Below are 72,089 nucleotides of genomic sequence, written 5' to 3' on the forward strand. Positions count from 1 at the left end.
TTTCCTTCAGGCACAGTCAGACAGATTAGCCACAGTTGGATACACTGTTTCTTCGCCCTGCCAGAATGATGTTATTTTGGTCCTTTTTGAGCATGAAGGACAACAACCCATGGAACGTTTGCTTGAAGGCCCAATGCAAATGCTACCTCTTCTGTGAAATTTTCAACAATAGCTCTCCATCTCCCACAGACGAAAGTGATCGCTTCCTCAAATTTCTCATACCATTGTTGTCCAGATATCAACTTTGCACTTCTCAGTCTTCTTTGAATCACAGTGATGTATCAAGTTCTGTTGATTCTGCTTCCACAACATCTCTCCTATCCAAGCCCTTTTCTCTATTCATATAGACATTTTCCTTCAAGCCCTAACCATTTCTCACCTGGATTATTATACTAGCCTGATAATTGGTTTCCTTGCTTTTAATCTCTCCTGTCCCAAATCATCCTCCAAAATAATCTTTCTAAGGCACAGCCCTGACCATGCTGCTTCTCTGTTAAAATAATCTTCTGTACCTCTCTCTGTCCTTTAGGACAAAATACAGACTCCTCAGGTTAGCATTTGAGACCAGTTATAATGTGGCTTCTATGGAGAATACATTAGAGGGAGAAGAATAGTCCTTGCCTTCAGGTAGCTTACAATCTAGTTGAGAAGATAAATTAAACTGAATGAATCATAACCTTTTAACACCCCTTTCTAACTTTGTTTCAGGTTATTATTCTTCACAGGTTCCAGCCAGGCTGGCCTACTAGTTGTGCCCTCAAATTCATGATTTCATCTGCTGTTTTCATGTGCTTACACAGGTTGAGCCCAATGTCTGCAACCTTTTCACCTTTGCCTTTAGAATCTTTCACTTCCCTCAAAGCTTAGCTCAGGGGCCAACTGAAGCTTTTACAGGGCCCCCCCCCAACTTTATTAGTGCCCTTTCCCTCCATAAATAGCCTCATATTTATCTACATGCATGTAGATTTCTCCCAGTTGAATATAACCTCTTTGAGAGTAGAAACTGTTTTATTTTTGTCTTTATATGTCCATCATGATACAGGTCATAAGCACTTAATGAACATATGTTGAAATGAAACTCATCTTCCAACCCTCACCCTCATTAGCTCATCAGCTCCTTGAGAACAAGGTTCAGGTCATATCTATCTGTGTGTGTTCAATGCCCAGCATATTATCCTACATATGAATGCTTAATAAATGTTTATTGAGTTGAATTGAATTGAACCAAACCCAAGATATTCAAAACACTATGGTAACATAGTTGAACCAATCACCCAAGATGCAAATTGGATGGCCATAGAGTAATATGAGCTAACTCTCCATAGTAACATTGTTTTGCCTAATGTTATGTGTTCACAGAATTAATTAATATTGTTAGAGCATGCTTGTTTTTTTTGTATCTCCCTTGACATTATACTAAACACTGTGTAGCACTATGGACGCTCAAAAATACTTTTTTCTTTTGAATGATTGATAACAGTGAATGTCATTTTAACACAAGTCAGATGAGGCTATAAGGACTGTTCACGTGGAGTCAGAAAAACTGGACTGAAGTGTCAGTCCCACCACTTCTGTGGCGGCTCTGATATACAAACTGTGTGTCCATTAGCAATTTGTGACCTCTCAGGGCCTCGGAATTCTCAGAAGTAAAAATGAGAGCTCTGCATGACTAAATAGTTGCCAAGGGAGCTTCTGACTTTAGATATTATCATCCACTTTTTAGATGTGTGCCCTGATATTCACCATAGCATCCTCGATTGGGAGCAGAAAAGGATCTGAACACTTTTCTTGTCAAATTCCCTCATTTCATAAATGAGGAATCTAAGACCTCAAGAAGTAAAATGTCTGACTCACAATTGTACAACTGGTAAATGGAAGAACTGGGATTCAACCCATATCCTCTGACTCCAGCTCAAATGGGCTCTCCTTTCTACCACACTGTCTCCCATATTGTAGCCTCACAGTTAAAAACAGCTGAGTGTTATTATAGTGCAACCTCTAGGCCACTACTCGAAATTCTCTAGGCTTAAATTCTCAAATGGATCTGAGATCTCATAATTGTGGAATTCTAGTGAAGTGGATCACTGTCTATCCCATGCCTGCTCATCCTGTGTGACTCTCTTCCAGGTCCTCCATAAATTAATTACAAGAGATCAACTATACACCCCACATTCTAGGGGCCTTCCCCAATTACTCTTGATATGGAAAGGATGCCAGTGGAGCACAAAGGTCCCACTTGCTTCCCTTGCCTAGACTATATGATCAACCCACCCCAACTTCTTTTTCAATCATACATTTCTTGGCTGATATCCTTCATTATAGTTATTCTTTGGACTTTGCAACTTGGAAAAATATAAAGCCCCTTTAATGGTTTCAACCTTCTCCTTGAAATAAATGGCTTTCTTTTTAATACTAATATTCTATGAGCATCACTATATGGATATGAGCCACGGACCACAAAAGTTGCTGAAGAATGAAAAATGAGAATCACTCCAAGGGCAATAGAGAGGCATATGGTGGGTGTGAGCAGGCTGTAACACATAAATTCTCAAAACTATTGCCTAAAAAAGGGTACCTACAGCCTTCAACTATAAACAAACACTGTAACTAATTTATGTTACTTGGAAAGCACAGTGAAGTGTTTTCTGTGTTTACTATCATCTGAACTCAAGATTCCAATGGAAAACAAATTCCATTGCTATTGTTTAGACAAGACTTGATGAGACTTGAAATATAGTAATACCAATATGTTGTGTGCATTTATAAATTGCACCAAAATAGATGAATGTATGATTGATCAGACAAGACAGGTCAGGTCTATATATAAAAATCTATCTAAGAAAAAGCTGTTCTAGGATGACCAGAGACCTAGAATCAGGCTCATCTCCTCCAGTTCCATATAAGCTTCTTCAGAAATATTGAAACTTATGCAAAACACTGCTAGGGAAGTATAAGGAAAGAAGAAAGTTCCCAGAGTCTTGGGTCATAGAAATCCCTGGTCTTTTTGTACCTAATAATTCCAAAAAATCTTTGTATCAAATATTTCTGACAGCCTCATGTCCAAGATGTATAGGGAAACAACACAAATATGGAAAGGGATTAGGCCTGTGATTTTTTTGGAATTGAGAACTCCCAGGGAGGAAACACCCTGTATTAGTGTAGGCTGGCCTCCTCCTCTGTACCGTAGTCTTAGAGAGTTGTCTCGAGCACTGAGAGGTTAAGTGGTTTGTCTAGGCTTACTTAGCCAGTACATGACAGATATAGGGACTTGAAGCCAAATCTTCCTGGCTTTGAGGCCAACTTTCTATCTCTTATGCCACAGTGCCTAAAGTCATTCCCCAGTGGATATGGTCAAAGAATGTGAACAAACAGTTCTCAAAAGAGGATTTGCAAACTATAAAATATAAGATACTGCTCCCGCCCCATACTCTCTGCTCACCTCCAATCTTGCATCTCTAATTACCTTTCAGACAGCCTGACCTGGATGTCTAGGAGACATCTTAAGCTTAATCTGTCCAAAACAGAACTTATTACCTTTCCCTTAAAATCTCCTACCTTCCCCATTACTGTAGAGGTTAATACCACGCTCCCAGTCCCTCAGGCTTACAATCTAGGAGGCAACCTAGATTCCCCCATATCCAACCTGACGCCAAGGCCTGTCAATGTCAGCTTTACAACATCTCTTGTGTATACCCCCTTCTTCCTCTGGCACTGCCACCACTCTACTTACACTTGGATTATTGCACCAGCCTGTTGGTAGGTCTGCCTGCTTCAACTCTCTCCCCTCTCCAATCCAGCCTCCATTCAGCCCCTACAGTGATTTTTCTAACGTGCAGGTCTGATCATGTCACACACATCCCCCTCCACTCAATAAACTCCAGTGGCTCTGTGTTGCTTCTAGCATCAAATACAAAATGCTCTGTTTGGCATTCAAAGCCCTTCATAATCAAGCCCCCTCCTACCTTTCTAGTCTTCTCATACCTTACTCCTTGATCCATCCTCTTTGATACAGTGACACAGACCTCCTGGCCCTCCAGTGAATAAGACACTCCAACTCTTCACTCCAGGCATTTTCTCTGGCTGTCCCCCATATCTGTAACACTCTCCCTCCTCCATTCCAGCTACTGACTTTCCTGGCTTCTATTGAGCCCCAACTAAAATTCCACCATCCACAAGAAGCCTTCTCTAAGCCCTCTTCAGTCCAGTGCCTGTTAATCATCTATTTATCCTGTGTATAGCTTGCTTTGTATTTGTTTGCAAGTTGTCTCCCTATTAGACTGTAAGCTCCTTGAGAACAAGGATTTCCAAAAAAAAGAAAGGAAGAAAGAAAGAAAGAAAGAAAGAAAGAAAGAAAGAAAGAAAGAAAGATAGAAAGAGAGAACAAGGATTTTCTTTTGCCCCTTTTTGTATTCCTAGAGCTTAGCACACTGTCTGGCACATAGTAGACACTTAATAAATGTTTACCAATTGATTGATTGCTTCAAATAACTACTACTAAAAGAAATGCAAGTCCGAATACCTCAAGTTTCTACCTCACACCTGGCAAATTGGCAAAAGGAACAAGAAATGGATATAATCAATGTTGGAAGGATTGGGGATAAGCAGGCAAACTAATACATTGTTGATTGGGGTCTGAATTGGTCCTACCTTTCCAAAAAAGCAATTTGGAATTATGCTAAGAAAATGACTATTTGATCTCAACACTAGGTATATGGTCCAAGGAGGTCAAAGATAGAAAAAGAGGTCTCATACAGACTTTCAGTAGCACTTTTGTAGTAGCAAAGAATTGGGAACAAAGTAGATTCCTATCAATTGGGAAATTGCTAAACAAATTGTGCTACATTTATGTTATAGAATATTATTGTGCTGTAAAAAGCAATGTATTAATTTACACAATAGAATATAACTGTACCTTAAGAAACAACGTAGACTACAGAGAGTATGAGAAGACTTATTTGACCTGATGAAAAATAAAGTAAGTGGAACCAGTAAAAGAGTATGAGCAATGACTACAACAATGTAAAGGGAAAGAACAATAGCAAAAACAAGCTGAATATTGAGTAATTATGACAAAGCTTGAACCCAAAGAAGACATAAGAAATATACCTCCCTTCCTTCTTTGCAGAGAAGGAGTACTATGGATGTGGAACACTTTATATACTGTTGGACTTGGGTTAATATTTTGCTTTTCTTTCTGAAAAACACCGATCCCCATCACCTTTTCTTTTTTTCTTCTTTATTTTATGGGATGATTCTGTAGGTGGAAGAGGGATATATTTGGAAATGAAGTTAATATAAAGACAAAAGATATAAATACAGTTTTTAAAAAGAACTACTCATCTTTGTTCCATAGCAACTTGCCCCTTCCTCACATGGGTTTATTCATCCTTAGTATCCCCTTCATCTTCTTCTCATGGCAAGGGCCAGGGTTGGAATTTTCTTTGATGTTATGATGGTGGGGATGACAGAAAAAGATGATGTCAGTGGGAAAGCTGGAGCAAAGACTTTATTTATTTTAATTTCAAATCCTCGTTCCATATAATAGTCTGACTGCAGGTTCTTACACAAAAGTACTTAAAGAATAGTTTTACTAAAATATATGTTGAAGAAAGAATCACCTGAAGTATTCCTAAAATAGATTCCATTTAGCAATTTATATAAGTTATTAAAATGAGTTGTTAGAAGGGAGTCCTAATTGCTATCACACAAGGCATAGCTTTTACTGCATTATTTTAAAAACTAATCCCTAGTAGACTCCCAGACAATCCCTTCTTTTCACCATATTGAACATAGGTATTGATAAAGAACTACTTTACTGGAAGATAGTTAGATGAAGCAAGCAGGGATGTATACATGCTTCACAGTAAGTAAAATATGAAATGCATCCTATAGCAAACTTGAATAAACTTTGAATCCTTAGTATGTTTCAACAAATTATACTACCATTCCCTTAAAGACATACTATCTATACAACAACAACAACACTTTGTACAGCTCTCCTATGTAGATTAACTGAATATAGGAAACAGTAATATACAATGTCATTTTATAGCGGGCTATTTCAGGGTGTTACATAAAGAGGAGAGGTCCATGGGAAAACAACATACCCAGCACCTTAATATGTACTGGTTTGTTTCTCAATTGCACACATATTACATATACTCAAGAGCTTTACTTGTGCATACTTAAAAGAGATAGTGGATAACCACACAAGTGCTAACTATACCTAGCCACAGTGTCCTAATCTATAAAAGGAAAATTATTTGTGTGAGCTGCTACCTAGTGGTTACTTACCATAGCATCTCAGAGCTGAAAGTGACTTTAGAGATTGTCTAGTTCATTATTCTTAGCCTAAGGTCCATGAACCCCATAGGTTTCAGGGGATCCATGAACTTGGATTGGAAAAAAAATTATTTTTTCACTAGCAGCTAACTAAAATTTAGCGTTCCCTTCAATTATGAATATAGCCGAAAAACCACTATTCTGCTTTAACAGACTCCCAGAGAGGTCCATGACACACACAAAAAGCTAAGAAATTCTGATTATTGGATCACAGACTTAGACCTGGAAGGGACCTTATAGGTCATCTAGTGCAACCGTCTCATTTTACAGATGAGGACACTGAGACCCAAAGAGCTTGAATGATTTGCCCCTGGTCTGGTCACACAAATTCTCTTCATGAGTTACCAGTCAAAAGATTCTATCACCTAGTAGTAAACCAGATGGAAAAACATTCAGCATTTATATCATTACTTATCAGAATAAAATAATCAACAATCCATATGGGGGTGGGACATGAGTAAATGACCTGGCAATGGAGACAGAAAAGGTGACAGGAAAATCAGGAGAGAGCAATGCCACCAACATCTAAGGAGGAGATATTTTCCAAGATAAAGAAGGGGGATCATCAGTGCCAACTCTGTCACTTTATAAGAAACTGAATCCTTGAGAGGTTAAATTCTTTACCCATCCAAGGTCAGAGCCTTAGTTAGTATGAAAGCTGCAACTAGAAGCCAGGCTTCCTTACTCTCAGGTTAATGATCTTTCCAAACATCCAAGTACCTGAAAATACCAGGACCTGACATAGTGCCCAATTTCCCAGCATTAGAGTCACTCACTCCTTTGGGTTAAGACGTTGTTGACTTAGTGCTGCGAGAACACATTTCTCAATTTGGGAAAATGTACAATCATTTGTGAAATGAGGGTGTTGGAATAGCCTCTAAAATCTCTTCCAATTCTGACAACCTGTGAATTACAGAATAATAATCATTTATGCAGCACCTATTATGTCAAATACTTTACAAATACTATCTTATTTGATCCTCACAAGAACCCTAGGAGGTAGGTGCTGTAATCATCCTCATTTTGCAGTTGAGGAAACTGAGGCAAACAGGTTAAATGACTTGCCCTAGGTCACACAGCTGGTAAGTGTCTGAGGACAGATTTGAACTCAGGCCCTTTTGATGCCAGGCCCAAGTGTTCTGTCCACTACGCCATCTAGCTACCTTATAGAAGGGCAGATTTAAGCTTCATTTAAGTTAAATGGACTGCCTCAAGAAAACTACTTGTCAGAGATGTTGAAGGAGGGATTCTTTTTCAGGTATAGTTAAGACCCCATATTCTCTGAGGTCCCTTTCGATTCTGAAGTTCTGTGGTTGATCATCCCAACCATTTTGCTTTTGGGAATGCCTAGGTAGGTCTTCTTCCAGGGACCATGTAAATATCTATGGCTGTTGATCTCATGAACTCTCACTGAGCACTTTTGTTATTGATAATTATCCAAGGAGTCTCATGGATACCTCAAGGAAGGACAGGAGTAGCATAAAGAATTAAAAAGTATAAGTAGATGGTAGGTATTAGGTTAAAAGGGGGTCAAACAAAATGGCTCCAATCATACATGCTTCATTAGATTTGAGTTTCAGTATACATAGATCCCATTTGCATTGAACCTTACAAGCTGCTGCATAAGATTTCACTGTAAGCAAGGTTCACCATAAAGGGATTTCACTATATAAATAATGAGTGGAGAAAGGCAATCTCTATCCAGAATTTTTTAAAAATGCAATTAAAATTGGTGCAGACCCACTGATCCTTGCCAAGCCTTGCTTTATATAACAGTTTGGAGAATCACAAACTTCAATTACTCTTGGCCAATTTCTTAGTTTTCCATGAGGCATTGCAGGTTATTAAATGTTGTAGCTATTTGGCTTGCTAATGAATAGTTTATCCTACATTCAATTAGACTGGTTCTCCCTACCCCTCCCCCCTTTTTCCATCCTACTCTAAGTACTGATGATAATTAAAGGGAAGCTCTCAGGGGGCCAGATTTTCATCCTAGGTAACTTTATGGTCCTAGAGTTTCCTGGGATGGAAATCTGGCTTTTAGCTGGTAAACTTAATCTCGATCTTCCAGATTAATGGTGATGATAATTATGATGATAAAAGTAGCAACAAGTATTATGCTTTATATAGCTCCTTTCTTTCAGACTATTCTAAACCATTTTTTTTATTTCCTTGTGGCCAGTTAAAGTTTGGAACTACTGACACACAGGGAAGTTAAATAAGCTTCCAAGAATCTAGAACATCCTAGTACATAGTGGGTAACACATACATTTATGAAATCTATCAACACCTCAAAAAATCTCCTTGAAATATTCAGTGCTAATTGATGAGGTAAGCATGGCATATTTTTATACAAGGTCAGTCACTGTAGTAAAGAGCTATTTTCTGGTGTCTGTACCATAGAGACATAGTTTTGAATCTTATCCTTGTTATACACCATCACTGTGACTTCAGATAAGTCATTTAACCTATCTAAGGTACAATTTCTTCATCTGTAGAATGAGAGGAGTATACCAGATGGCTCCAGGGCCCTTATAGTTCTAATTTAAGATCCTATGAACAACCTCTAAATGATATTATTCCATGACACTTGAACTGGCTTCTTCAATGGGGAAGAGAGCTAGGGAAAACATAACTTGATTTGGGGTAGCAAAGAACCTTGCCTATTAAGACCTGTTGATTTTGATTCTGTGTTATCTGCCTCTCCCTTTCTCCTTCTCTGGTCTCACCCATATTTCTCCATTCTTGTCTTCTGAGCCCTTTCCCAAACCCTAGAATCTTCTACCCATCTGATCCTATGGTATTTTGTGGGTGGGCTTCCAGGCTTATCGGTAACAGTCTACCTGCATGGACTAATCCTTCTGCTATTGATTCTTAATCCTCCTATGAATCCTGATAGCTCTCAGTTCATCTGGCAATTTCACTAGCCATCCATGTCTTGTTCCCACTTAGCATTGCTGCAACCTATTTATGACTAACCTAGGCCAAAAAAAAATCTTCTCTATGTGTTATCTCTGAATTATGATTGGCTGGTGTTCTTGGAGCCTACAGATAAGCAAGATTCCTGTGCAGGCAGTAGGTGGTGCTGTTGAGCATGTCTGGCTGAGCTACTAGAGCCCTGGGGGAGAGAGGAGAAATTCCCTTCTCTGTGGAGACTGGGCTTTCTTTCAGCGCTTTCTTCTCTCAGGTAAGTGGCCTTCCTTTAGAACGAAGACGGCCAAGAATGGAAGCCCATGTTGGGAAAATGAAAGTGAGGTTACTCTTGCTCCCTAGTCTTATTATGATTTGTTTCCTAGAGTATGCCAGGCTTATAGAGTCTAATAATACTGCTCTCCCACTCTGTTGTAACAGCTTTAAGCCTCCCTCCCCACCCCAGATCAACTCCCACTGATCAAACCTTAAACCTCCCTAGGATAAAAAATCATTCTTTCCCTTATCCTCTCCCTGTTTGTAAGGTTAAAATAAACTGCATAGCTTAGCATCTCTATAGGCCAGCAAGATTTTATAATAGGTAAATGAGGTCTAAACTGAATGTGAAAGATAAAGAAGAAACAAGCTAGAACACCTGTCTCTCGTAGCTTACCTCTCCAGATGCCAGTTTCCCTGCTAAGCTTGGAGTAACTTCTTGTTTCCTCTCTCTGCAACTCTTCCCCTGATCCCTATGTTGGCCCACCAGAGTGTGAGGCAAGCTAAAGAGTCAAGGGCACCTCTCTGTCCCCCAAAGCAGGTAACCACACTCACCCTAAGCCCTCAGAGGGTTTCTTTTTTTGGAGGGGAGTGGCAATGGAGGTTAAGTGACTTGCCCAAGGTCACACAGCTAGTAAGTGTTATGTGTCTGAGGCCTGATTTGAACTCAGGTCCTCCTGAATCCAGGGCCTGTGCTCTATCCATAGGGTTTCTTATCTCAATATTAGTTCATACTTCTATATACTTAAAAGAAAAACTTTCCCCCAAAAAAGCCCTGGAATATAGGTGGTATGAGTATTGTTACTGGGAGGGAGCCTGGCACAGCGAGTTGTAATGAGTTTGAATCCTACCTCAGGGATTCACTAGCTATGTGACTGGGTAGATCACTTAATCTTTGAGTTTAAATTTCCTTGTCTGTAAAATAGGACCAATTTGTATAACACTTTACAAATGCTGTCTGTTGTGAGGCTTACAACAATTTTGTGAGTCAGAATTTGGGTATTATCACCGCAGTTCTACAGAAGACTAAACTGACGTTCAGAGAGACTGAGTGACTTGCCCATGGTCACACAGCTATTGTGTTTGTTTTTTCCAGTTCAGAGAGAGAAGCTAAAGGATCCGTGTACTGCATTTGGTCTCTTACTGTTCTGATACTTACCACTCTTCATCTTCACTAACTATTTCCTTTCTGCGATGGGGAAGGAGAGAGGTTGATTTGAAATCCACAGCTATTCTCAGGAGCCGTGCCCTCATTCTCAACAGCTCGAGCCCTTCAGCTGTCCCCAGTGCTTCTTGTATTGCTGCACATTATTGTTAATAGACCAGCCCTCCCTAACAAGCCTTCCAAATGGAGGCCTGGGCTCCCCAATCATAAAGGTTAGGCCAGTGTATTCCAGGGGGCTATGTCAGATGCAGAATTCTATTAGAACTCTGTGCATCTGGAGTTTTTCTAATGGTGCCTTCAGGCAAAAAATTAAAACCACCAACCAACAAAAAAAGCCCCTACCCCTCCTCACTCCACCACCTTTCTTTCCCATCTTCCCCACAGCAAGATTTGGGTTTGGTAAAATGGAATTCATTAATAAGCAGGATGGGAAAAAATTTACTTTGGGCAGTTTACTATTGCAAATGTAAACTGGTAAGCATTTTGTGTTGCAGGCTTTGTGAAAATATTCATTTTATCTTACATTTAAGACAGAACATATACAGAGATCCAGTTATAGATGTAGGCAGCTTTCAGGAAAGGGCCTAATCTGAAACCATTTGGCTTTTGGGGCTTTTTTATTGTTGTTATTATTATTATTGTTATGGATATCAATCTTAGAAAATTAGAACTATTATCCCCTCAGGTTTCAGCTGCTGGCTCCTCATCTCCTCTATTCAGCCACAGGGCCCTGTTTGGGCAGTCTGGACTCCTTTTGAATGAATCAAATTTGCTGTTAGAAAGAACACAGAGTTTTTGTAATATATAGAGGGTGCAGGAGGAGGGCAGGATTGAGTCTCTCCTGATGTTATAGTCAGTGCTGGATTGAGAGAAGGCTCCTATATGGAAGAGAAACAGGGGCCTTCTCTGCATGAAGGTTCCCAACCTGTCTTTGTCTGAATCCTGGGCACTAGGCCAGCACCAAACCCAGCTGATGACTGCTGTTGGCCTTGAGCCCAGTGGCAGACCTGTGACATTCACTATCCCTCCTCCATCACTCCAGCTCCCCCATCCAAATGAAACAAATAGTCTGATGAGAAAAGAGATATTTATTTTACTACTTCCATAGTTCTTTGAACCCAAATAATGTAGGGTACAGATTATACCCCATCTACGTGTTCTCATCCTACGCAAGCCTCTTTTCTGTGTCCTCCAATAAATTTTCCAGATGGAGGTAGAGATGGGGGAAGGACCTCCATCCAAATGTTTGGAGAGCCTCCTTCTATGTCGTCTGACCATTGGAGGGCATGGTCCATCCATCTGTTATCCCTCATTCTTGCTATATAATAGGCCTGCCTCCTTTATCAGTCATCCTTTGTACCACATACCTGTTGCAGGCTACTCAGAATCCTCCCCACCTTTCCACCCTCCCATTCCATGACATTCTTCCTTGCCCTTTGGGTAAGCTGTAACTTTAATCCTCAGAGACTGTGGTATTCCGTGATTGATGGCCACATGTCATCACTGTGGAAGCATATTGGTATTTAAGAGATAGGCCTTTGTTCAGGGAGAAATTAGGCCTGATTAAAAGCACCACACAATTTTCCAAAAGCAATTTAGCTTACTCAACTCCTCCTCTTCCATTCTGGGCCCAGTTCATTTTCCATCTGCAGTGCCTATCTAAAATATATGTAGTGATGAATCAGTTCTAAGGGTTGTCCATCTGACTGCATAGCATAGTCTGGGCAAGAGGCATTCTTGTTTTTTTGCTATGTGTATAGGTTTGCTAAACACCTTTGAGTAATTATGGACATAATTTAGGAGACTCTGCAATATTCTGGGCTTTTTTGCAATTGGTGCCAACAGGAACTTACCGTCCATAGGGAATTTCTCTTCCACATAGAGTCTTTCCCAATTCAAAATATATTGCACACTTGTAAAATATCAAAAGTCTCTGCCTTGCCTTCTGTAGACTCAGCAAAGCAGCTCTCAGTCTTCATGGCACAAAGACCAAAGGAGCTGGGCCAGAGGAAGAGGGAGCAGCATGGTCAGAAACTGGAGAGAAGGTGGGATCCTTAGTTTGAGAAGGTCCACATCAAACCCAAAGAAGAGCCTTTATCCAAAGAAACAGTAAAAACTCTCAGAATTGAAGAGGAAGGACTTCAAAGGCCAACCACTCCATCTTGTTCCTGAACACATTTTATCCCTCTTCCATGGGAAGAACTTCATAGATATGAAGGCCCTACTCAATCTCTTTTCTGATCTAAAAGTCCCCAGTTCTCTAAACTATTTTTACATGGTATTATTTCCAGACATTTTGCCAGCCAGGTCAACCATTTCTAGATATGCTGCAATTCATTAATATCTCTTTCATAATATGGTGGCCAGAACTTTGAAAATACTGCAATAGGGTCTGAGCAGTGAGTGAGTCCAGACTGCTTTGAAACTATCACTTCCACTGATCTGAACATTATACTTTTATTAAAATATCCTAAAATTAGCCTTTTAAAAAAAGCAGCTACATTCACACTAATTCATATTAAAGTTGCAGTCAATAAATCCCCATCACTTGAGTTACTATCAAGAGCTGTTGTTGATCTGGTATTTATGCAGTTGGATTTTTGCCAGAGTAGGGAAGCATTGTGGGTGAGGGGGTTAGCAACAGCTCTATCTACTTTGTCTTGGTGATGGTGGGAGTAAATATAAGGTTGACAATATACATCTGAACTAAAAGAGTTTTTTTTAAAAAAAGGTAGTTATAGGATAAAGAGTCCAAGTAGGAAGATGATCATTTATCCAAATCATCTATTTAGTGCTAAGTACTGGGAATACAAATATAAAAAGTAGAAAGAAAGAAAGGAAGGAAGGAAGGAAGAAGAAAGAAAGAAAGAAAGAAAGAAAGAAAGAAAGAAAGAAAGAAAGAAAGAAAGAAAGAAAGAAAGAAGAAAGAAGAAGAAGGAAGGAAAGAAGAAAGAAAAAAGAAAGGAAAAGCAGGGGCAGGTGAGGGTTGGTTTGGGAGACAAGCTTCCTGATAAGGCAGCCTAGTGGTATAGTCAGAGAAGTCCCAAAATAGTGCAGCTAGGAGTTTTTGGAGTTCATGGCTTCACCCTCCAACCAGAGGGGCAGAGGGTAATGATGAGAAGGAGTACTAAGGCTTATGGGATCTTGCAGGATGATGAAGTTTTCCTGATAATGAGCTTCTTGGGGCAAGGTGGATAGAATTACAAAGAAATCAGCAATCCCTTCTCCTAATGAGCTTGCATTTAAATGGAGGATCAAGAAGTACATATAAAATATATACATATTATATATATGTGTGTATATATATATATATATATATACATATATATATAAATAGCATGGATATAAAGTTAATAAATATAAACTAACACAGGTTAGTTAAATACAAGGTGGTTCTGGGAGTCCCACGACAAGCAGGTAGAGGAGATCAGGAATGACTTAATGCTTTAGATGGTAGTTGAGCTGTCTCTTAAAGGAAAAGAGGGATTCTACAAAATGGAGGTAAGAGAGGAGTGAATTCCAGGCATGTGGGGGATACCAATGCGAAGGCAAGGAAGTAGAGTGTAATATATGAGGAACAAAGAGGAGGCCAGTCTTACTGCATTGGTTGTGGATGCTGGGAAGATAGGCTAGGGCCATGTTGTATAGGGATTTAAAAGCTAAACAGAGGATAGGGAGCCATTAATTGAGCAGGAGAATTACATGGTAAGATCTGTACACTAGAAAAATCACTTTGACAGCAGTGTGTAAGTTGGACTAGAGGGGGGAGAGACATGAAGCAAAGAGACCAATTGGTAACCACCAGTAAGGTTGTTGAAATAATTTGGCAAGAGGTGATGAGAGCCTGAACTAACAACAAACTAAGGCTCAAAATGGTCACCTAATTAATGAGTATTAGAGGCAGCATCTGAACTCAGGTCTTCAGTTATAAAATCCAGCTTGCCCTTTCCACAGCACTGCAACAAGTTGACAGTCTTCTGAAGGTGAAACTGCAGGAATGGAATTGAATTATAGAATAGAAATATTGGACTTGGGGTGAGGAGACAATTGGAGAAAAGGAAGCTGATAGGAGAGGTTTGGAGACCTATAAAATTGAGACAAATTGAGACAATTGAGACTGATCTCTTTCAATAGAATGTCTGTTTGAATGCATAGGGGGTGAGAGTAGAGGAGACTAGGTTAGATAAGGACAGGGAGCAGAGGAGTGACTTCTGGTGCCTTGGCCAATTGTCACATCTCTTATCTTTGGGAAGATCATCTCAACAGAAGCCCAGGAGTTGTTGGTGCCAACATATGGGGCTGATTAGACTCCTGTTATTCTGTGCCCAGTTCCAAATCTTACCAGATCCTCTCAGGGCAAATAGCAAACAAGCTGGAAAGAGAAACCAGGAGACCTCATTAAGCCTGAAGCAGTCTCAGCATATTAGGAGTGTTGTCTCTGTATTTGTGCATATTTTAATATTCTCTTTCAACTCTTGGGACATTTTATGGACTACCTTAATTCTGCTGGTGATAGAGGTTGACTCATTGAATACAGGGGCTTGCTTAATATTTCCAACTGCACTTTAGCCCCTGTGCTGGGTTTTTGGGAAGTCCTTTCCTTTCATTCTACAGTCTGGAGTACACATCTAGACAAAAAGCAGGCCTTGACTAGCTTTACATTTCAGGGGATTTTTCTCAGAATTCAGCGGTCAAGCAGAATGTAAACTCCCTGAGGGCAAGGACTATTTAGTTTTCGTTTTGTATCCCCAGTGCCTTGCAAGTGGTTAATAAATGCATTGGATTTCCTGATGGTGAAATAAACCTACCCATCCTCCACTGTCTTCCAGTCCCCTCCCCTTTCTGCTACATTCTTGCTATATTTATATTCCCTGAAAATGCCTGAGAAAGCTACACCAGTGAAGGAAGTACCAAGGGGGAGGGGGATATTTTATGCTTTTCCTTCAATCATTTGTTCATTCATTAATTTAAATGACTCTCCCAATTACCTTATACATATTTTACATATACTTTTATGTTTACTATAGGTTCCTTGAGGTCAAGCACTTTTTACTTCGGTCTCGGAAGCTTTGGGGTCAAGCACAGTGCCTGGCTCATAACCTGTTAAACAGTAGGCAAATTAAGAAATGCTGGTTGGTTGAGTAAAAGTTGATCAATAGATGTTTCAGACATTGTGCTAGATGCTGGGGACATGATAACCCCCCCAAAACAAAACTAAACCAAAACAAACAAACAAAAAACTGCTGAAGCAGGAAAATAAATAAATGAAGTAGAAAGTGTTTATGAAAAGATCAGTCTCCCTTTTGCACTATGTTCTCCTATATCATCTCCAGTGAATAACTATAATAATACCTCCCTTTTCTGAAGTGCCTGTCAAATGAGAGCTGCCTGAGCTAATCTCTCACACTTCTAGAAGACAGGTATCAGACTCTTCTTGCACGTGGGTAGATTCTTGGTAAATTATGACTTTGCCCAATTTTCTCTAATCCCCTAAGATTTTTTTTAAGTGTTCAGGGTTTAAAAAAAGGGTTTTTTTTTAGCCACTTGGAAAGCGACTTTTCCCGGAGCTAGGTGTTTAGAAGAAAGGGGTTTTCACAATGAGATTTGGGAAACATACATATATGGACAACAGATGGCACTGTTTCCACAGACTTTGATATTGCAATAGTATTGAAAGAGCCCAAATCGTCACTTCCCCTGTAGCTTGCCGTGATCGTATAGTGGTTAGTACTCTGCGTTGTGGCCGCAGCAACCTCGGTTCGAATCCGAGTCACGGCAGGAGGGAAGAGTCTTTTTGCTTCGAAGGTGCACATCTCTCAGGCGGAAGTTTTGCTGTAAGCCTAATTTTGCAGTAAAGCATCAAGTAATAACGCTTTAATCAACTGGAAGCAAATTATTGAACATTTCTAGGGATAACACGGGAGAAGTATATTTCGTTTTTGCACTGCTGCTACTACAACTGTGTGTGTGTGTATAATATACATATATATGTTTTTTATTTGCATTGATGGATAATGTGATAAACCTGGAGTGTAGTGGGCATGTAATTATTATTAATTACAACTACTTAAGCTCTGCTTTGAGCAGCCTAGTCAAGTCTGCTTGCTTTTGAGCCTTGCCAGGACTGTACCGTAATAACAACCCTGAATTACTTGGAAAGATGTCAGCGGTAGATGTGGAAATCCTGTTTAACCAGGCATGAATTGTTAGGAGGGTTTTGCAGGATGACAGAGAGAAAATGAACTGTCCCTTATCAGTAATTGCAGGAAACACTTTGTTTCTATGATATGAACTGGCTGTAATTTAACTTTCCTGCATCAGTGGATAATATAAGAAGCCGGTTGCTGCCCAAACAGAAACATCTCCAAAATGGGCATTTGGGTCTGATCAAGGGCATGTTATAAGGAGACAATGAGAATCAAGCAATAAATAATGTCCATATATGGTGAAACTTTTTAAAAAATAATGTTTTCCAAGAGACAGAGATTTGCATTATAACCAGCTCAACGGCAAATTAATATGAATTAACAGTGCTTCATGGGTCTTCCTCCAGGACTTGTAGGAATGACTATTACAACCCTAAAATATGAAATGTAGGTATGTTATAATAAGCTTTACTGCTCTAAAGTAGAGCCCCCTCTGTATTAAACAAGGCATCATTAGGAAATGCTTTTGAGTATGTTTAGCATCTGCTGCAAGGATGGGCTAGCAAAATCCCATTTTTGTTCTTTTTTCGTGACAAAAAAAGAAAAAAATGTAAGCATTCAGAGCGGTATGGGTTCTCATTTGTTATGGGGATGGTGGATTTGGTTTTGTTGTTGCTGGGTTGCTGTTATTGTTATTTGCTGCTCTGGTTTTCTGGTTTTAGCCAGAAAAAATCTAAAAAGCGAGATTGTTTTAAAATAACAAGAGCAACACACAAGTACAGCACCACCGGGAAAAGAAAGTGTGGTTATCCACTATCCTCTCCCCTTTCAGTCATTTTGTGATTGTTGATACAAGCCAGGCTGGGCCAGGCAAAATTGTGAAGGAGGTGGTTTTTCTTGGGTACTTTCCCACCTTCCCTATCAGTTTTCTTTTCCTGGTCCAGTTCCACCTCCCAGCTCCCTCCTTTCTCCCCTCTTCCCCTCCTCCCCACCCCCGCCCCTAGTCCTAGGCTGTGTACCGCTTTTGATCTCAGTATGTGTCAACCCTTGTGGTCTAGTGGACCAGGTAAGCTGGTCTTGGCTACAGATCGCCTGAGTTCAACTACAGTTAGCTTTGTGGTAATGGGTAAACCATTCTACAGACCTGATCTGCCTCACGTAGGCTCCTCTTCAGCCTTTCCTTCTTTCCTCCTCTGGGAAGAGGATAATAATACCTGTAATACTGACCTCACCAGGTGGTGGTGAAGCTCTAATGAGAAAAGGACATTGAAAACCTTAAACCACTGGTCACTTATCCAGTGAGGAGCTGGACGAAGATCCTTTAAGGTCTGTTCCTGCAATGACATTCTGTGACCCTGCTAAAGTGGTCTAAAAAAAGAAAAACAAAAAACCTTAAAGCTTACTTTTAGATGAACTAGGAACACTTTACCATTTACAAAGCACTTTTTCTTATGTAAAGACCAGTTAATGTTGAAAGGGGCCTTAAAGAGACAGTGTACCTTTTATATGTACAGCATGTCCCAAAAGTCTTAGTGCAGAAGCTTTAAAAATTATTAAAGCTTAAACCTACACTAAGACTTTGGGACACCTTGTGTTTAATCTTTATAATATTCCTATGAGGTAGGGTATTAGTATTAATGTCATTATTTTGCTCATGAGAAAACTGAGACTGAGAGATTGAGTTAATTTAAAGTCACACATACCTAGAGAGTGGTAGAGGCAAGCACTACTGTATAATCCAAGTATCTCTGACTCCATGTCCAGTTCCAGTATTGTCACTTGGCTTCTTTAAGCCTTACTTTGCTTATCTGATGAGTAGGAATAATGATACTTGCTCTTCCTATTTCACAAGGTTTTAATGAGGAAAACCCTTTGTAAACTTTAATGAGTTATAATTATTATAGCTAAGATGGCAGCAGATAACAACCTAAGGCATGACTCTTTCCAGAGTGGTTTGGATTTTAATAGGAGGTTCTCAAGGGCCAGAAGTCTTCAAGGACCAAAAAGATGAAGCTAAAATAATGGAACAATAACACTGTAAAGACAAACAACTTTGAAAGTTCAGGACTCTACCCAACTGTTATCCCAGAACCCTCGGTCAATGGACTGAGGGTACAAATTGACATATATTTTTTTGGACATAGCCAATGCCAGAATGTTTTGCTTGACTATGTGTGTGTGTGTGTATATATATATGTATATATATATATATGCATATATATATATATACATATATACATGTATGTATGTATGTATATATATATAATGTGTATATATATATATATACATATATATTTGTTACACAGTTTTTGTCTTACTTTCTTTGGAAAGAAGGTACTTTTTTTTTGTTCATTGAAAAAATGTAATTTAAAACCAAAATATAGTGATAGAATGTCAGGAGGTCGTAGTATTGCCCAGTGCCCCCCTAAATCTTTTCAAATATGCATGAGTTTGCTCCTCAAACTACAAGGGTCTTACTGCTTCCTTAAAGGACACTTTTGGGGGGCTTTTTTCATTTTCAGTTTTATTGATATGTTTTCTTTATCCATTACAAACATTCACAGATTATTTTGGCTTTATGAGAGATCTCTCACTTGTAACAAATTAAGTAAAACTAATAAACATTGACCTCATCTGAAAGTTCATGCAGTATTTCACACCTGTAGCAACCCCCCATCTATTTTTTCAAAATTAACAGAAATCTACTTTCTCCCCTTCCACTCTACTGAAAAATGAAAGGAAAAGAAAGCAAATTTCTTGTAATAAACGTATATGGCCAAGCAAAACAAATTCCTCCAGGGGTTCAAAAATTATATCTGCATACTGCTTCTTTGCAGAAGTAGGGGACTATGGGTGAGAAACATTGTACATAATGTCGGACATTTTTGATATGTTGATTGGTTTTACTGGGCTTTTTCTCCTTCTTTTTTATTCTTTATCATAAGGGATGACTTTTTGAGAGGCATTCCAAAGTCCAAAGCTGGAACCTATCCCATGGACTGGACCTTATTTTGAAGACATGGATGGGCCTACTACAGCTTTAGAAACAAGCCTCCTCCAGACGTGGATGTGTGCCTGTCTTTGCCTGTAAAGACAGTGACTTTGTGCTTCCTAGTCTCTAACAAACCCTCCCCTGTCCCTTATCCTGCCATAGTTGACAAAAACCATGAAGAATGTAGCCCAGTATGATAGGTATCATATTGCTTGCCTTCTAAATGAGTGGGGGAGTGATTGTTAGGAATGGGAGAATTTGGAACTAAAAAGAAAAAAAAGTATCCCAGCTATGCCAAAGGTCAAAGGTCACAGATTTACCCCTTGAAGGGAATGAATGAGAGGAGAAAAAAAAGCAATAAGGACTTTTGTTGTTATTTAGTCATTTTTCAGTTGTGTCTGACTCCATTTGATTTTTTTAAAAAAATTTTTTAGCAAAAATACTGGCATCATTCGCCATTTCCTTTTCCAGCTCATTTTACAGATGAGGAAACTGAGGCAAAGAGAGTTAAGTGACTTGTCCAGGATAACACTGCTAATAAGTCTCTGACTCCAGATCTGAACTCATGAAGAAGAGTCTTCCTGACTCTGGGCCTGGTACTCTTATCTACTGTGCTACCTAGTAAGGCCTTACTCTTTACCAATTGATCAACCAGCAAACATTTAAACACCTACTTGTGCCCTGTTCTGTGCTGAGCTGCAAGAATATAAATACAACAAATGAAATAATCCCTCCCCCTAGTGGTACATCTAATTGGGGAGACAAGGGCATTTGTAAATATGTACAGAATAACTATAAAGGGAATAAATGTAAAATAGCTAGAAACAGGGGAAGACACTATTAATTGAAGAGATAGGAAAGGCTTCAGGCAGAAGGTGGAAGAGAGGGATTCCTTGAGCAAAAGTGAGAAGGGAGTGCATTCTATTCATGCAAGATAGATGATAACTTTGTTAAGATCTAATCAGTGAAGAAAACACATCTAGGAGGGTCCAGTTGCAGGGCATATGGGACATCCTGGTGGTTCTAAGGGTGTTCCTGCAGGGTAGATGGCAAAGCCCAGGGGTCCATATGGTGCATTAGCAGGTCAGATGCTAATGCCTAGACATTTGGAGGACATAGTGGTCCACAGGGTATGGGGCAGAGCAGATGGTAAGGCTCAGTGTTTCTCCATTTTAACAAAAGATTTTAGTTGATGACTCACAGGCCATCCAAAGGGCGTGAGGAAAGGAGCTTAGTGGTCATCTAGTTCAAGCTCCTTTTAGAGATAAGGAAAATGAGACCCAAGGAAATTAAGGGACTTGCCCAAGGTCACACAAGCAGTAAATCATAAAGCTGATCTAGGATGCTAGATCTTCTGACTCCAAATCTAGCATTCTTTCCATTGGTCTACATTGTCTCCTGTGGAAAGAGACGTGAAACAGGCATGAGGACCATGAGCAGGACAAAGGACTAAACCATTGTCATAAGATGCGTTCTTCTGAAAAAATAAATCTGCAACTAATCTTACTAGTGTTCAGGACTGACCATGTCAGCCTTCTACTCAAAAACCTTCACAGGATCTATCTTCTCTATGGGATAAAATAGAAATTCTTTAGCCTGGCTTTTACAGCTCTCTATAATACGGTTCAATCCTACCTTCCCAGCCTTATTTTACATTGCTGCCTTTCAGATGCCTATAGTCTAGCTTCACCATTCCACTCAGTGCTCCATATGGGGTTGCCTACACCTGCATTTGAGGCAAACCACCCCACATGACCCAAAAGGACCCCTTTCTTCATCTCTTCCCTATAACTCTTTTCTACCCCCCCCCCCTTTTTAAGATGCAATTAGGGTTGGCCTTGGTCAGGCAGGGAGTTATTATCTGAGGCTGGATTTGAACTCAGGTTCAGAGCCAGTGCTCTATCCACTGCACCACCTAGCAGTCCCATAACCCTTTTCTTTCAAGGCTCCTCTGAGGTACCACCTCCTCCCTGAAGCCTACCCGGTCTCCCCACTTCACCCCGTTGAAAGAGGTTTCTTCTTCCTCGTATTTTCCTAATGCGTTTCGTGTGGATCCCTCCTTTGCTCCATCACTTTCTTTAACTTTAAAGCTTTCTTTAAATTAGCTTTGCTGTTATTACTTAAATGGCCCTGTGGTCTCCCCAATGTGAATACTCCCCCTAGTGGTACAGATCAGTACCTATCTTGTGCTGTGGGACTCATCCAAATCCTCATAAATCCTCCTTTTTTTTTTTTTTAAATAGTTACGGATCTCATTATGAGTCTCTGCAATGTTCTGGGACTTATTCCAATCAGCACAATTTTGTATCCAAACAGGAACAGCCGGAGGACCTTATAATCTACATAGGGAATCCTTCTTCTGTTTGGACTCTGTGCTGAACATCTTCTATGATGGTAGCAAACACCTTTGGCTGGCATATGTCTCCCTGTTTGGTGTCTCACTTGACATTAGTGATAAGGGGATCATTGAACAGTATCTCTGCTCCATCTTTCAAGAAATCTTGTGTGATTTTAACAAATGCATGAGAGAAACGGTTTTTGTTTTAAGAGGGCCTCCAAGGTGTCATTTTGCCTTGCTGATTTTGCTATTTTGATCAAGATAATGTATATATGTAAAGCACTTTACAAACCTTAAATACTATATATGTTAGCTATTATTACTACTATCTACCAAAAAGGTGTTTTAAAACTAATCAGCAAATAGTAAGAACTATGGGGTCCCATATTTTCTATTCCTTTCAGGGTATATTTTCCGTCTTTGAAAAGACATCAATTATAGAATGTTGTATGTGGGAACTTGTCTGTTGCCTTCTTATGCCTTCATCAAGCATGCCCTTGACGAGTATATAGATTATTCTCATGAAGATTTTATGGATATGGGAAAGTAGACATATGGGTTGGTGGTAGTTCTTGACATATTCCCAGACATCTCTTTCTGGATCCTCTATTTTTTTTAGGTGAGGGCAATTGGGATTAAGTGACCTGCCTAGGATCACACAGCTAGTGAGTATTATGGGGTCTGATTTGAACTCAGGTCCTCCTGACTCTGAGGCCAGTGCCCTATCCACTGTGCCACCTAGCTGCCCCTGGATCCTCTATTTTTTTAATGCATCATTCAAATATTTGAGAATGGATCCTTCTGTGCCCTTAAAATTGCGTCACCTCCAGCAGGGGCCTCTTCAAGTATATGTATATTTAGTTCTGATGATCTTAAATTTTCATCTGGTGGCACAGACAAAGAAAATCATGGCAATCAGAATGGTAAAAGGCCTGGAAAGTATGCCATGATGGATTGATTGAAGGAACTAAAGATATTTAACCTGGGCAAGAGAAGACTTTGGGGGGATGGGGAGAGGAATATGACTTGAGATGGAGTAAGGTTTAAACTTATTTTGGCTTGCCCCAGAGGGCCAAGAATAGGAGCAATGGCTGCAAGATTTTCATAGATTTAAGCTTTATATATGTGGGATTTAAGAGGCAGTGTGGTATAGCGGAAAGGTAACAGGTCTCATGGTAGATCAACAGACCCATAAATAAGCATTTATTTATTGAATAGGGTGAGGCATGCTCAAACCTGCACTTTAGGAAAATGACTTTGGCAGCTGGGTGAAGGACAGATTAGATAAGGTAGAGACCTTAGGTGGGGGGGCCAAGTAGGAGACTACTCTAATAGTTTAGGCAAGAGATAATAAAAGTCTGAATTATGGTGGTGACTCAGCCATGTTATTGGAAATAAGGGGACAGATTGGATAGATGTTGTAGAGATGGAAAGTATATGATTTGGCCACTGATTTGGATATGTAGAGTGAGTGAGATTGAGTAACTGGAGGTGATGCTGAGCTTTCAAGCCTGAATGGGTAGAAGGGTGTTAGCTTTCTCAAATGGAATATGGAAATTTGGGGGAAAGGTGGGCTTGAGTTCAGGATGTCCAATTATATATTGGACATGTCGAATTTGAGATCCTGTTGGAAAAATGAGGAAGATTTGGGTTTAAGTCCCTGCCTCTGATCCATACAGGTTATTACTCCAACAATTCACTTAACCTCTCAGTGCCCCCAAGGAAATCTCTAAGGCTATAGATTGCAGAGAAGGTGCCAATCTCCACTGGAAGAATGATCTAATGCATTTCCAAACTTCCCTACTTTTTTTGAGGGTACCATCATCCTTCCAAGCATTCTTCCAGGCTCCACAGGTCTGGTATTATCTTCATTTCATCACTCACTCGTTCCACATCTCCAAATCAGTTGGTAAATCATGTCCTTTCTTTTTCCATAGCACCTCTCCAATCTCCCTTATTTCTAATCACGTAGCTACTGCCCATCTGAGATGACAAAACATTGGAAAAGACCCTGATGTTGGGAAAGATTGAAGGCAGGAGGAAAAGGGAATAGCAGAAGATGAAATGGATAGTGTCATGGAAGCAATGAACATGAACTTGGACAGACTTTGAGAGATAGTGGAGGATAAAAGGGTCTGGAGTGCTATGGCCCATGGAGTCACGAAGAGTCAGACGTGATTGAATGGCTGAACCACGACAAAACTGCCCTAATTCTCCCTTCACTGATGAAATCACACATTTCAAAATAATAATAACAATAATCAAAACACTTCCTGACCATTAGAGCTATCTTAAAATGGAATGGCCCAACCACTCCAGACCTTCAAGCAGAAGCTGATTAGCATTTGCAGAGGTATCGTAGAAGGGATAACTCTTTCAGGTATACACTGGGCTAGGTGACCTCTGAGGTCTACTTCATCTAGGATATTGTGGACTCTGTGAAGACTATTTCTTGGTCTTCTGAGAAACTTGAACTCATATCCGTAAGAAAGAACTGACATGCATATGCTACATTAAATAGATTTGGCTACCCAGAGGGCTCTGCTGAGCACTGCCTTGCCCAAGCTTATCTCTAATGCTTTTTTGGGCCCCGGGGAGCCCGATTCTAATAAGCACACCCCACATGCAGCCACTCAGATCAGCAGCAGCCCGGGCACATTTCAGCCCTTACGCATGCACTGCCACTTGGTTTCAGTTCACTTTCTGACCTGCAAAGAGAAAGATGAAAGGTGTATTTTCCACTTCTCATTTTGGGAACCCACAGAGCACTACGGAAGGAGGTCATGTATCCTCTGGAGATAAAAATTAATTACCACTAGATGGCACTGGTTATTGGTTTTTCCTTGTGTTCTAGCGGTGTCTCTGACCAGTGAGACTTCAGTGACTCCAGTCAATACTCTAGCATAGAGATAGAATAGCAGAAGAATTCATCGATTCTTATCAAAGGGTCTTTCTTTTCCCTATCTATAGATTATTGTCATTAGTGTTTTGGAGGAGGGCAACAGAAGTTTCCAAGCAGTTTTGTGGGACCCTCACTAATGCTGTTTTCATTGCCCAGGGCTGATTTTTTTTTCTTCTTTTTATGTTTAATGCTTAGACACCTGAGCTCAAATGCTCTTAGGCTGCACAACTCAATTTCAAAAGAAAGTGTGAATCATAATATCATGTAATTACTATAGATGCCAGAGCAAAACTTAAAAATCACACCATATAAATTAGAGAAGTATTTTCTTTTACATTCTTCATTCTCTTCCCTTTTCCATCATTCATTCATTCAATGAACAATTTATTAGGTACTTATTGTGTATATATAGACCACTACAGGGGACACAAAGGATGATGTGAAAAAAAATGGTGGGTGTGAGTAGGTTGCATGTAGCATATTACCAATGATAACTTCACCTTGTACATGTTTAATCTGACTTAAGCCTCACTGAGGAGTGTTACCTACACAGTACTGGTATTTGACATCTCAGTACTAGATCTTCTCCTAAGGTATCATCAAGGTCATGTAAGTTGACCAGTCACATAATTAGAGCTTGTGGTGGCCCGTAGACAAGTGCCACATGGGTACCCACAAATTATGAAAAGAACCAGGTCCCCAGTGTATCAGGTAGATGACCTTTAGGAATTAAGGGAATATATGGACATTCTTGGACAAAATGATAATATATTGGTGAGCTGCAGTCTATAGTGGTGCAAGGAACTTCCCACACTGATGAGATTGTACATACATTGAAAAATTGACATCTTTGTGTGACACAAGGGTTTCCCTCTCTCCTTCCCATACACATGTATTAAAATTCAGGAATGGGGAAAAAATCCTAAATCAAAAAACATTTACCCCAAATTCTTACATCTCAATCCTTCCTTTCATGGAGCCCAATGGCTAAATTGAGTAAGGGGCAGCAATCAACTAAAGAGAGGAGCTGAGTAAAAAGTATTTGCTATGAATAAAGATTAGTCTTTATCAGAGAAGCTATTGAAACCTAACCCCCCACCCCCAACAAAAATAATTTTGAAAGAAACTTTAACTAAAGCCATTCCTGAAATCATTCTTTAATTCCTTCTATTCCACAGGATGAAGATCAGGACCTTTTTATAATCCCAAATGCTAACAGCACACCATGGGCAGGATAGCTAGTGCCAGGCTCCAAAACAATTCCTTTCTCCCACCCCCAACATTTTTTAGAGGTTGAATCAACTTAAACACCAAAATATGTTTAACAGAAGAACAGAAACTGAAAAATCACAGATTCAGAACTGGAAAGAATCTTAAAGATCACCTAGTCTTTCCCTTTCAATTTATAAATGGGGAAACAGAGGCAAAGTAGATGATTTGCCCAAAGACAGGTATCAGAACTGGGACTCTGATAGTAGGTATCAGAACTGGGACTCAGACCCAGATTCTCTGACTTGAATGCCGGTATGCTTTTCCAAAAAGGCAAGCCTGAAGGTTGCGTAAGGAACAGGAAAGAGGCTATCTCTCTGTTTGTCCTTGGCAATTATGGGGGAATTTGTGGGCTGATTAGATGTATAAAAGCTTTAGGTATTTTCCCCCTATCAGTTGCCCCTCTGAGTCACAGTCTAGCCACCAATAGCTTGAGATATCATAAAGAACCCAGAGTCAGCAACCTGATTCATGTTACTCTCAGAATGGTTTGAGAAATACTAGTAAACCTAAGGCATAGTTAAGGTGGAGAGAAGGAAGAAGAAAATAGAAAATCACTGAAAAGGAAAGGAGATCTATGAAGGCAGAAACCATGTTTTCTATAAACGTTAGAATGTCCTCTATAAACAGCTACATAACAAGCGTTTGTTAAACATGTCGTTCAGTAGACAAAATACCTGATCCCCTTTATTCTCCTTTCTTTTCCCTTTGGTCTGTATTTGGCCCTCTCACCCAACCTGTACTCAGGCTGGCAGATCTGGGTTTCCCAAATAGAGTGGCCACACTACTGTAATCCATTCTTAGCATCCTAGGTTGACCCTAGTAAAGGAAGGGAGGAAAATACACTCCCATGACTCACAACTGTAACTAATTAGCCCCATTGACATATTAGCCATTTAACAAGTCAGCCAAGATGATACCATTAAGTCAATCAAACATAACATTCCACCCGTAAATCCGGGACACATTTTCCCACCCATTCACATAGTGTCCTTTGGGGAAAGTGGGCACAGACTTACAAAACCCTAACATAAAAGAACATGAGTAGGAGACACATGTTCCTGGAATACCTCACAACTATGAACTGCTGGCCTTGATGTCTTTGGTTTCCCTTAGAGACAGTCAGAATAATAGTTTATTAACAAGTGGGCATCCTTCTCATCCCAGCCTTTCTGATTTCATATTATGTTTGGGTCATACCTCTTCCAGCATTCAAGAGAGTTGTTAAATTCTTTAAGACAAAACAGATACCATAAGCCTCGGAACTACAGAACTTTTCCAGGTCTACGCCTTGGACTAGACTCTGAAGAAGTCCTTTTACAGACCTTCTGTCTTGGTTGGTCTCTGAGATGTTTCCATTTCTCAGGAAGTATATGGCAGAGCAGAGAAGAACCTTTCCTTCCCTTGTCAACTTTTCTAAGAAACAAAGCTTTTTCTTCAATCAGTTCTTCAAAGTAGAATTTTTTTTTCTCCAATATTCCTCCTAGTGGCAGGTAGCAGTGCAGACTCTGAGGTCTTCCTGTCACCTGATTCTTACCACTCTTCTCAGACCCATTTAAAGGTCTATTCTTGAAGTTTAGAGGTCTGGTCTTGACCTTGACGCATATTAAATGACTCAGCTCTAAAATCTACATTTCTATTAGCCAAGTCATAGACAAGTACTACATAATTGTCACATAGTTACCGAATAGTGGTAGGTATGGGTTTCCCAACTTTTGTTCTTAAAATGCTCACGTTAGTCATGTGTAAATTAAATTCTGTGAACTGGAATGCTGGCCATCTTTACTCTGGATGACTGGCATTGCTTTATAAGGTGGCCTTTTCACTGTTTCTCACAAAACTCTTAGCTTTCCTTCCCCTTTCAATAAATGAAATTGTCCTAAATAGAAAGAGGCATCATCTTACAAATGAAAGAGTTGAATGAATGAGAGAAAAGAAGAAAATACATATGGTATAGAGTGGTAGAATGACATGTCACATACTGTCAGCCAATTCACTGAAAAATGATCATCAGGCTCTCCGGAGGGGCATATATAATTTTAAAAAATTAAAAATAGCTTCCATGTAGGAAGCAGTACAATATAATGGATAGAGAGTCAACCTAGAATCCAAGAAGACCTGGGTTCTGGTACATACTGGTTCTGTGTAGACCAGACAAATTACTTAACCTCTCAATGTTCTAGACAACTATCAGAGACTATATAAAATATGGAAAAGATGCTGACCTGCATTGGTTGAGGGAATTTCATCATCTGGAAGCTCCCTATGCTAATAAAATCACTAGTCCAGGCTATATCCCCTACCTGTGAGTTCCAACTTTGCCTTTCTTTTGCTTCTCCCTGACTTTAGCTTCCTGGCTTCCTTCAAGACTCAACTCAAATTCCACTTTCTGTAGGAGAGCTTTCCCAGTCTTTCCCCTTCTCCCTCACTGCTAATTCTGTCTAAGAATGCTTTCCATTTACACTGTTTCTATCTTGTATGTATACTTTTTTTTTCTTGTTTCCTTCATTAGAATATGAGCTTCTTGAGGGCAGGGATCTTTTTTTAAATCCTTGCCTTTCTTTAAATCCCCAGCACTTAGAAGAGTACCCGGCATATAGTAAGTTCTTAATAAAAGGGTTTTTGACTAAGTAAGAGGTAGTGGCTAAGCAAAATCCCTCAATTAATTACAGTTCAAATATGTCCCTCATGGTTAGGTTTACCTACTTTTATCCCCAATGGAATACCATCAATGTATGATCTCTTCAAAGTGAGTATTCCCTCCAGTGATTCAGATGACAACCCACCCATGCAAGCCCCTTCTGTGCATGTGCTCCCAAAGGGGTTCCACCAAATGTTCTGGGATCCTCCCTCAAATTCTGCCAACTTTCGGAGAATGCCAGTGAAGCCTGAGGGCTGATCCTCTGTGGTAGGCCCTTCTAAATACAAATGATAATGAAACTGAGTTAAACCTTAACTGCTGATGTGGTGAATGAATGTAGAAGTTGTCTGTGGATACTAAATCCACCCTTGTGAAAAGAAAGGAAACAGAGAAGCTTGACCCAAAACTTCTTTCCACTTCCTTTTGGGGGAACTTTGTTCTCGGGGCACTAAATAAGCAGACCAGACTGTTCAAGGCAAAACTGTTTCTGCTCTCTGATCTTGTCCCCTCTCCTTGGTCCACTTCCTTTTCTCTACCCTTGCTAACAATTCTCACCAGATCCTGAACTAACTGTGACCTATGTGACTGAAATTGCTTTTCAATCAGCACAGTTAGGATAAATAATGTGGGAGCTGGGAAGTAGTAGAGGATATCAATTAAAGGTGTTCAGCCAAAGACCCAAACCCAAACAAAACCAAAGCAAAAACCCGACCCCCACAGGACATCAGCGACAACAGTTTGGAGATAAAAGGGCCAGATTCTCAGACTTCCCTGGGAATTCGCCTGTGGAGATGCATTCGGAAGCAATGCTAGTCCACACTGCCCTTTGTGAGGGATGGAAAGGGGATGATGGCTCATGCTGAAGGAATGCAAAATAAATTATCTCACAACTTTCAGAATAAAAATATGTGCAGTCTAAGGTTACTGCTAGGTTTTCCACTACCAGCAAGAATGCAAATATTCCCAGTATGTCCTACAACAAAGAAACAGCCTAAACGGGCAGAAAATCGAGAGCAAAGGCAAAATTTCAGCAAAAAGATCTAGCCCAGAACATAATGAGCTTAAAATAGTTCCCTAAAAGGGGCCTTACTAGAGGAAAAATAGCCAAGTCTCAAGAGATTTCGATGAGTTTCCAGGAGGACAATGATGTATGAGGGGAAATAGCAGGAGAAAAACATAAAGGGACAGCATAATGGGCCCAGTGACCCTTTTACCTTCCTCAGACTTTTCTTCTGTCCTTGTGTAAACAGACAGGAGGTCCTGTCCCTACACACAAAGTAAAAAAAAAAAATTTTTCAGCAGATATTTCATGTGCCGCCCCATGTGGGCTGAATGTGTAACTCATAAAGAAAAACCATCCCCATTGTAGGCATCCCAGCACAAAAGGGGATTGATTTACATGGGCAACTTGAGCATGAGGAAACATTCTGAGGACACAGGAGGGACACAGCAGGGAGCTGGGGGGGGGTCCTAGAGGAATAAGATATTACTAGCCACTTTGTGCCTTCAGCTACAGGAGCAATAAAGCATCTATGGAAGAGAGAAGAGTTTCAACACTACCCCCCATCCCCCCCACCCCTCCACCCCTACTGCTTTTTTCCATTAAGGCTGAGGTAGATCCTATAAGCAATGGCTACATTATTTTCCAAAAAAGCCAAAAAGAACTACCAAGCGTAGGGAACTGGGACCTTCTGCAACTTCCCCTCTCCAAACCTCCTTCCTTCCCACCCTTCTCACCCAGCTGCCCCCCCCTCCCCAAGAAACCCTCTTCTGCCTAGTTAGAGCTACTGTCTTGTTCAAGGGTCAAACTACCTTCACAACCTTATCTCACATTACTGTCCTCCAAACTTTAGCCAGACTGAGATTCTTTGGCCCTGCCCTCTTGCCCTGATGTTCTCTCTCCATTTCCTGTTCACGAATTCTCTCCCTTTCCTATGTTTTGAATTCCTGCTGTTCCTTTAAAGACCAACTCAAATGCCACCTCCATGAGGCCTTTCCTAATATGTCGCTCCCCCTGTGAGGAACCCCCTTCCAAACTCTTAAAGCACTTTTTTTGAATGTTTCTGATAATCATTTAATAATAATAATATTTAAGGTAATCAAGACACTTTGCATATATAATTTCATCTTATCCTCACAAACCACTTGGGGAAGCAGATTCCATCATTATCCCAGTTTTACAGATGAATAAAAAAATAGGCAGAAAGAAATTAGTTAATTTGCCTGGGGTCCCACAGCTTTTACATGTCTAAGAAGGCAGGATTTGAACTCAAATCTTCCTGATTTGGAAGTCCAGCACTGTGAATCTGCTATGCGTATGTATTATAGTTTTGTCTTTGTGTCCTAATTGCCTAATAAACTATAAACTTCTTGAAGGCAGGAAACTTTATATCATCCCAAAGCATTCTGTCTGCATGTTGTGGGCACTCAGTAAGGATTTGTAGAATGAACATTGTTGAATAGAGTCAAGGGGATCTCAACAGAAATTCCAGAGAGGTCCTGACAGGGCTAAGAGCTGCATACCACCACCCTTTCAAGAGAAACAATGAGTCAAATGTCTCCGTTGTTCATTGACCTGGTTTATATGAGTTTTCTTTTTCTTTTTTTTTTTTTGTTCCAATACCAGAGCTGATGCTAGCAATGATACTTGCCAGCACTTTTCCACATCTAATGGAGAAAGATAAGTTTTCTGTCATTTTCATCTGTCTCCTGACACTGTCAAACAGTGAGTGACTGAGAGGGAAGAAGGATTCTTGTGATGAGTAAAAATGAAATCTTATTTGAGTATAGAAATGTGAGATTAATGGTCTTGGAGAAAAACAGTAATTTAAATTTTTCCATAGTGTGCCTTCATTCTTAAGTGATTTGGGGAGGCAAAACTCTACCCTTTTCAAAGCAAGAGAAGTTGTGGAGTATCTGTGGAGGTCTACCAGTTCAAAGAGCTCAAAGCTAAAAACACCAAAACCCAGAAATAAAATTTGGCGTTAAGGATCTGTATGTGTCTTTAGTGCAAAGTGAACTTAGATCCCATGCAAAACCAAGCAACGTACCACCCAACTTGTAGTTAGTCCTTCTTCCCTATTTTGTAGGAATGTCTTTAGTTATTATATGTCCTAATTTACTGTTTTCACAACAGGCTTGTGTTTGCCAATTACCACCTGTTGAGCTACTATGGATTTAAAACACATATTCTTAACTTTACTCAGTCTAAGAACCAACTTCTGTAATTTTGTTCATGCACACTCTTTATTCTTATTAAACATTTTAAGTTATAAATTATTTAAGGTTGACAGATTGATCTGTTTCACATGCATAGGTTTGGCCATAACATTCCTCAACTCAAAAATCTTCAGTGGCTCCCTATTACCTCCCAGATAAAATGCAAATGCTTCAGCTTAGCATTTAAAGATGCACCAATCTGGTCTCAACCTACATTTCCAATCTTATTTCATATTACTCCCTTTCAAATGATCCACCCTTCTGCCAGACTTGGACCACTAGCTGGTCTTCAGACTCTGATCTCCCATTTCCATGCCTCCACACATTCCTGAAATTCACTTCCTCCTCATCTTTGTCTTTCAGATTCCTTATCTTTGTAGCACTTGAGGGTCACTTCCCAATTCATATATACATTATCCCACTCTGCTTCCAGATAAGCTACCCCAAGTTCATACTCTGTGGGTCCACATCCACCCAAAAGCATAGCTCACAAATGTTTCCTTCTACTAGTCAGAGAATAAAATTAATTCAAATCAAAGGCATTTTGCGAAACAACGTGATAACCAAAAGTAGCAGTAGAGCATTTGCCCTATGAAGCTGTGGGAGAGCACAGTCTCTCATAAAAATACATATTATCAGCAGGAAAATTGGACCCTACTAGACATCTTATGTGGAGGAGACATCTAGAGGGAACACATGAAACCATGGCATACAGTTGAATGTGTAACTCATACCTCCGCCACTATGGGGTCATCACATTGCTCCCTTTGCACTTGCTTCCTATAGGTTTTTTATTTAAACTTTATTTTCAAGTGCTTCAATGGGTTTAAGAAACATTTAGTGGCTGCCAGCATGGATGCAGCCTCTTCTAGGTTTTGGTCCTTTGGTCACTGCTAGGCATTACTTTACTGAACACATGGTTCTGAAGCTTCTCTTTGATTCCAGTTTATGACTTTAGTTGGCATCTCCAGCTGAGGTTCTACCTCTCCATCTCAAAAAGAAAAAAAAAAAGTAGATTCTGCAATCTTTATTTTGCTCAGATCAAAGAGGCTTAAGCTTCAGCTCTTTTAAGGACCTTTACATATCTCCTAGGGTCAGACTAGGGGAAATTTCTCAAAGAACTTTCCCCCATAGTGAGAGTCTATCAGTTTTCAGAACCCTGACTATGGTCAGTTTTTTTTTTTCCTCCCTCCAGAGGAAGAGTATTTTCAAGGGCCACAGTGATGCTGGGGTTTTTTGTTTTTGTTTTTGTTTTTTTTTTGTTAAGAGTGTCTGCAGGCATTTACTCTGTCTTTGAGATTCCCTTCCCACTGAACCAGGGACAAGTTTGTTCCTGATTTAGGATTAGAAATTCCTAGTAGTCCCTGCTTAACCCCTTCATGAACAACCTGTGTCCCCAAACTCAATTTTGGAAAGCCTGTTCAAGAATTCCCACAATAGTTTTATGAATCTCTTGTACCTTGTTTTTTTCTCAGCCCATTTGTGTGGATTTCCCATACAAATAAAAAGGAGAGGGGAGGCAAGAAACAAAACTCCTTGCGTAGGGCCTATTTGAGTCTGCCTTCTAACTTAGCTCTTGGTTCCATATACATGCCTTTATTAAATATGTGGCCTCACCAAGCTTTCAGGCTTAAAGATTCCCTCTATCTCCCTTCAAAACGTGGTAGCTGCCCTGTCTTACACGAAGCCTTCCTTTCCTGATTTTCATGGTTTAGAGTTATTGGATTTGGAGCTGGAAGGTACTTTTGAAATGGTCTTATCTGACCTCCTCATTTTATATGTGATGACTCTGAGACTCCAAAAGATTAAGTGATTTACCTATGGTCCACCCAGGTAGCAGAGGCAGATTTCAAACCAAGATGTTCTAGCTCCAGATCCAGGACTCTTTCCCACAGGATAACCCTCTCTCTCACCTCAAAGTGGCTTATATTTATTTATCTGTGTGTTTCAATCCCTTTCTCCCTCCATCTCCCCCCCCCAACTAGAATGTAAATTCCTTCAAGTCAGTGCACTTTTGTTTCCATCTTTACATTCCCAACACCTGCCTTGAATATTTTGTTTTTTGGATAGGACTTCAAGATTTCATTGGTATAGGGAACACTTGATAAGAAAACTCTACTGATCATATTGTAGTCTTAAGTACAAATTATAGTCTTAAAGATGAGCCAGAGGCACTAAAAGGTTATGTGACTTGACCAGGGTCACAAAGCCAATCTGTATCTGAGACTTGAAACCAATTCTGAGGCAGGCTGTGTCTCCACTACACAATGCTGCCTTACGCTTACTAAGATTATAGGAATATAGAGTTAAAGATAGAAGGAATATCAAAAGTCATCTAGTCCAATCCCCTTACTTTATAGATAAGGATCTGGAAGGCCAGGTTGGTTAAGTGACTTAAGTAAGGCCAAGCAGGTAGGCACCAAATAAATATATTATATGTATGATTGAGTTTAATCTTTATTTAGGGTTCTAATTCTTTGACAGCAGGGAACTGTGTCTTTCACTTTTTTTGTATCCCCCACAGTGCCTTGCTCTGTGCTAAGGGGTTGTAATGAGGAAAGTAACCTTAAAGTGATATATAGATAATAGTAGGGGCTTAAAAAGTACTATCTGAATGGAATTAAATAGATATTGCTGTTCATCATGCTGAAATAATTTTCATTCTGACCATAACTTCTATTCACTAAAGTTCTTTACAGCAGAAGTGTCAAACTTGAGGCCCAAAGGCCACAAAACACTAATGGAACTACAGTAAAATGTAATTGGGAAATGTTTGACAAGATAAATAAGAATATAATACGTCATAGATAATGTTAACTTGCGGTTTTCTAAGTCAATATGCTGCCCACAAGAATCCATTTCCATTTGAGTTTCATACCACTGGTCTGCAGGCCCTGGACATGCAGGAATTACATTGTATCATATGTAATGGAGTTTTTGAATGGGGCAAGGAATCTGGCAATTTTGGGACAGTATTATTCAACTGAATGGCTGGGCATAGAAAGTGGGGGGAAAATCAACATATTTTAGACAGCATTCATTTAACTTGAGGTTAACTTAAAGTGGAAATTTTGGCCTACTGTCAAGGGTACTTTAATTGAACTATGTAGTTGTGAAGCCTATATAATTAGTGGGTTTTGTTAATTGAATTATAGCTATTTAAATTGCCTTGAGACTAAAAGTTTCCAACATATTTGTGGGAATACTGCAACACATGTCACCTGGTCTAAATTTTTTTTTGTGTTGCTGGATTGCTTTGTCCCTTGTAAGCTTTAGGGGCCATAATATATCCTCATCTCAGTTACTACAGACTTAATTACCTAGTTTGTGGATTGGGTAACTGGCCAAAGAATTCATCACCTGGTGCCCAACTTTCTGGTGATGAGCATTTGTCTCTATATTTAGCTGGGCTGGTCCTCAGACAGCAGACGCAATCTGTCACTGGAACTCAACTCAAAACCTCCAACTTGGTAGAAACTCCCAAATCTTTTTTTTTCAGTTTTTTAACATTTTTATTTAAAGTTTTGAGTTCCAAATTCTATCCTTCCCTCCCTGAGACAATAAGCAATCAGATATAGGTTATACATGTGCAATTATGTAAAACATTTCCATATTAGTCATTTTGTACAAGAAGACTACAATAAAGGAATAAAAAGAAAGAAAGTGAAAGATGGCATGCTTCAGTCTCTATTCAATCAAAATCAATTCTTTCTCTGCTTCATCATTAGGACAATCATTGGGATTGTCTTGGATCATTGTATTGCTGAGAATAGCTAAGTCTTTCATGGTTCTTCATCGAACAATATTGCTGTTACTGTGTACGATGTTCTCCTGATTCTGTTCACTGCATTATGCATCAATTCATGTAAGTCTTTCTAGGTTTTTCTGAAATCATCCTGCTTATATTTCTTATAGCACAATAGTATTCCATTATAATCATATACCACAGCTTGTTTAGCCATTCCCCAATTGGTGAACATTCTTTTGATTTCCAATTCTTTGCCACCACAAAAAGAGCTGCTATAAATATTTTTGTACCCAATAGATCCTTTCCCCTTTTTTTGGATGTCTTTGGGATTTAAACCTAGCAGTAGTATCACTGTATCAAAGTATATGCAGTTTTATAGCCCTTTGGGCATAGTTCCAAATTACTCTCCAGAATGGTTGGATCAGTTCACAACTCCACAAACAGTACATTAGAAACTCCCAAATCTTGTGCTTTGCTCAAATAGCCTCCAAGAACCCAGGGTCACCTTCATGCCAAGATGAGACAGTAGCAGTACTTTATACCTGTAGATCAAAGATGTCACAATCTCAGAAAAAATAATTGATGTTGACCCAAAGGAAAATGGAATAATCCATGGCATGCATAAATAGACTTTGGTATATTACCAATGAAGATTTGCACTGTAGAAGTGGCACCAAAGACATGTCAAAATAGCAAGAGTAAGAAATAACAGATGGATAACCTGAATATTTAAAGAGGCCACAGAAGGTCTTGAGATTCTCTATGGAGGATTTATGGAAAGAAATAGACAGGGCTTGTACATGATGAAAAAAAATGTGCATTGGTTTTTATCTACCCTAGTGGAAAGGGAATTTAAACTAATGAGATCTTGGATCCATGAAAATATTGCAGTATCCAAATAAATGGATAATTCAGGCTCTTTTCTCCTCTTCATTGCTAGGGGACATGTGGTATATTTTGCTGCTTATAAGCAGCTCTAACAGAAGGTAGTCAAGGGCCTTGCTGGGGAGGTAAAGCTGAAATCTCCACAATTTGCTGCTTGTTAACAATTCCATTAAAAGCTTAGTGTAGAAGAAGGATGAAGTGATGGGCTGAAATGCAGTTGGGGCATGACTTGGGAATTTTAATTATCCCTGCTAACCCAGTCCCCTGGGTTACAGATAATGGACACTAGACTAGTATAAATCAGCCCCATGCTTTCTTGGGGCTTGAAGCTAGATTGCTTTTCCTCATACAGCAAGCCCTGCAGCAGTGAAGACCAGTATAACATGTGTTCCAGCAAATGTTCTCCCTGAGCCTTCCAGCTCCTAAGAATAGAATGGAATGTAGAAGGCAAGAAATGGATGATTGTGATTTCACCAAAACTGGAGGAGTAAAAGAAAGTTAGATGAAAGTATAGAAATGGTAAACAGAACCATAATGATGTGAAAGGTGAAAAAGCCATTGTTCTGAGGCAGAGCTGGAGAGAAAGAAGAAAGGGTTAGCTCTATTTTTTAGGGCTGAGAAAACAGTGACCTTCCCTCCCCCAAATCTGAACTCCTCCTCCTCCTCCTCTTCTCTTTTATTCTGTTCTGTTCTGTTCTCCTCTCCTCTCTTTTCCTCTCCCCTCCTCTCTTTCCTTTTCTCTGTCTCTCTCTTCTTCCTCCCTCCCTCCCATCTTTCTCTCTCTCTGTGCTGTGAGTTGCATAAATATTTTACAATTCCCCTATGAAAGGTTTCCAAGGGGCCCATGTTGAGGAAAAATCTTTGAAAGGATTTTTCCCCATAGCAATTAAAACCTTCCAACTCCAAGTTGCAGTGTTCCCACTGAGTGCAGTAGGACTTAGTTTTACATGATTTCGATGGTTTCAAATCTGAACATGAACTAGGTCACTTTTTTTGTGACCTGCCTCCTGTATATTTGGAACTTAAGTTCACAAGAGGTGACAATACTCTAGACCAGGGGTTCTTAACTGAGGATCAATAGACTTCAAGAACTCTGTAAACTTGGATAGGAAAAATACATACACGCACATATACATATATGTATTAAAATACATACATACGTATATATTCATTGATCTTGAATTGAAATGTAGTTTTTCCTTCAATTGTGAAAATAGGCAACAATATATTATTGTGAGGAGTCCATAGGTTTCACCAGATACCCAAAGGAGTCTATGACAAAAAGAGGTTAAGAAACCATTGCTCTAGGCAGATCCCCACTTGGATTTAAAAAGCAATGATCAGGACTCATAGTCTATATTCCCTGTAACTCATTTACAGGGTTAAAATGACTATAAATCACCCGAAAGTTGGTTTTGAGCTCATAAGATGAAGTAAGGGGTACGTTAATTTATGCATATACCATTTTTAGTTAACACACCAATAAAAATAATTGTGCAAGTCTAAATTTGGAAGTCATCCCAGAGTTTATGACAAAGCTTAATAAAGCCAAGCATATTGAATGTAAGATGGGAATTATATTGAAATGAAATTAGTCCATCTTGCAAGCTTTACATTTTCCTGAGATTTGTTGAACTTAAAATGAAAGCTCTCCTGGGTGCTCCCGACTCAGTCCTGTTCAAGAACAAACACAGCTGGGTTTTATACTTAACCGTGCTACCTAACCAGAAGGACCACATTAGATGTCACTGAGCATAGCAAGCCTGTCCCTTGAGAAGCACCTTCGGAGTCCATGTGAGGAGCTACAAGAGATACTTACAGTTAGAGTCACCCCAGGAGATCATGCGTTCCCTCATTTCTGGAGGCCTTTGACCAGGCAGGATGACCACTTGTCAGGATGGGTAATAGAGGGGGCTTCTATGCAGGTCTGAGTTAGATGAGATGATGTGTAAGGTTCCTTCCAACTCGGAGATACTGTGACACTCTGGTTTATGATGCTCTGAATTTAAGACTAAGGTGATTCTAGTCGGTGAGACATGCAGCCAGGCCCCAGTTAGAGAGAATAGTGGATCCTGTGAAACAGTCACGTTATTTGAATTTTCATTGCATATTTCCATTGGGCTGGAACCAGTTGATACATTTTACATATAATTTATAACTATGAATAGTGTGAATTTGAATCATATGACCGGTGGGATTCATTATTGACACTATGTTAAGCATTGGATATACAAACACAAAACATAAAATGGGGCCTGCCCTTAAGGTTGTTGTTATTGTTTGCTGATCCCTTCATTTTAGAAGATGGCCAATGGCATCACAAGGGTCACGTCTTGACTTGCAGTGAGTTGGATTTAAGTGAGGCAGAGGTTCACAAAGTCATCAGCCTCACTCTTCTAGAGTCATTTAAGTCCAAGGGCAAGACAAAAGTCAAGACTGGCCCTTTAGGTACTTACATTCTAAAAGAGGAAGGCAACTTAAAAGTTGGGATTCAAATCCAAATTTTCAAACTCAAAGGCCAATATTCTTTCCACTATATGAGGTTGCCTGTCTGAGTAGTCCAATTCTACTAGAAGGCTAGATTTCACACCCGTGCATTAGGTATTTTGAATCATAAACCTTAAAAGGACTTCAAGATGTCATTTGGGCCAGCCACCTTTCTATCTGATAGTCCATATCTGTCAGAGAGAGCATCGTATAGCCTATTTCTAAAGATCTCCAGGAACAGATATTTCAATTTCTTTTAGAATCTTGCTTCATTGCTTGGTTATTATTACTGGTCCAACCTCAAAAGAACCACTGCTGAGCCCATGGGAGCTGGGATACTCTTTCCATTCCCTGGTCTGGACCCAGGCATGTAGTTAGGACTAGGTTCTATACTAAGAGAGCCTGGCTTTTAATAAGAGGATTTAGCCTCCTTTTTCTTAAGCTATTAAAGCCCCACTCTACTGCCCTAGGGGAAAATGTATTTAGAATTTAGGTTATGGCTTACGATTATGATTTCCCAAAAAAGGAGAGAATAGAAAAATACTCAATGTGCAAAATTAATCAGCTATGGGAATGGTGTTTGATTCCTATATAGGAAAGGATGATAAACATAAAAATACAGCAAGCAGTAACAGAATGACTTAAAATAGGATTTAGTAATTTAACTTATAAATCTTGTTACAACCTATTAGGTGGCTGATTCTTAAACACCATTAGATGAGAAAGCAGTTTGGAGTATGGCTGATTAGGCATTTTACTTTGGCTCTTTCCCCTCTGAACAACTCGTGGTACACATCTGCTGACAAAACATGTCAGGGCTGGGCTAAACTACTTACTCTCCACTAACCGCACCCCCCTCGCCGCTCACAGCTTCCAACATTGTATCCAGGACCCCCAGGCCTCTTGAATTCACAAAGTCACCTTCAAGTCTAGATACATCCACTTTGAGATTGATGCTCAGTCACATAATCAAGAAAGGAAACACAAGTACAAGCTTACGTCATTGAATCTATAATCCACGTGAGAGTGGCAGCAGGGTGAGGGGGAAGAACACAGACCATATTCCAACTGTATTCCATATTAAGTCTGGCCAGGTGGTACAGTGGATAGAGCACTGGGCCTGCAGTTAAGAAGATCTGAGTTCAAATTTCACCTCAGAAACTCACTACCTGTCTGACCCTGGGCAAGTCACTTAACCTTTGTCTGCCTCAGTTTCCTCTACTGTAAAATAAGGAAAATATCTCTCAGGGTTGTTGTGAGGATCAAATGAAATAATATTTGTAAAGCACTTAGCACGGTGTCTGGCACATACGAGGTACTCTCTGAATTCCTTTTCCTTTCTTTTCCCCTAATCTCCCTCACAGGAAGTTTAGAGACAGAATACATTATTTTCCACACAGGAAAAGCAGAAGGATCAACCAAGAAGATATTTCTTTTAACTCACGAAGTACCTTGCCACCTGTCAACGTCGCAGGGGTAGAGGCAGGAGGAAGGGATCACTCAGGATTCCCCCTCATACCAACGTACCAATTTCTATCAGCACGGAGTTATTGCATGTCTAGAAACACAGCCTATCACTGCTGGTTAGGTACCTGACTAGAACCGGGAAGAGCAACTCAAAACATGCTTTATAGAATGTCGTTCATTACATTGGAAATTTTTTTCTTAGCTTTCACCAAACTCCCTCTTGCTGCATGTAAACCTAGTTCTTCATATTCCAGTCTGGAAGATACAATGATTTTGTTTGTAAAATTTGAAGGGACATCCTTAACTTCCAAGTTAATCCACAGGCTGGACTATTTGCATAAAAAGCCAGGGCCCTTTCCTAAGTCCTTTGGCCCCAAATTGGATAGTCTATGAGTGGTTGAGCCAGTGCTTGGACTTCATCCCACCTGGCTCAATCAGAATCTGATAGGATGCTAGAAATGGCACAGATGTTAGAGAGATCATCCGCTCCAAATTTCCTCATCTTCCAAATGAACAAGCTGAGACTTGGAGAGGTGAGGGCACTTGCCCAAGGCCACATAGTTAGCAGGTGTCAGACACAGGCTAAAATCATGGTTTTCAAGCTAGGGAGGATCTTAAACATAGTTTAATCTGGCTTCCTCATTTTATAGATGAGCAGACCCAGAGAGATGAAGTTGCCCAAGGTCCAGAGCCTGCATTAGAGCTCTTGAATCCCTCAGATTCATTTGAATTTGTCTTCTCTTCATCCTTCTTCTATAGGCTAAGGAATAGCAACCCTTTTATTTTTCCTCAATTGTCCCTTCATCTATCACTTTAAGTCAGATGTGAAAATAAGCATTGGCCTATATGTCCTGAGTCTAAGAGGAGTCAAGATTGTTGAGAGAAGTGCAGAAGAATGGAAAGCATACTCATTACATAGGGAGTCAGGAAAACTCGGTACTATTCCCAGCTTTATCACTTAATAGCCATGTGAAACCAGGCAGACATTGGGCCTCAATTCCCACGTCTATAAAGGGAGTAGGTTGAGCTAGTTCAGGGGTGGGAACCTGCGGCTTTAAGGTCACACGTGGCCTTCTAGGTCCTCAAGTTTGGCCTTTTGATTGAATCCAAATTGGATTTCCTCCAACATTTTCCCTAACACTTGTCATTTTCCTATTTTGTCAGCCTTGCCAGTTTGATAGGTAGTAGAAGGAATATCAGAGCTGTTTTAATTTTCATTTCTCTAATTATTAGTGATTTAGAGCATTTGTTCACATGACTGTTGATAGCTAGGGTTTTTTTCTTTAAGAGTCATCTGAGGGCAGAGCTCAAATTGGATTCAGTCAAAAGGCTGCACTTAAGGACCTAGAAGGCCACAGGTTCCCCAGCCCTAAACTAATTCTACAATAATCCTTCCTTGTAACATTCTATGGATTTGTGAAAAGGACACCAAGCAATAGACCCATATGAAAGCTAATCTACAGTTTCTCTCCCCTCCCTATTTCTTCTTAGTGGTTTCTTTGGAAGTTTTTGTTTGAGCAGCACCCTAGTACAATGGCTAGTGATAGGTAAGTATTCCTGTAACCTAGTGGTTAAAGCAGTAGCAATGATGAGTCAATTAATCAGCAAGTTCTTATAAAGAGCCTACTACATACCAGGCATAACAGTGATAATGATAATAACTCCTTAAAGTTTCCAAAGCACTTTCCTAAGAACAACAAACAAGAAGAAGGAAAATAAAGGAGCCATAAGACAAACTCTGTGGTAGAATAGACTTGTTTTTAGGTCTGATGATTTTAAAAAATATATTTATTTTTAATTTTGTTGCCTTCAGTTTTATATTCTTTTTTAACATGGAGATCATTTATTGGCTTTTGTGTGTCTCGCTGTTTCTTTTGTTGATGAATCCTAGTAAGGTCAGATATTATGCTACTTTTTGGGGACAAATTATTGTTAACAGTCTGCTAAAATAATTGACTTGTTTAAAGCCTGAGGGCAGTTTAATGGCTCCTACTACCCATTTGATTGACCCTTCTGCAACTTCAGGGGATTTATTTTAGATGAAAAGTTATGAGTTCAGCCACTATTGCTCTGAGCCCTCATTTAAGAAAATACCAAACGTTTATGCAGAGGTTAAACACTCTGACCCAATTTACATTTGTATCTATCCCTAGTCAATCCCAGGCCTCCTTGTGAGTGAGGCAAACTTCGGTTTACTAGAATTCTGAGAAACAAAGCAGCAAATTCTATTATAGTTTTGTGGGTAGAAAGGACCAGTTTGTAAAGTTTGTGGAAAAAGCAAAATTTTTCTTGGGCTTGCCTTCGGTCATTGAATAGGTACGTACACTAGTGATTATCAGCTCATGTTCTTAGCTCTGAGGTGCTTGCAGAACAAATAAATGGCTGTCCTTGCTACCCACCTTTTCTGCTACAGCTCAGTCCTACTTTTTCTTCCTTCTTTCTGTAGTTGTCCCAGGGTTTCCAGCTCATGTATCATCTCTGTATAGCACCATTTCTTTTTCCTCTATTTTTTAATTTATCTATTTTCTAATTTTTTTGCCCCCAGAATCTCTGTCTGGCTTTGAGGTAGCTTCTCCTTTTAATGCAGATTCCTCAGGGCATGACCAAGTGTCTCACCAATGACTTTGATTGATTCAAGGAGGTGTACAGGCCCTGCTCATACTAAGTTATAAATGACTGATCCAACCAAGAAACGTTCTTATCTACTAATAAAGTAATTGCTGTAACTGGGTCATTTCTTTCATAGCTATTAGACTATGCAAAATTCTCTTTTTTCTCCCCTTCTAATACTTAGGATTTATGGAAACTCTCTTGGAAGATTTAGGCTTCCTCATGCATGTCATTGGTTCTCTTCTGCCCTACTCCCTTCACCTCTTTGGACAGACGAATATTGACAGATATTGTTATACTGGATTCCTGGAATATCAGAACTGGAAGGGCTTTTAGAAATTACTTAATTTAACCCCCACTTCATTTTACATAAGAGGAAATTAAGGGAGGCAAATTGACTTGCAAATCTTGCATTATAATTTGTTCCATAGCCAGGCCTAGAACTCAGATCTCTGAATACCTAGGCCTTTATGCTTTCCATTATATGGTACTGTTTCCTGGCCTATTTTCCTGTTTGGGGCTTTCTGCTGTTTATGATCAGGAGAAAAAATTAGATATGGTGCATTCTTGCCTGTTTTCATTTTTCTTTCTCCCATCCCCATGCTTTTTGCTTGTGTCAACCTTGATGCCCTTGTAATATTGGTGGGTGTCTCTGCAGGGGATGGAGGTGGTTAATAGGGACTGGATCCTTTCTTATCCCTTCTCCCTTCAGTAGATTTAATTAGCCTCACCCTATTATAACAACCCAGTTTTAGTCTAAGGACAATATACTAGCTCTCAGGTCCATGTGGTCTTATTATAGTGATGAGGAAACAGCTTGTCTTCCAAAGAATTGGTAGCTGTAACTACAATTGGCTGATTTCCAGCAGTGGGGGCTCTCTAAGGCTCAGTTACTAAATAGTGCCCTCTTGAGAAGCATTGAGGTTTGTGAAAGGTTAGGAAGCTTCTGAATGAAATATAGTCTTAGTATTTTGTGCATTGGTACAGCACCATCAGCATAGTATAGTAACAGATGCCTCATTGATTTTTATTTGTCAATAGTCGACATTTTTTAAACACCAATTATGGTTCTAGTATGAAATCTATATGCCTTCCTTCCAAGGTGAGGAGAGAAGGGACGCTGACAACATTAGTGAGATAACAGCTCTTTGTCAAAAGGTTGCTCCCCAAGCTCACTTATATTTGAAACTGATGTTTCTCCAAGCAACAAAATGTCAAAGGCAACAGATGAGTCATATATGTGTTTTTAAATTAGCCTCCACTGTATATAATTGGCAGCCAAGGGGATAGAAGGTGGAGTTTAAGTATAGGATCTGTATATCTGTGTGTCTAAGCACTGTGAATAAAGAGGGGGTGTGTTTTCTGGATTTAGACCTGTGTTAGGGATCTTAGGAGAATGGAGAATCATTAAGTCCAAGCCCCTCTTTTTCACAGATGAAGAAATTAAAGTCAGATGAAATTAAATAACTTCATAGGGTCACAGGATATTCGAGCTAGAAGGCTCTCATGTCTCTTGTCCAGATTAGTAAAATAACCTCTTAGTTAGTTTCCTTGCTTCAAATCTCTTCTCTCTCCAATCCAAGTCCCTTACAACTGCCTGAATAAATATTCTTCTACATATCTCTACCTTCCTAAAAATTCTTCAATGGTTCTCTATTGCCTCTAGGATTTATTCATTCATTCATTAGCGTTTATTTAGTACCTATTGTCTGCCAGGCTGTGCTCTATGCTGAGGTTACAAACACAGAAATGAAGCAGTCCCTGGTTCTCAAAGAACAGCATTCTTTGACAGAATTCCACCAGATGAAAAATCAAATTCTTTGCCCTGATGTTAAAGCCTTTGACACCATGTTCCCCACCTACAATACCAGGTTTATTTCCTGTCATCTCCCTTCACACAGCTTGTATCCCAGCCAAGCTGGCTTGCTAGCTCTTCCGCAAATTCAGCAGGCTGCTGTCTTCCATTTCTAACCTTTATACGTGCTTCCCTCCTGGATTCTGATGTTCTGGGGCTTAGCAGGTGTACCAATAACTTTACAAGCTCTTACCCAGAGCTTTTTCTGGTCCCCACAATTGTCAGCGCCTTTGCCCTACTGAAATTACTTTGTATTCACTTGTCTATGCAAATGCTACACCCCCCTGGGAAAAGATAAGATCCTTGAGGACAGAAACAGTTCCCTTTTCGTCTTCATATGCTTATGCCTGGTATAGTAGATACTCAATAAATATGAATCAAATTCGTCTAATTGAATTGTCATTAATACCACATAAGTTTCCTGGAAAACTCCAAGGAGTCTAGTAACTGAGCAGAGAACAGAGCATGACTATTGGAAGAATCAGATGAATAAAATGTTGCTTGTCTTGCGAGGAGGATGTGGAAAATATTTTGAAAATTGAAAATTGCATATCAATGAAACATAAGCACCACAGAGGTTCTTAGCTCTATAGAAGCTATTACTGAGAGGTTGAGGGCTAGGGCGGTATGTCCTATAAAAATGCAGAAAATCCTTTCATTGACAACTTGCTCCCATGGAAAGAAACAATATGAAAAGAGAAAATGAATCTATGGAAACCGAATCACAAAGAAGATAGAAATTCAGAAAGATTTGACTCATTTGTGCAAAACCCACCAGAATTCCCTTGTGGTTTTTGACCAAAAAACCCCAACAACCCTGTAGATAAGATTTGCTACCTATACATTGTGTGATGAGGTCAATGGGATCTAGACTTGGAAAAAACCTGAAAGAACATTTGGTCCAACCTCCCTCCTCCATTTTATGGATGAGGAAACTCTCAGAGAGGTTAAAAGGCTTGCCCAGTGCCTGGCATGTATCGAGCAGCATGGCTAACATTCAAAGTCAAGGTCTCTGTTTCCCAATCCAGTGCTCTTTCCTCCATGTCACACTTCAACCAACTATAAAGCAACAACACTGTTTTTTGGGGTTTTTTGGTTTTATCTTGAGGAATTGGAAATCAGTCTTATAGCTTTGTAGTAATACCACATAAGGCATAGGCTCATTTAACCCTCACCCCCTTGGGTTCTGGTTTATGCAGACCATTCTACAATGTAAATTAGCTTGCATAAGAAGATTGGGGTACATATCACCCTGGAATTGACTACTTGCTAGAGAGGTTCCAGAGTATCAATTTGCACAGTGGAGTATCTCTTCACTATATTAGGCTTTCCTATTCCTGAGGCATCTTGCCATACAATCTGGATTTTTATATATTAAATATTAGAAAAACAGCCTAATTAAGGGAAGATAGTTTCACCACCAAAAGGTACTTGTCAAAAAGGTTAACTCCTCTACTGGTACAACCATTCCATCTCATCTTCTGCAGCACATTGTCCCCTTTGTCATCCTCAATTTCTCATTTATCTTCAATCTTTCCCTGTCTCCTGGTAGCCTCCTTACTACCCACAAACATCCCCATGTCTTTCCCATCTTCAAAACAACAACAACAACAAAAAATCACTTGATCTATTTATTTCTATTGACCCTCGTCCCATATCTCTCCTCCCTTTTGTGGCTAAATTTGAGAAGGATGTGTGCAGCCAAAGATGGCTTCACTCTCTTTCCTCTCACTCTTTTCTTAGCTCTCTTACAATTTGGGTTCCAATCTGATTACTCAATTGAAATCACCCTCTCCAAAGTTACCGATCATCTCTTAATTACCAAATAGAATAGGCTTTTTCAATCTTCAGTCTTTTTGACATCTCTGCAGTCTTTGGTCAGTGAAGTTAGATGGTGCTGTGGAAAGAGTGCTGGGCTAAGAGTCAGGAAGACTCATCTTGCTGAGTTCAAATCTAGTCTCAGACACTTCCTGGCTAGTGACCCTGGGCAAGTCACTTAACATCTGTTTGCCTTTGTTTCCTCATCTGCAAAATGAACTGGGGAAAGAAATGGCAAAGCACTCCAGTATATTTGCCAAGAAAACTCCAGATGGAGTCATAAAGAGTTGGACACAACTGAAACAATTAACAACAGCAGCAGCAACAACAAAAAAGTCTTTAATCATCCTCTTGCTCATCTCTGTAGAATGCTCAGCTCTTAAAGAACAGTGGAGGAAGGAGGGGGAGTGTTTAGATCGTAGGCCACCATGTACCCAGAAAGAAATGCTATGATCATCCAACAGTTCAAAAGCACCTATCATTTGGGAGTGTAGGCTGAAATTGCTTTCCTTAGTCCCCAGGGCATTAGCCAATGTGGTGGGGTTTTTTTCCTAGTCTCAGTATCAAAAGATCACTTCCTAGTATATCCAAATGGACTTTAGGTGGGTACTAGAATTTTTTTTAATGTTGACTGTTTTCTGGGTTATTTTTTTCCCTTTGGTGGAAGGGAAGTAGAGAGAAAGGTAGGAGAGATAGTGAAAGATAAATAACTTGGTGTTCATTTTGATTTCTGGAGATGTTGGTTTCTACCCACAATATTTTTCTTAGAGGTGAGGATTCCACATCATTAGGCAATAACTTTACAAGGTTTATATCAGTTTAGAACTAGACATTAATTCAGAGGTCACTTAGTATAACCTCTTCATTCTACAGATGAGGAAACTGAGGCCCAGAGAGGTGAACTGATGTGTCCAAAGTCACAAAGATGGTAAATAGAAGAGTTTGAATTCAAGGCCAGATTCTCTGACTCCAAATTCAGTGCTTTTTTTTTCTTTCACTGCACCAAGCTACTTTCTCATGAAAAAAGCAAAGAGACAGCAAAGTTTCTGAGAATATTCCCCTTCTTCCCCACTTTTCCGCCCAAGGGGGAAAAAACTCCCATACTTTAAAATGCATATACTGTACAACAAAATTGCTAATCGTTAACTCATATTAAAGTGACCCCATATAATAGCTCTGACTCTGCATTTGTTTAATTATTTTTCATTTTTAACAAGAATTTTCCAACAACTTGGTATTAATTTAGATGTTTGGGGAATTTTTTAATAAAGTGAATAAAATATTAGCTGGCTATAAGTGTTCCCTGGCAGCATTGGCTGGTGAGACAAGGGGACAGAATTAGTTCCTGAGAATAAAAAACAGTTTCTATCCCCCCCTCCCCCACCCCAGCCCCCAAGTACCATAAACCAAAGTGAAACTGTTCTATTCTACTTGTGTGTAAGCTGAGTAAAGTACAGAAGGTAAAACAACGTCAGAAATAAGGGAAAGGTTTTGTACACATGTTTTGAAATAATCTCAAATTTTTAATCTGAAAGTTAATGATTTATATGTACTTTATTGACAAAAGAAAATGAAGTTTAAGGGAATGATTTTGCTCCACTTTGTCCTAGGCATGGAAAACAGTTTTTTTGCATGAGTTTTCATGGATACAGGATCTGAGGCTGCTCTGGGGTACAATAAGGCTTGTGGCTTTTAGACTTTAAGTCTATCTCCAAATACCTCTGGGGGAAGTTTCCCCATGGCTCATTTCTTCCATATGCCTTATAAAAATATACTATTTCTGGTCAAAGAATATGTATATGCATATGTGTGTGTACACATACACATATATTACTATGTATATACATATATACACATGCATATGTGCATATACATATGCATACATACATATATGCATATATGTAGATTGTAAGGCTGTATATGTATATATATACATATATACACTCAATGTATTCAGTCTTTTTTAAAGTCTTCAGATTCTATACAAGCAAAAAAAAAAGTACAGTATAGTCAACCATCCTCACTTATGAAGAGTGGATATGTCATGTTAAATGGAACCAATAGTGGTACAATGGATAGAATAATGACCTTGACGTTAGAAGCCCTAAGTTATGATAAGGACTTTTTTTTTAAAGTGGTACCTTTTTTTTTTTTAACTTTTAGACAAGTCATTTGACTTCTTTAGGCATCACTTTCCTCATCTGTAAAATTACTGTTGACCTCTAAGAGCCCTTAGGTCTTTAAATCTTATTGACTTACGGACTGGATGGGGGGAGGGGAAGCAGGAGAAGAGAAGAGCTTCTTGAAGCGAGGCCTGTTCTTACTGATGACACAGTATTATCTAAGCAAATTTCATGCCATTATTGGTAGTGAATCTGGATCTGCAAAGGCAGTAGAGGTGGTCCTAAAATGAACTGGAGTTGAACATGTAGGTGGGTGGCTTAAATACTATTCTAGAATTTGCCAAGTCAGCTTTGTCCTACCTCTATCACTGAGTATCTCTGTGATGTTGAGCAAATCATTTAACACCACTTCACACTGCACCTCAGTTTCCTGATGTATAGGAGGAGGGGGTTGTCCTCTAAGATCTCTTCCACCTAAATCAAACTAGTAAGTCTATGATACACAAAAGTGAACTATTTTCTTTTCTTTTTTGTTTTGGTTAGGCAATGGGGTTAAGTGACTTGCCCAAGGTCACACAGCTAGTAAGTGTTATGTGTCTGAGGCTGCATTTGAACTCAGGTTCTCCTGACTTCAGAGCCAGTACTCTATCCATTGCGCCACCTAGCTGCCCCCAAAGTGAACTATTTTCAAGTCCAGTGTGAAGAGATCTCATTCCCAAGAACAAACTTAGGGGGGAAATGGACTACCCCCTTCAAAGAGACCTAGGATGGTGGCTTAAAAATTAAGTCTCTATAATTTGTTGAATCATTTCAGCCATATCCAACTCTTTGTGATCCCATTTGGGGTTTTCTTGGCAAAGAGGCTGGAGTGGTTTACATTTGCTTCTTCAGCTCATTTTGCAGATGAGGAACCTGAGGCAAAGAGGATTAAGTGACTTGCCCAGGGTCACATAACTACTGAGGATCTGAGGTGGGATTTGAACTCTTGGGTATTAGTCCTAATTCTAAGCCCTGTGCTCTATCCACTGCACCACCTAGCTGCCCAAGTCTCTGTGTGACTGAATGCAAATTGGGAGCTTGACTTGATATGCTGTAGAATGAAAAGTCAACAAATATTTATTAAACATCTACCATTCACAAAGTACTATGCTAGCCAATAGGGAAAACAAAGACACAAATTGCAAAGTGCCTGCTGTTAATCAATTTACTTTCTATTGGGTGATAGGGTTTGTTCAGATATAAATATAACATTTAACATAGGTTTCCAAAGTGGGCAATACCATCCCTGGGGGTCACAGGAACAATAGGAGGTGAGGTAGTAGCCTCAGGTGCAATTGGGGGGTGTTGAATAAAAATAAGAGGGCAGTGGAAGCATAAGGAAAGAAGAGAAGATAAGAAAATTTTGAAAAACTGTTTGTACATGTTTCATCTGTTGTGCAACAGAGTTAAAGTTGTAGTGATTACATTATTTTCCAAATAAATACACTAAATGCAAGTTATAGCCAATCAGTGGTCAAGTCCGCCCACAGATCTTAAGCAAGTGTCGGCAAGTAAGCTTGTGGTGCATTGTCAGGAAGCCCAGCATGCATCAGCAGGAATATGTGAATGTAATGAACCATGTGCAATATGATGCTATGAGGTTATATGACGTAATATTGTGTCATCAAAAACACAAATTTACAATAAATTATTAAATTTAAGATGCATCATTTTAAATAGAAATATTATATATTTTTTGAAATGACACAAATTTCAAAAAAAAAACTTATAAAGGATTAAAGAAAGTAGATTTCTGGGGAGGTGCTGAGTAACTTTTTTTTTGAAAAGGGAGCAGTAGGCCAAGCAAGTTTGGGAACCTCTGTAGTATAAGATAGGGAAGGAAGGGAGCAAAGGAAAAGTGGAGGCAAAATGCTCTGGCAACATTTGAAACTCCTAGGAGAATGCTTTCATCAAAAGCATCAAGGGGGGCTTCATGGAGGAGATAGCACTTGATAAAAATGAAAGACAGGGATTTGATTCAGCAAACATTTGCTGAATACCTACTATTAGGGAGGCAGTATATTGTAATGGATAAAGAGCTGGTTCCAATCCTACCTCTGACACATACTGGCTCTGAGACTATGAACAAATTATCCAGCCTCTCAATGCTCCAGGCACTTCTCTAAGACTGTAAGTTGCAGAGAAGGCTCTGAGCTGCATCTGTAGAGGGATTTTCCTCATCTGGGAGTTCTTATACCCATGAAATCACAAATCCAATCTCTGTGTCTATGTGCAAGCATCAATGATCATTCTTGCCCTCAAGGTGTTTACATTCTACTGGAGACATTTACACAGAAAGGATAGGCAGTGAATGAAATAAATGAATGAGAGACTAGCAAAAATGCTTTAAGACTATTTTGGCAGCTGTGTGAAGGGTAGATTGTGGATAGGAATGACTGAATGCAGGTTGACCACTTAGGATACTATTATAGTAGTCCAGGTGAAAATGGTAGTAGCAGTGTGGGAGAGAGGAGAGGACGGAGCAATTGAGGATGTGTAATATGGCAAGTCAGATAGAAATATGACAATAACAACAGCAGCAGCACCAGAGGAAATAGGATGTATGAAAGAGAGAAGTCAAGGTGACTCCAAGGTAATAGACCCAGGTTGCTGGGGGGATGGCAGTGCCCTCTATAAATAAAGGATATGGAAGTTTAGAGGAATGGTAAACCTAAGGAGAAAAAGAAGTAAGTTTGGGATATATTGAGATGGAGTTGCAGGTGGTATATTCAGGGTTATATACTTTTTGGGAGGTCATCTTCCTGTGTTTTGAATTGATGTCATCAAGTATTAAGGATATGTTGAGTGACTTAGAGGATCGCATCAAGTTATTCACTGAATTTCTCTGCTTCTTCATCCTCTGCAACAGCTGTTGGTGCATAAGCTGCAATTATCTTTATGTCAGTTTGTTTGTTTGTGGCTCATTTTGTGCATTAACAGGCATCTGTCCCATGAAATGGTACTTCTCATTGCCTTGGGGCACATGATTTGAAGCTGACTCCACGAACTTATCTTGCTCAGCCTTCCAAGGAGAACCTGTGAGCCATCCTTCCATTTTAACGACGGTTTCTTTGTCTTCTGGTTTCATTTACACGTGATCATGTCAATATGGTTGTGGTTAATTTCTTCTAGTAGTGTATCAGTTTGCTGGTGGTTGGACCAAAATCTTGCCTTTGGGGTGCCAGCAATGAAATTAATGTGTGTAGATGGTCAAAACCTTCATTTCATTCTTAGCACCCTTTACGTGTTTTTCTACTTCTTTATTAACATCACTATAGGATCAGACTGGGGCCACACAAGGAACATTTCATATTTGAACTGTCTCATGATTCACCATAGCCAAAGAATTTATTACCCATTAGCTAACCTGCTGGTGATGAGCAGACACAGTCTGTCACCAGAACCAGGACGAAGTCTTTCCAGCTTGGCAAAGCATGCCAAAGTTTGCTCTCTACTGGCATAGCCTTTGAGAACCCATGGTAACTTCCATGCCAGGACAAAGGAGCTGAGCAGACTCGGGGAGGTAGTCATTTTTCTTCACAAAAGAGGAACAAAAAACCCTAGTTTTTAAATGTAGCTGAAGGCTGCTTCATAGGATCCTGGGATCATGGATTTGGATTTAGGAGGGGTCCCTAAGAAATAAGAAGTGAGTATGTTCCAAGTATTAGAAATGGCCTGTGCAAATGCACTGAGGCAAAAAGAGCTCTTGCCATTTGGGGAATAGCTTGTTTATAATATAAAGGATATGGGGGTGGGGATAATGTTGAATGAGGCTGAAAATGTAGGTTGGAATTTAAGGTTTTAAAAACTACACAATAGTTAACATTTTCTTTAAAAAATAACTAGATTGGAAGCAGATTGTGGAAAGCCTTAAATGTTGGGCTGAGAGGTTTGTATTTTGACCTAAAAGCTATAGAAAGTCAGTGAAGATTTTTGAGTGAAAAAAGGCTTAGTCAGACCTGTACCTTTGGGAAATTATTTTAGCACATTGTGAAGGATGATTTGGAGAAGGGAGAGACAGGAAGTAGAGAACTTAGGGAAGAGTACATCACAGTGGTCCAGGTGATAGGTACTGAGAATCTAAACTTGGCGGGTGGCAGTATTGTGCAGTAAGAGAGCAGATACAAGAGACATTTGGGAGGTATATAGGGAGAGCCACAATTCTGCAGCCTGCACAAAGGTAGGACAAGAGGTCTTCTTTTCTCCCTGCCCCTCTAATTTCGTTAAATGAAGTCCCCAGGATATTTTCATGGAAAGGAAAGGAATTAAAAAGACAGGCTTATCCTAAGTGGAGGACTTCTGCTAACTGGCTGGGTGTGCCTGGGGCCTGATTCACAAAAAACTGAAATACCCTTGAGGCTATGTGTTCTATTAAGCCCAGCCAAGAGGGAAGGTCCCTACCCAGAGGGGTACAGGGTTCACAGCTCTTGCTTTCTACCAGTGGATTCCTGGTTTCATGCTCCTACATGGTAATGGGTGTGGCTGCTGACAAATTAAATCCTAGCCCAAGCATCCCAGTTTTGCTTTAAGGAAAAGGATGATAAAGGAGTCCCAGTTGGGTCAGGGTGAACAAGCCCAGATCTTTGGATACTTACTGTAAAAGATCATGCTGCCAGCAAATGGGTAAAAATGTATCAACTGCACTTTAATAAGGCACAGAAAGTACAGAGGCAGACAATACAGGAGCTACACAGGGAATGGGGTGGGAGAGAAAGGCAGACAGCTGGTGAAATAAATGGGGAGGGAAAGGGGCACATAGAATCACTTAAGTAATTGTGGATAAGGGAGTTGGAATTACTTGGGTAGCATAGACCTGTAGCATTTGGAAGAGTGCTTGAGGGGCAGGCTTTTGGGGACCCATTCTTATAGGGTTCTAAAAGGGGGGACAGACTAAGTCTTATCCAGTTCTACCTTAGGGTTACCTCATTAACACAGCATTTTTCTGGTTTTACTGAGCATGTCTAGTGCTTATCTGCAGTTTGCAGGTTGAAGGCTGTTTATTGGGGCCTAGCTGGCTTCTCTTAATTTAGCACATAGTCACTGGACATGGCCTTAATTAGTTTAGGAGGCAGTTTTGGCAAGCAGCTGCTTGCTTCCCTTTATACTCAGTTCCTATTTCCTATTTATTGTTACTTTACACTGGCTGTTTCCATATTCATTCTACTAACTGGTGGGGTGGTCGTGGGTACCATAAAAAGATACAGTTTCAACATGCTATGGGCCAAAAGAGCTGAGACATCTCTCCTGTGGAGAAAAAGGCGTATACCGACTGTAGTTCGGCAGAGATCAGCTCAACAGAGAACTAGAAGGAAGTAACTCATTGAAGAACCAATAGATTGCAGTGCTGTGGAGGAAGTGGTAAATAGCATTGTGAGAAGTACAGAAGGATTCTTAATAAACCCATAAGAAGATGAGTTTCCATGACTGTTCATGCTCTTTACCTGCAGGCTTTTTCTCCCAAGTTGTATGGAAATCTGTAGGTGGAGTTTACCCCTACGAGTGTCCTGGGGCAGATTTTTTTTTCTGCTCTAATTAATTTAATTAAATTTTTAGTTTGAACTAATATATACCTTGTTTGTCCTGGTAAAAGAAAAACATTGGGGAAAAAGAGCATGGGCTTTAGTTTTGAACAGTTGCTGGTCCAAAGCATGCCTCAACCCTGGGGTACCTTTTAGGGGCCCCATGTTTGAAGGAGACCTGGGCTACAAGTAGAATTGACAAGATTCGGCAATAGATTGTATACGAAGGATTAAGATGAAAGAACCATGGATGATTCTGAGGTTTCAAACTTGGGTGACAAGGCATATCATATTGTGCATCATGAACAGAATTAGGGAAGTAAGGAGGATGAACAGGTTTGCCTGGAGTCAGGAAGACCTGAGTTCAAATCCAGCCTCAGGCACCTACTAGCTGTGTGACTGTGGGTACATCATTTAACCTGTTTGCCTCAGTTCCTCATCTATAAAATGAACTGAAGAAGGAAATTGCAAACCACTCCAGTATCTTTGCTAAGAACCCACAAATGGGATCACAAAGAGTCAGACATGACTGAAATGATTGATTGAACAATAACAAAAAAAACCAAACAAACCAGGTTTGGAGGACAGAGTGAAGATTACTTTCTAATGAAATATGGATCAACTGGAAAATGAGGATATTGCTAGCTAGAATTTAAAAAGTCTTTAGAGGTCATATTGTCTAACCCCCATATTTTGCAAATGAAGGGAACTGGGGACTACAGATGTCAAATGAAAGTCAGAGAGCAAATTGGTGGCCCAGCCTAGACTAGAAGCAGATCCTAGGCCACAACCATTATGGATTTAGCCCCCCACCCAACCCCCAAAATCAAGGAGACCTATAATTTCCAGAGGATAGTTTTAAGATGTGAGTTTAGCTATTAGCATGTGGAAATATGCTGGATTTCAATGAGTAGTCTATTATTCAATATGTGTTTCTGGGAAGACTTGAATTTTCTTGTCATATCTATTATGTCAACACAACAGAATCCTATCAAGGGATCAGCCCTGCCACCTACAAAATATAAACTGAAATGCACCACAAGCTGTGAAGAGAGAGTCTTTAAGGTAAGTGATAGGCAGGGTCGTATTTTGAGCCAGAGGACTAAGATCAAAATTTCAATCTCCTGTTTACTACCTGAGATTACTTGGTTAAGTAATTTCAGTTCTTTGGGCCTCAGTGTTAAATGAAGAGATTAGTCTGGAAACACAGATCTATAGCCATAAATAACCTCAGGGGCTGTCTCATTCAACCCCATCACCTTACAGGTGAGGTGGCTGAGGCCCACTGAGGTGAAAGGACTTGCTTAATGTCACTTAGTAAATATCAGAGGTAGAATTCGAACTCAGGTTCTTTGATTCTAGAACCACTATGCTTTCCACTATGTACCTAACTGCTTCCTTCTATTAGATTATCTCAAATAGCCTTTTCAGCTCTAAATATTGTAGAGAGGGAAGGGTAACTGCTGCCCAGTATCTGATACTGGCGATTCAGGTGGGATACCCAAATGGCCTTTAATTGGATGCTGTGGATTTTTCCTATTGATGTAATATCACCCCATGAGAAGGTGGTTTGTTTTTTTTCTCTTTTCCCTGAAAGACCTTATTTTGAATGGGTACATCTCATTAACAAGGCCAGCAGATGTCAGTCCTGATCTACATTTTTTCTCTGTCTTTACTGGCTCAAGACAAGCTATGTGATTCGAACTCTCTGGTTTCCCAATCCCAGCCCTGGATCTCCGGGATTGCTTTCTTCCTGGGTTGGAGGCCCCCCTGCGTGGTTTGTTTTGTTAACGGTGACATTATTACACAGTTTGCATGGGCTCAGCCTTTTGTTTGCTTTAGGTAAAGGATGGTTTGTTTATTTTTTTAATTTCTATTTTTCTGAGCTGGTGACTTTTAACTTGGCTTATAGCTATGGTCTATATAAGTTGCTTAGAGTGGGCATTTTGTATCTTTTTTTTTCTAGGCTCTCACCTGTCTAGCTTGGTGGGTAGTTGAGATGAGTCCCAGCACAGAATCGCAGGCAGGGCAAAGTGGGCATTTGATTCTGTCTGAGCAGTGCAGTCCCCTGGTATCTACCCCAGTGTCCCTTCTTCCATAATGGATTGCCTTTCTAAAGCAAGAGATAGCTGGACTTGAGCCCTACGGTAACAGTGACTTTTGAGAGTCTACTTTTTTTTGAAGCTTTCAGCTAAAGTGAGAATAGCTATCTGTGGTCTGGGTCCAGATTCTTGTTCTCCTGTGGGTACATTTTAGGATTCAAACCTAGGCAGTTTATTCTTAGCTAGAACAGAGTTATTGTCAGGAAAGTGAACTGCAAAGCTACTGTTTACACTGCATTAAGCTGTTTGTCTTATGCTACTTATTCTGAAAGTCAGCTTTAAAGTTGTCCTTGAAGTTCTAAACTCCAGGGCGTGCTAGTGAAGAAAAATGTGTGCTTCTCCCTTTGATCTTGTTCTGCATTTAGAGCTGCTTAAAGCTGATTAGCTGTTGTGCGCTTCAAGGTAAAATTGTCATATAAGATGATTTCAACATGTCAAAAGAAAGAGGGAGGAAAATGGCAATGTTCTATGTGGGGAGAGAGTTGAACCTAGGAGAGTAATCAGAATTTCCTTCTGTTTCTTAAATGGGTCCTTTATTTACAGAAAAACAAGAGAAAATGTGAACTGAATCAGAGTTTCTCAAGAGCAGTAATAACAATATCTCGAATGTTGAGAGAGACTCCTTTTCCCCAGATTTAAAGTGCATGTTGGGGAGATTTGTGTTTTTCTAACAGGATGTGAAAAACCATATTTTTCATTTATAGTGTGACTCACAAATTTGAAAAATGCCCTTTTGAAGTATATTTTGAACAAGTCCATTTTTATCATCTCCCATGAAAATAATGTCAGGTAAATTCCTATTTATTTGTAAGTTTAAATAATTTAAAATATACAGTGATATTCCTGGATTATAGCAGCTAATTTCTAAATAACTCATAATTTATTATACAAGTAATTTTGTTACAAAAAGGAGGCAAAAAAGATCCAGTAAAGATTCAGTTATGTATTTTTAAAAATATAAACACAAAATATTTCCCCACCTAGTATTTAAGATTCTTACATAAAAATCAACTTTAAAATTAAGTGTAAGACAAAGTCAATTTTTGGCTGTTTGTTCTCTTGGCCATTAAGGGTTATGTTCATTTTTTTTTCCTTTCTGATGATTCCACTAATCTGACAGCTTACTACACTGAAGCAAGAACGTGGCTTAACAGCCAAAGAGACTATTGATGCTAAACGGACACTGTCCACACAAAACATTTGAGCATCAAAATAATATTATTAGCTGGGCAGAGTCTCATCCTGCTTAACTCCTCAGGAAGCCTCCCCTACACAATGACTCAGAAGCTACAGGAGATTTTCAGAGGATCTGAGCTGAGAATCTGAGCTATTGGGATAATCATCTGAGAGAAAGTGAATTAGGAGTAAGCCTTAATTAAAAAAAAATAACAATAACAACAATAACAAAATCCCAACAGTAGTACAAGCCAGAGTTATGTGTATGAAAACAGCCTGAGAACAGCAGAAAAATCTGAATATCATTTGCAATTTTGTTTGGATTGGTTTTCTGAGTTATAATTGAGGGCTCTCTAAAATAGGGCTTCTCAACCTGGGATCTATGAACTTTAAAAATATACATATCTATTTTGATAATTTTATTTCAACATAATTGGTTTCCTTTGTAATCTATGTATTTTATTTTATGCATTTAAGAACACTATTCTGATGGCTTTTCATCAAAAGTTGTCATTAATGGGTCTGTATCAGCTTGGGAGAAAGTGTTTGGTGGATTATCCCAGAGAATTGTGTTCCATCCTGTGCTATTTAACATTTTTATAAAACACTTGAATAAAAGTATAGATTGTATGCTTAGAAAAAAGAACATTATTCTGAGAAGGGTCCATAGGTTACATTAGACTGAAAAAGAGGTCAGTGACATAAAAGAAAAGTTGAGAACCTTTGGCCTACAGGTTCCCTCTGCCACTGGGATAGTGGACAGAGCCAGAGATGGTTAAGGGTTAAACATTTAGGACTATCTGAAAATGAAAATAGAATTGAGAAATATGACTGATAGAGGCTGTTTCCTAGTGAAAGGGAAATAGAAACAGAGAAACATAGGGAAGGCTTAAAAAAAAAACCCAAAACAAACAACCAACCTTTTGCTGAGGGGTTGGTTAGAAGGGAAACCAAGGAATGAAAATGGAAAGGAAGTCTGTAAAATGTAGCCACAAACAAACAAAAAGAACTTTGTCCTAGATAATATGCAATCCCTGATCAAAGCTGTTCTCTTTTCAGTCATTTTAACATGGCTGAAAATATCGGTGAAGTGCTGGCATCCAGGTCCCTGGACAGCTTAGAAGAAAGTCGGCGTTCCCATTATCTGCTTAACTTTCATAGTTTTCCTGTTTTATCTTGCATGCCCTGGAAGGACGACGCAGTCTCATTATTTCTTCTTTGTGCCCATCTTGAATTCCTGTTTTTCCACCTTATAAACTCACCAGAGCCAATAGATGTGAGGGCGCATTCAGGCGCTGAACAAGAACACCACCAACCGGGGGTTCTGCATGAAAGTTTTGGCTGTGTTTGTTCTGTCAGGCTGGGTTACAGTCATATCAAATGTTGGGGTTACAGTTGGTAAATCATACACCACGAGAATGGGGGGGAAGGCCTGCTCTAGCTTAAAAAGGGATTAATGGTCAGAACCAAGATCTAATCCACTCCGTCTGAAGCACAGATGTAGTCGTTTTTTAAAATTACCCTTTAAAATGTCCCAACTCTGGAGTTCTACAAAAATACCAGATTTAACATTTACTTGAAGTTTATATTAAATTAAAATGTACTTTTGAAGATGTCATCCTAAGCAAAAATAATTTAAAAAAAACACAAAACTTTTCTTCTCTGGCCTTAGTTTTTCAGCTCATTAGAGAGAAAATAATACATAGAAATGTTCAAGCCGTTTCCCTGCCTAGCTGTGTGACCTCTAGAGAGTTCTTCAACCTTTCCTCTTCTGTGAAATGAGGGGTTCAGATCAGATGATCTCTGAGGTCAGTTCCAGTAGCTTCCCTGGTTCGATGATTCTAGGAGTCGTTATTTTAATGTTAGCAGACCTCTCTGAAGCCAGAATGTTGATTTGCTTGCTCAGTGGTTAGGTGGCCTGGGGGAGTCAGCTGGATCTGTCCTGGTCTGAGTTACAGGTATATATTATAATGAACTAAGCCTGTGACCTGGGGTTTGTGACAGGAAACCCAAGTTAGGCTGAGAACCCAACCTGCTCCCTGGGCCCTTAGGAAATTATTCCCAGAAAGAAACCTACCCAGGACACCTGTTAGATATATTTAACCCTTTTTGTTCATTCATTCATTAGTTTATTCATTCAGCATGCATTTATTGAGCATTTATTATGTGCTAGGCAGTGGGCTAAGACAAAAAAGATGTGGGGACAAAAAAAGTCCCAGTCCACAAGGTCACATGCTATTGGGGGAAACCAGATTTAATATCTATCCACATAAACTTAAAGTTCTCTTAGATGGCCACCTGGGCACTGAGAGGTCATGGTTACATAGCTAATAGTTATAAGAGGTAGATTGGAAGCCAAGTCTTCTTCAGTCCAAGGCTGCTCCTTGGACAACATAGCACAGAAAATTAAATATAAATAGATGCGAAATCAATACAAAATAATTTCTAGGGGGAGGGCACAAACAAAGGGAGTTGGGGAGGGTTACAGGATCAGACTATGCTTCTTACAGGTAAAATGGCACTTGCACAGAGCTCTGATGGAACCTAGGGAATGAAGGAGAGGTAAGAAGGAATACATTACAGCCATGTGGGCCTGCCTGTACAAAGGGACTGAGGTGTAAGATGGAATGTACAGAGAAAAGAAGTAGGCCAATTTTTCTGGAACGTAGACTGAATAAAGGAGCAAAATATACAATAAACCCAGAAACAGTTCAGACAAAAGGTCTCACTTGGTCCTTAGGAATTTTAAAAACTATACAGAATTTAATAATATATATTGCATCTAGCAATAGAGTATGAGTTTATATATACATATATCATGTTCTCCATTTAAATGAATAAAACAAAAATAAAAAATAAAATGGTAAAGAAAATTGAATAAAGTAAATGCATTAAAGAATAAAGTATATTTATCCAAATATATAACATACAACACCTGATTGTTATATATTATATAATATCCAAACATTTATAGAGACATATTATGCACATCTATGCACATGTATGCATAAATGTATATATGTGTATTATAAAAATACATGTATGTGGTATACGCACACACATATACATCCATATGGGGGAATATTTGGATCTGTGATTTCATTGGTATAGGGAACTCACAGAGTGGCAAATCACTCCTCAAAGCAGATTGTTTGCTCTCCGGACCTCAAGATTCTCTATGAAATAATTCTGGAGCTCTGAGAAGGTTACGGTCACATACTTAGTATGTGTCAGAGGCAATCTTAAACCTGTGTTCTTGACTTCAAGGCCTCTATTCCTTATGCTACATTGTCTCTCAAGCAATATGTTTAGATACATACATATACACATATATACACACATACATGTATACACATACACATGCATATATACATATATGTAATTGATTAATAATGCTAGCTTATTCAATTTTTTTTATCATTTTATTTACTTTTTTAGTTTTTTTCCCTTGTTTATTCACTGAAATCAGAGATGTGATACAAAGGTTAGAGGCCAATGGATAATCCAAAACAAAGGAAGCAATATGTCTTTTCACTCCTAACTAGCTTAGAAGGAGACACTTTTATCACCTAGAAACAGATTTTTCATTTAATTCCAGACAGTCACTTTGACCTACCCTATGTCTAAATCTCATTAGAAATAAGAAAGGTATATTTTCCCTCCAAAATCAAGACTTGGCTATTATCTTCCAACCTAAAATTATATTGCAATCACAAAACATTTTTCACAGAGTAGTACCAGGGAGAATCTATCCATTGAATCAGTTCTTTGCATATTAATATTGTAGAAAAAAACACTTCTCTCTGTTCAAAATACTATATTAGCATTTTTGTGATTTTTCTTTGTCAGTGTGGAGATCTCCCTCTCCCACTGAAACAGATCAATAAATTGTCCGTAATGTCTACTCTTAGAAAGTGGCCTGAACACTGAAAGGTGAATGTGTTAGATTAGGAACTGTGAACTTACATCTTCCCAACTCCAAGGGCAGCCCTCACTCTATCTACCATAACACACCACCTCTATTATTTGAATTTGGAAATACTCATGAAAGAATTTAAGTAAAGCAGTATGCAAATCTTAAAGCACTACATACATTTTAGTTATTATTACTGCTATTGTTATGGATAATATGTGGAATTGTTATTCACCCTTATGTTGCTGAGTTTTGTTGTTGTGTGTGTTTGCTATCTTGTGGTAGCATCGTTATTTATATTTATTTCTTGTAGATAATTGTTTTATTTTCCTCTTATTCAACCTCCTATTATAGGTTGTTTAACTTCAGTGAAACTTTTCAAACTTAGAAGAAAGATGAGTTGAACCCAGGAGATTTATTTAGAGTAAAATAATTCATACTCATCTCAACAGAAATGACAGGAGCAGTCTGGTAAATACATCAAACAGATTCTTACTGGTTTCCAGAAACAAAATTATTTTTGCTTCCTGTTTATGCTATGATGCTTGAATTATTGCTATGATTTTTTCCCTTTTTTTCTTTTTCTTTTATTTTTTTTTCCTTTCTTGTTTAAAAAAAACTTTCCTCCTGGAAAAATTGACATCAATTCTCAGACTATTGTTGACAAGGTCCTTTTTCAAGAGTATCATCAGCCCCACAGTTAGGAATTGTTGTGTACATGTCAGTGAGACAGATGTGAGATAGTCTATGGAGAAGAGTTGAGAATGAGAGCGCTATTTTTTTGGAAGAAGGAGGTAAAGTCTTATGAATTGTTTGCCTGGCAGCGTAACTGTTACTTTTAGTGGACATCCTTTCTTGGGAAAATCGCACCGCAAACAAACCGATATGGGCTTTGTTGGCTTTCGATAGTACTTCATGTGAAACAATATGCAATGATACTAAATGCAGAAAGAGCTGACATAATGTACCTAGTGGGGACATGTCTTAGGAGCAGGATATAATTTAGTCCACAGTTACACAGGAGAGGACTTCACGAGAAACAAATGAGCAACTCCCCAAATCTCGAAATGGATAAAACCTCAAATCTACCAAAAGGCAAAGAGAATTACAGACAATTTCAGACTCATTCATTTCAGAGGATTGCTGACTCAATGAAATGTTCACAGAGAGGGACAAGCAAATAATATGTGGAACAGTGAACCTTACGGCGACACCACAGGACCAACAGGCAGGCGCCATTTGGGAGCATTATTTTTTCTTGGTTTCTACGATAGCCAGGATCCCATAATTTAGCATTAGGCTTCTTTTCAATTGTACAATATAGAAATAAGGCGATTTAGCCAATGTGGCTTTCCCTTGTAGCTAGTTTTATGCAACATGCAGGGCTGTTAGACTTTTTTTTAATTAAGAAAAGGGAAACATTAAGTATTTAAAATATGAAACACAGCCTTGAAAGAACTTTTATTTATTGGTACTTCCATGAATTTATGTACATTATATATACACATATATGCATATATGTACCCATTGCATGAGCCCCCGGGCACAGGAGAATAATGAAAGCCCAATTAATATCAGAAAGAACAGTGTACTGCCGGCAAGTGAGAGCTGTAAGGACAATCATCCACTCTTGCGGCCAACACTGACAGCTGCAGTGCCACGATAGAAAACCGCATCAAAGGCCCTCCTCTCCCCCCTCCCAATTCAGCCTAAAATGAAAACTCCCCTCCTATCTCACCCTCACTCAGGCAAATGCCTGAGTGAACAGATGGGATACCAGAAACAACCCATGGTTATCTGTGATGTCACCAAATGAGGCATTCTGGGATGTCTTTAGTGTGGCAGAAAGTGTCAGAAGATGACAAAGAAGTGGAGGAGAATTTTTAGAGGGCTAAATGAGAGTGGGACAGAAACCAAGGAAGTCAGGGGTGGAGGCGGGGCAAGAGATGAAAGAAGTTGTTCTGAGCTGTTTCTGGACTCAATTAAGATGGCTATTTTTGCATATATTAGATGAGATTTACCTCAAAAGTACTTGCAAACATAACAAGAGAGAGAAAACAACAACAACAACATGTGACTTGGTATCCTATGGTCCTTTTCTCTCTGGATTCAGCCAGGATGCCATGGTGCCAGCCCATTCAAAGATGGGCCAAGCCATTTCTGCTATTCCTCTCTCACCCACAAATTACTCCTTTCTCTTTCAAACAAGACCAAAATCTTTGTCTTCACAACCTTGTTATGAAATTTACCTTGTTTTTGATGTCCATTTCCTCTCACTGCCTTTACTCTCATTACCCTTAGAGATATCAATCCATCTTGGACCTGGATTTGAGTGGGGTGAGAATGTCACAACATATACATCTTAGAGCTTCATATTGTGACAAAAGTCCTTGCCTTAGGAATCATCCTGTGTGCCAGAGCCTTGTTAGATGCTCTCAAGGGATTTAATCAATCATTTAGTAAGTATTTATTAAGTACCTACTATGTACCAGGCACTGTTCTGAGTGCTAGGGATACAAAAGTGCTATGAATGAAACCATCCCTACTTGCAGGAAATTTATATTCTAACAAAAGAGATAACAAGGACATACCCAAGTACATACAAAATAGGTATAAAGAGAATAAATACCAAGCAGTTGAAAGAAATATAGTTTAAGAAAGCAGGCTTTGTAGAGAAGATGGTGAGTGAGCTTTGTCTTAAAGGAAGAGAGGACTTATACAGGGCAGGAGTGAATAGGAAGTGCATTTCAAGGGTGGGTATGGCCAGTGCTCAGGCATGTAGATGAGAATCGAAATGCTGTCTATGAGGAATTGAAAGAAGGCCAATTTGATTGGATCACAGAGTGAGGGAAGGATAGAAATATCCAGTGTGGCTGGGAAGATAGATTGGGATCAGGTTGTAAAGGGCTAATAGCTAAACAGAAAAGTTTATATTTGCTTCTAGTGGCAATAGGAAGCTACTGGAGTTGATTGACAGCTGATGATGTTTAGATCTGTGTTCAAGCAAATCACTTTAGTAGCAATATGAAGAATGGACTAGACTGGAAATAGGTTTGATTCAGAGACCTATTGGGAAAATCATCCAGGCAAGATAGGGATAATAGTTAAACTCATGGGAGTTAATGAGATCATCAAGAAAGAAAGTATAGAGGGAGAAGAGAAGATGACATAGGATAGAGGAGAACCAGGAGAGAGTTGTGTCATGAAAAAATAGAGAGGAGAGTGGTAAAGAGTGCCAAATGCCAGAGATAGGTCAAGAAGAATTAGGACTGTACAAAGACCATTAGATAAGGCAATTAAAAGATCATTGATAGCTTTGGAGAGAGCAGTTTCATTTGAGTGATGAGGAGGGGATCTAGAGTGCAGAGGGTTGAGGAGTGAATGAGAGAAGGCAACGAAAAGGCTGTGAGTGTCGATAAATATTTCAAGGAGTTTGACTGAGAAATGAAGAAGAAATAGAGAATGATAGCTTGAGAGGATGTTAGAATATAGTGAAACTTATCAAGGATGGTAGAGACTTGGACATGTTTGAAGATAGCAGGGAAGGAACAAGTAGGTGTTAAAGATTAGAGTGGGGGTTGGTGATGATTGAGGTTGTAATCTGTTAGAGAAGATGGGGGTGAATGGGTCCCAGGATATATGTATAAGAGTTGACCTTGACAAAGAGGATAGCCACCTCTTGTAAGAGACTTGTGGAAGGAGAGACTGGGGGATGATGTGAAGGCATTTTGCCATAAAGAGGAAGCTCACATTGAATAATCTCAATTTTCTCAGTTAAATAAGAGGCAGGGTTCTCAAGTTTGAGGAAGGGGAGAGGAAGGCGCTTGAGTCTTGAGAAAAGAGATTTAGACAAACTTTTGTAGGGATTGAGATAGGGAATCAATTAGAAGAGAATGAAAGGATTGCCTTGCTGCAGGTAGGGCCCAGTTGAAGTTAAATAACATGAATTATATATAATCTACCAAATCAACCTAGTTGTTTGCCTTTCTCTATCTCTGGCTATATGCATGTGAGTAGGAGTTAAAGAGGTGGATGGTGGGACGTAATCCAAGAATGATGTTTGGCCAGGGAGGAGCAACAATAAGAAAAAGGGGTAAGAGATTTGATAGCAGAGAACAGTGTAGAGTTGACTAATTATAGGGTCAAGACTAAAGAGAGTTGGAAATGAAGTCAGAGTGGGGGTAATAGCCTAACCTAAAGTAGATTTAGGAAAGGTGAGGCATAGGGAGTGATGGAACAATAGGAGGTTATGGTCAGACAGAAGAATGTTAGTTTTTAATTTTATTATTTATTCTATTATTTGTTTATTACTCACCACTTGTAGGTAATAGATCTAGTTTGTGACCATCCCTATGTAAGGCTAATATTGGTTGAGTTAAGTAGTAAGGCATGGGATTTTAGGAGACTGAGAAATTGAGAGGTAAAGGAGTTTAAGGGAGCATCAACATGGATATTGAAGTTTTCTAGTATCTAGTGGATATAAAGAAAGGCATAAAATAGTATTTGTCCTTAGATAGCTTATACTTAATGGTCTTCTGATTCCAGATCTAGCATTTTCTGCATTATGCCACATGGCCTTCTTCTGGGCATCACAGGACACCAAAACATTAAAAGGCAGTGATGGGGGATATGAGAGGATATTTAATTAGTTCAAAAAATCAATTAGTTCATTGATTAGATAACCATTTCTCCTGATTCAGATCAAAAATACATATCTTAGGAAAGGTAGAGTCAAGATGATAGAATGGTAGACAGATATATAGCCTAGCTTCCCCACCAAACTTCCTTCACAAAGATCCAGGAAATGTACCATACCTAATTCTTATTGGGAAAGCCAAAAAAAATCACAATGTATTATTTTGGGAGGGCCAGGGTGGCTTAAAGAGATAGACAGAAAGGTCTGTGGGACACTGGGAGAGGGGTCTGAGTAGCAGTGAGTCAAGGACTGAAGGAGAGCTGAGACTGGGCTCTAGGATAGATAGCACCTGGGCAGGATGAGATCCCAAAGGATCCCTAAATTAATACAGGATAGAAGAATGGAGGCCATCTGACAGTTAGGTTACCCTCTATTTAGTCATACTGAGGGGAGATTGACAGATGGAGGTGGCAGAGAGAAGTGATCACAAGTGAACCCTAGACATATGTTGAGCAAGAAACAAGTTCAGAATCAAACAGTAGCTGTGTGGCTTTGGTCCCAGGAACAGATCAAGAATTTGGTTCTAGCCTCTAGTCCAGGGTGGAAGCTTAGAGTGATATAATGGGATCAGGTGTCCTAGAACAAAGGGGAGCCTGGAGTTCAGTCATTCTGAACCTGCAAAACCTCCCAGTGGGCTAATAGGGGTTAATCTTGCATCAATCTTCTGAAATTCCTAAATAAGGACAAGCTGAGACTCCCAAATATGAGTCAGGAGCTTGGAGAACTCAGAACAGGAGGGTAGTAAGCATACTTCACCCCAAACTCATTACTTTGGGAGCACTAAAAGCTTGCAGACCCTAAGTCTAAGGAAGAAAACAACAGAATGAGGTAAGAGTACAGAAGCTCAGGCCAGATACTCCCCCAAGAAGTATACAGATCCCAGTGTTAAAATAATGTCCAGAGTAAAAAAGGAGGCTGGAAGAATGAGCAAGGAGGCAAACAAACAAACAGCAACAACAAAAAAGAATCTCACTCTGAAGACTATTATTATTGCAACAAGGAAGCTCAAAATACAAACTCAAAAACATCTACAAACAAAGCATCAAAGGAAAAAAAAAGTATACCCGGGAAGCAAGTCCAACTAGAATTCCTTAAAGAGTCAAAGCAAGAGTTTTAAAAAGAGCTTAAAATGATTTTAAAAATCATATGAGAGTGGCAGAGGAAAAATGGAAAAAAGAAATGAGAGCTAGGAAAGAAAGACATGGATAGAGAATTAATAGCTTGGAAAAAAGAGTTACAAAGTGTTACCCATGAAAAAAACTCCCTGAAAATTGGAATGGATCAAATAGGAACTAGTGATTTCAAGACATCAAGAAATATTAAAATAAAGTTAAAAACAAAAAAGAGGAAAAAATGTGAGATATCTCATTGCAAAAACAATTGACCTAGAAAAACTTGAGAAGAGATAATTTATGAATCACTGGATTGCCTAAAAACCACGACTAAAAAAATTTAAAAGCTTTGGCATCATATTTTAAGAAATTACAGAAGAAAACTCTCCAGGTATCTTAGAACCAGAGAGCAAAGTAGAAATTGAAAGAATTCACTGGTAACCTCCTGAAGGAAACCCTCAAATAAACTCTCCTAGGCATATTATAGCCAAAATTCAGAGCTCCAAAGTCAAAGGAAAAATACTGAAAGCACCCATAAATAAAGAATTCAAGTACTGAAGAGCCACGGCCAGGATCACACAAGAGTCAGCAGCCACCACTATAAAGGACTGCAGAGATTAGAACATGATATTCTAGAAAGCAAAAAACAAAACAAAAACAAACTAAATTTAAAAGTAAAACTATCTTACCCAGCAGAACTGAGTATAATGCTGTAAGGGGTGGGGTGGTAGTGGTGGCAAGAGGCAGGGGTTGAGGGGAATGGATCGTTAATGAAATAGGTGACTTCCAACCATTCCTGATGAAAAGACCAGAGCTGAATAGAAAATTTGACATGAGGGTCAAGACAAATGTAAAAAGGTAAATATGAGCAAGAAATCATAAAGGAGTAAGCAAGATTAACTGTTTACATTCTTATATGGAAGATGATATGTGTATTTCCTCAGAATTCTATCATCATGAATAAAAAGTCTGGGGAAGAGGAATATACTTGGGGGTGGGGGTACGGAGGTGGGGAAACGCATAGGAAGAAAGGAGAAAATTATCTCACATAAATGGAGTACACCATTAGAAGTCTATACAGCAAGAAGGAAGAAGTAGGAGGAGAGGAAGTGGATGACGCTTGTACCTCAATCTCATCTGAACTGATCAGAGATGGCCAGAACACATATATACAGAGTTGGGTACATACATATATTTTATCCAATGGGGAAACAGGGTAGGAATAGTTTAAGGGAAAAGGGAGGGATGAGAGGGAGTGTAGGTTAAGAGAGAATTAGAAACAAAACAAACTCTTATAGAAGGGACAAGAAAAAAGAGAAAGAAAACTATAAAGGAATAAGATGGGGAGAACATACAATTAGCAATCATAATTGTGAATGTGAGTGGAATATACACACTCATAAAATGATAGAGGTTAGCAGAATGGATTGGAAAAGAGAATTCAACAATTTTTTGTTTACAAAAAACATACTTGAAACAGAAATATACTGACAGATTAGATTCTATTATGTTTTAATGAAAGTATATTTTTTAAAAAACAAGGGTAGCAATCATGATGCAACAGCAAATATAGGCCTAATTAAAAGAGATAAGTAGGGAGATCCTTCCTTAACTAAAAGATACCATAGGCAATCAGATAATAGCAATGCTAAACTTATATGTACCAATTGGCATAGTATCTAAATTCTTAAAGGAAAAGTTAAATGAGTTATAGAGAGAAGTAACAGTAAAGCTATAATAGCTAAGAATCTTAATTTATCTCTCTCAGACCTAGATAAATCTAACCAACAAATAAATAAAAATAAATGAAAGACATGTGTAGAATTTTAGAAAAGTTACATATGATAGACTTCTGGAAAATACAGATTTGGAATTGAAAGGAGTTTTCTAGCTGTGCAATACACTTTCATACACACCATGTATTAGGATATAAAAACCTCACAAATAAATGCAGAAGAGCAGAAATATTAAATGCATCTTTTACTGATCATAATGCAGCACAATTACATTCAATAAAGGGCCTTTTAGGAAAAGATTAAAAATTAATTGGAAACTAATTGTAATTATACAACAAAGTGGTGCTTAAAGGAAAATTTATATCTTTAAAGGCTTTTATCAGTAAAAGAGAAAAAGCAGGCCAATGAGTTGGGCATGGAAATAAGAAAAACATAGAAAACAAATTTAAAATTTCCAATTAAAAATCAAAACAGAAATCCTGAAAGTCAAAGGAAATGTTAGCAAAATGAAAAAGAAAAACCACGTTAATTAATAAATAAAACTAGATGGAGATCTTTTTTGAAAAAAACAACAAATATATGATCTATCAGCTAATTTGATTTAAAAAATATATCAAATACTAATATCAAAAATGAAAAAGGTGAATTCACTGTCAATGAAGAATAATCAAAGCAATTAGGTATTTTGCCCAACTATATTCTGATAAAATTGAAAATATAAGTTAAATGAATGAATATTTATGAAAAATAAATTGCCCAGATTAACAGAACAGGAACTAAAGTACTTTAATAGCCCTATTTTAGAAAAGGAAATTAAACAAACCAAAATGAATTCCTAAATTAAAAAAGAGAGAAAGGAAGGGAATAAGCATTTATATAATGACTACTGTACGCCAGGCACTGTGCTAAGAACGTTACAAATATTTTTACATTTGATCCTCACAAGAACCCTGTGAAGTAGGTGCTATTAACCCCATTTTACAGTTGAAGAAACTCAGGCAAACAAGTTAAGTGACTTTCCCAGGGTCATATAGCTAGTAAGTGTCTGAGTTGAAATTTGAACTCAGGTCTTCTTCCATATGCAGCCTTTTTATCCACTGTGCCTGGAAGCTTCTAGCTTCCAGGTGAATTCTACCAAACATTTAAAGAACAATTCCAATACTGCATAAACTAAAAAAAAAAAATGAAAATGAGGTACCCTACAAATTTCTTTCTGTGATATAAATATGACCTTGTTATCTAAACCAGGAAGGATCAAAACAGAGAAAGAAAATTAAAGCTCAATATCCTTAATGAATATTGATGCAAAACTTTTAAATATTAGCAAGGAGAAACCCCAAATGGGATCACAGAGAGTCAGATATGACTGGAAAATGAATGAACAACAGCAAAAAGAAATGATGAAAGGGATGGTTACAGAAAAACCTGAAAAGACTTATATAAACTGATTCAAAGTGAAGTGAACAGAACCAGGAGAACAACTTGTGTAATAACAACAATAATGTTGTAAAGATAAACAACTTTGAAAGATTTAGGAAATCTGATCAACACAACAACCCACCAAAACTCCAAAGGACTCATGATGAAAACATTTTGCTTAACTCCTCCTCCTCCTCCTCCTCCTCCTTCTTCTTTTCTCTCTCTCTTGTTTTGCTTTACTATACACATTTATATATGATACACTGTATTTACTATATATATATATATATATATATATATATATATATTTACTATACATATTTATATTTGTTTTCCTTGACTTCTTAATGGGTGGGGAAGAGGTGGGAAGAGGGAGAGAATTCAGAACTGAAAACAAAATAAAATTGAATGAAAAAAATATCTATTCCTGAGTAGATGATTTCATGGGTTTTGGTGGTCAAAATATCATTCCTTGGTGGCCAGTCTTTGGTGATGCACCTTTCTAAACTTAACTAGTATGGTCCTGGGATGTCAGTCTGTCACTGTGTCCATACAGCTTTTCCAGATTTGTTGAATATCCCAGAGCTTATATTCTGATGGCACAGTCTTTGAGACCACAGGATCACATCCAGACCACAAAGACACATCAGAGGAGCACTTGATTATAGGTAGATAGACTTACTTATGAGTGGAAAAGTAGAAACCATACAAAATTGAAAATTCCAGTTGTAAACTGAATAGATTTATTTGACAATACTTCATTGAGGACATGGCCTTCTCTTTTCTTACTCTGCAGTAATACATGGGAGGGGTTTTGGGGTGGTTTCTTTTTCTTCCTTCTTTCCCTCCTTCCTTCCATCTCTTTAGAAAAATCCACTCCTTGAGTGTGAGAAATATCAAAACAGTAATAATTTCTGTAGCCTTAAAAACACTGGGTGAATGTTGGCCTTGATCACTGCTTCTGATAAAGAGTAGAGATGATAAGCACAATATAATACGTGGCCTCTAAGAGGATCAAATATTACAATGGCCAGGTCATAGAAAAAAGGAAGCATTTGCTCTGTGAGTCCCACATTGGGTTAGGGTAGGTTTGGTTTGTTATCTGGGGTCCTATTTCTTTTTCTGGAACTCTTCTTTGCAGAGGTCAACTTTAAATACCTGCCCTGGGATATTTGTACTGAGGG

General features: G+C 39.1%; 1 non-coding gene across 1 annotated transcript; it reads left to right on the plus strand.

Moving 5' to 3' along the window:
* Window positions 1–16,399: 16,399 nt before the first annotated feature.
* TRNAH-GUG (transfer RNA histidin (anticodon GUG)) lies at window positions 16,400–16,471 on the plus strand. The gene has a single exon. It is a non-coding gene; the product is annotated as a tRNA-His (tRNA).
* Window positions 16,472–72,089: the final 55,618 nt, after the last annotated feature.

This window comes from Phascolarctos cinereus, unplaced genomic scaffold, assembly GCF_003287225.1.
Source record: "Phascolarctos cinereus isolate Bilbo 61053 unplaced genomic scaffold, phaCin_HiC Scaffold_4;HRSCAF=312, whole genome shotgun sequence".
Taxonomy (NCBI): domain Eukaryota; kingdom Metazoa; phylum Chordata; class Mammalia; order Diprotodontia; family Phascolarctidae; genus Phascolarctos; species Phascolarctos cinereus.